Source organism: Cnephaeus nilssonii (genome assembly GCF_951640355.1).
Source record: "Cnephaeus nilssonii genome assembly, chromosome: 5".
Classification (NCBI taxonomy): Eukaryota; Metazoa; Chordata; class Mammalia; order Chiroptera; family Vespertilionidae; genus Cnephaeus; species Cnephaeus nilssonii.
Genome location: NC_137076.1, coordinates 5,505,487 through 5,576,336, shown reverse-complemented (window position 1 = coordinate 5,576,336; position 70,850 = coordinate 5,505,487). Strand labels below are relative to the sequence as shown.

Below are 70,850 nucleotides of genomic sequence, written 5' to 3'. Positions count from 1 at the left end.
CATTCGCTGTGTCCCGCCAGCTGCACCTTGCATTGCACAGGTCACACTTCATCCTGGAAGCTCAGGAGCTGGTGTGCAGGGACTGTGGCTATTTTGTGCGCAGCCATAACCGCAGTGCCTAACACAGTGCCTGGCACACGGAAGTGACCAGTTTGTGTTAAAGGGGTCATGGGTGTTCAAAACGCATGTGATAGGTGATGAATATTGAAAAGTAATCGAACCTACCCTATTGGGAGAAACAAAGCCTTCTGTGATTGGTTAGACAGTTTTGCTTTGTTTTCTGCTACGTGACTGACTGTATAGGCTAATGATGATGTGTCTGAGCAGGTCAATGACGTGGTCACACACATAAGGCAGCAGGGACAGGGGCAGGCCTGGGGGATCGCGCTTCCCACAGACACAGGGTCACGCCTGCACAGACGTCACCTCAGGCTCTCCGGTCCTGCTGTGCAGGCGGCTCTGACCTGCGAGAGGATCAGAATAACCCGCGGGCGGGGAGGGGTCCATCCCAGGAGTTTCCTGTTGGAGAAGTCGTTCACCGTCGCGGCATTGAACCAGGGACACGGCTTCACTTGGCGCCGACAGTCCCCGTCACTCACAAATCGAGGTCAACCCTTCAGCTAAGTGTGTAGATTCCATCACAGGCACCATGTTTAACTGTCCAAATGGCAAATGCATCACCTAAAAACAAGCAGCCCGGTGCCTTAACCCTGGGAAGCGCTTGGGGTTTCGTGGGCAAGAGCTGGGCAGGGCACCTTCCCCCTCCTTCATCCCATGGATGAGGAGCAGCATCCTGAGAAGCCATCTTACGCCCAGGTCCTCCCCCCAGGAAACTCCCCCCTTGTCAGAGGGACCACGGTGGGGCCCGGGCCATGCCTTCCTGCATTTCCTTCCACGCACCTGCCGCCGTGGCCGTGGCCGTGGCCGTGGCCTGTCCACAGCGCAGAGCGGCCTGGCCCCGAGCTCCGGTCCCGGAACACTGAGCGCCTATTGCAGGGATGCGTGCTGTGGAGCGCAGACAGGAAAACATTGTGAAAATGAAGTCTTTCCCGGAACAACAGTATTAAAAACCAGGTAAAGTCAACGATGAGTGTTTGGGCAATTTAACTCTTCACTGTCTGCGGGACCCTGAAGCCTGTCGAAGGCCCAAGATATCTCGGGGTCGAGCTGGAATGTGGGCCTGGGCGGACGGGGCGGGCGTGGAACCCCATCTCCCGGGACAGCGGGCCGCATGCTCAGTGGTGCCCAGTGGGTTTCAGCCACATCCAGCTCTAGGTCGTTAAAGCCCAGAGCTCTGCCGAGATGAGGAGAGAGAACTGCGGGCAGGGGCTCTGTGCTTTCTTTCCTTCTTTGTCGCCTGATATGCTTCATTCAACAATTTGACATTTGTTTATTCTGTGCAGTTTCCCCGAGGGGCCACCCCCAGGCCGACACCCACACTACAGCTGGCCGCCGCACCTTGCCCGCACTCGCGAGGGAGAGACCCGCGGTCCCTGCGGATCTGCAAAGGCCTCGTTCTCGGCACAGGAGCCCGGAGCACGGAGCCCAGGGGCGGCCCAGGAGGCCACATCTCATGCTCAGGACGCGGAATGAACGGTGCCTGTCCTCCACGTCCCAGCCAAAGCCGCAGGCAGGGCCATCGGTGGCTCCACTCGTCCTTTCTCCACGCCCTCGCTCAGCCCCGATGCACACAGCACGACGTGGGTTTCCCTATTTGTTTGAAACACGTGCACCTGGGCACCTGCACCTGTGGGTGACCTGTGGATGTGATGTTTACATCCCGTCATGGTCCCAAGTGCTCTGTGCCGGGTCCCAGGCCCGCCCGGCCTTCCGGGAGACTCTAACTGTGAGTGTGTGGCTTTAACCCTAAGAGTCTCTCATCGTAGACCACAGCGAGCGGGGCTGAGAGCCCTGGAACTTCCTACAGGCGGGGTTCTTTACAGCCTCTGGTAGGTGCACCCCAACCCGGGCCACGCCTACAGGAGCACGGCTGTTATTCACCGTCTCCGCTCCTGTGCTGACAGCACACTGCAGTGAGAACGGGCCGGCCGTATAGTCTGAGCCCCCCCAACAGGACACAGCACCGTGGTCAGGGGCCCACCAGAACACAGGCCACGCCGTCCTTCAACAAGGATGGATGTAGCCAGGCCTCGCGGGACGAACAGGGCGCAGCAGGGTGAGGAGGGAGCAGGAGGCCTCGTCTCAGCACCGAGAAGGCCGGCCCAGCACAGAGGAGAGGAGACAGCACTGAAACCAGGAGCCGGGACTGAGAAGCCCAGGAGCACAGGCGGCTGGACCTCCAAGCGACAGGGGCCGCTGACCCCGGGCCGCCCAGGCTCTGAGGACAGGACGCTGGTGCCCGGGCGCCGAGGCTGCGCTTGCCAGGGTGTCGCTGGGCCCTGTGAGGACGGCACGTTCCCTGTTCACTGTAGGTGACAGTCAAGGGGGCCTGGGTTTGCCCCATGCCTACTGGAAAGTGGTTTTCCTATTCACATGACAGACAGTGCAGGCACCCGTGTCAGCCGGAGGTGTGTGTGTGTGTGCGTGCGTGCGTGTGTGTGCGTGCGTGTGTGTGTGCGTGCGTGTGTGCGTGTGTGCCCGCGCACCTCAGTGTCCCCAAGGCAGCAGTGAGAGGTGGGGGAAACCCCCGCCCCGCTCTCCATCTACCTTGTTCCATGAAGCACAGCCCCAAACACATCTCGTCCCGAAAGCACGTGAGCAGGACACTGGGATTAGCATTACCTGCTCTGAGCCGTGTGGCTGACTCCACGCTGAGCTTTGCAGCCTGTGCTTTTATGCCTTAAGATGCAAAGACATGGGCACAGCCCTAGCCGGTTTGGCACAGTGGATAGAGCTTCGGATGCAGACTGAAGGGTCCCAGGTTCGATTCCGGTCAAGTCCACATGCCCAGTAGGGGGGTGGGTGCAGGAGGCAGCCGATCAATGATTCTCTCTCATCATTGATGTTTCTATCTCTCCCTTACTCTCTGAAATCAATTTTTTTTTTTTAAAAAAGGGCACAAATTCTTCAAGTTCGGCCCCCCCCCCAGGAGGGGTCAGCCCGCACCTCCTGGACCAGGCTGCCTCTGTGAGTGGCTTCAATCCACAGATGAGGCAGGAGTGGAAACGTGCGGCCTCCTGCCTGACCTCGAGGCCCACGTCCTCCTGACCATCCTCCCAGGCCGGGTCGCTGCTGCTGCCCTCCTGCCCCTCCTGCCCCTCCTGCCACTCCTGCCCCTGAGGTCTCTGAGGAACTGCCCTCCGGTGCCAGGCAGGACCCTCCCGCCTCCCTCACCCTCAGGCGTGGGGCGGGGCAGCAGCGGCAGGAGAGACTGCCTTAGGGCCCATAGCAAGTATTGTATTGACTTTAATGCGTATGAGAAAACACACACAAACCAGCACATGAAACAGATATTACTGTTTAGGTTGCTAATTTCCTTTTAAAACAAGCTATTTTAAAACAGAAGGTCTTACAGTTTAAACAAATCAAGTAAGTAATCCTGGAGGCTGTGTTTAAATTTGGAAAACGTTGCGGGAATTCTGCTTTAAGGCGTATTGGCTCCAATCCCACTTGGGGCCAATGCACAACCCAGTTTACTTCCACCCGAGGGCCCCTGACTCAGCGTCCTTCCTGCTCGGCTGTCTGTCCTCCTGCCTTTCCCTCCACGGGCCGTGGAGACCCAGCAACGCTGAGGCCTTCCCACCTGGCCGGACACGGAAATGCCTAACTCAGGCCCCTCTGGGCCGGTAGGTGCCACCGCCCCTGCTCCATTTCATTCCCTCTCTAAGGACATGTCGGCTTTAGGGTGTCGCCTCTGGAGTTGGTGCTAAGCCACCCCTTTTCTCCGGGACTCTGACCCTCTGATGCGCTCGCTTTGCTTTATTTTCCTGCGTCTCCGCTTCTCCAGTGCTCAGCCTCCCGCCCTGGGCTGCCCATCCTTGGCCCTAACCATTTACTGCCCGTCTCACTGCCTTGTCACTCTCCGCTGTTAGTTCTTTAAAAAAAAATTATTGATTTCAGAGCGGAAGGGAGAGGGAGAGACAGAAACCTCAATGATGAGAGAGAATCATGGATCAGCTGCCTCCTGTACTCCCCACACTGGAGACTGAGCCTGCAACCATGGATGTGCCCCAACCGGGAATCGAACCGTGACCTCCTGGTTCATAGGTCAGTGCTCAACCACTGAGCCACGCCGGCTGGGCTCCACTGTAAGCTATTAACCACCCTCTATTCTTCACCTTCTCTCCTCGATGCCCCCACTTCGCATTGTCCTCACCTCCCGGGATGGCGCTTCTCTCCTCACCTGTGCCCACGGGACTGGCCGGACACACGGGGGAAAGGCACCTGGGGGCGTGGGCGTGGAAGTGTGTTGCTCTTGTAAAGGTGGGGGGAGCCCAACATTGCAGCACCTTGGAGGTCCTTCCTGCCCTGGGTCCTGCTCGGTGTGTGTCACTTACTCCCTTAAGAACATTCCCACTCAAAATAAATTACAAAAATTCTGGTCTGGAATCAATTGGGTAGAAGATTGTAGTTCTTGAATGAGACTCTGCGTTTAACATATATATTCCTCATAGGTCAGCACGCAATTTCCCTCCGAGGTAAGTGCCGGAAGACAATTCCAGCATGTCATAATTAGAAGAGTTTCATCAAAAGTTTGATGAAACTTGGGGGCTCAACAAGGGCTGAGTCACATATGTAACCATCTGTTGGAATGGCTGAAAGGCACTTCCCCCAAACCTGAATAGGATGATTGTTTGCTGCCAGACAGCTCAGGGCATCTTAACCTACATGTTATTGCCTCCTGTTGGCCAAACACCTGAACAGCCGTAGGCTATTCCCTAATATGACAATGCTTCTGTACCCTACCCTTTGAAGTGTATTATCTCCACCTTGCCTTAGGACAAATTGTGTTAATAAAAAGCAAGGGTCCTGAGACAAGGAAGAACTTTAGCTCCTTTAGCTGAAGCTCCTCTGACCCCCAATGCCTTTCAAAATTATCTTTTGTCTTTGGACTCTTATTTAATCTACGAAAAGCCTTTCTCCAGAGTGCTGAACCCTTTCCCTTTGTAATGCTGGAACAAGAACCCCGGCAGGTAAGGGCTTTGGAGAGTTCTTTCAAAATCGAAATGATTTTCCTGGGTTTTGACAGATACACAAACGAGTGCTTTGGAGGTTCGTGTTGCCCATGACCCCTGAGCTCCCGCCTACCGGAATTGTCCCGATGCTGTTCTCTTCTCCTGCAGGACGTCCCACCCATGTCCGCAGCCTCTCCTCCACAGGAATCCACGCCGATCTTGCCTGAGCCTTGAAGGTCTGGGCATTGGAAGTGATGGACTGACACTGTGGTTATCATATTAACATAAACTTATGAATTGAGAATAGAGAGAGCTGCTCATAAAATGCCGGGAAGTTGAGAGAAAAATGGAAGGTTCCACATTTGTTATACTTCGTGGAGAGGAAATGTGGCACAGGATCCATCTGAAGGAAGGGAGGGGATCGAGACTAAGTAACCGAAGCTCACATGAGAGGAAACCGCATTCTTCCTTTCTGACACCAAGCGCGTTCCTTCCCAGTCACACCAGACCATTGGAATGGAAGCTGTTTTCCCAAAATAGTCCCAATGATTCAATTACGATCTATTATCCAGGAAAAAAAAAAATGGCTTTACTCCGTTCAAATGACCTGAAATAATGCAATTTTCCCCTCAGCAGCGCATAATGAGATCTGAGGTGTGATGCCCAGAATGAGACAGCCTGTTTCTCATTACCTTCCATGCACAGAGGTTGGGTTTTACAGGGAAGTGATTCGTATTCGATCTGGTTTTATAACAGGGTCTGATGTGGCACAACGAAGTAAATATTAGGACATTTCTTTTGTAGATGTAGTATTTAAGTAGAAATGTGACAAAATTCCCATAAGGAATGTCATAGATCTGCGTCTGATAATGCAAACTGAGAAGCTTAACAGAATTTTAAAACAGTGTTGTTCTTCCATTCAAGAAAAGTTTATTTTCTCAGAGGGAGCATGTTCATATGCCAAACTAGTAGGAAAGAGTTAAAAATAGATGTTGATTCGACCGTACTTGGCTCATTCTTCAATTTTTTAGTTCAGTCTGCACATCTGCGAGGGGCTACTGTGAATCCACGCCAACAGGGGGCAGACAGCATCATAGCAAAACCACTGCCTCGGTTCACACACGTTCTGACAGCCTCAGTAGTCCCATCTCTAAAGTGGGGTGATGACAGTACCTACTGCAGAGGGCCCTTGTGGGGACCAGCGAGTAGGCGCAGTAGCAGACGCTAGAAACCGCTCAATTAGTAACAGGGATTCAACAGTCAAAGGGTCACTAGGGGATGCCCTTTTTAAAGCAATTGAGCTCTAGGGTTAACGAGTTCCTTGTAATGGAAACTGACTGACTCAAAGACACATGCAATCTTATGTCTACTTTTTCTGAGCTGCACACGGTAAGATTTTTAGAATTTTGTTAGCCCTCCCGTTTTTATAGATAAGCTGATTTCTTCAATATCCTTAGGGAGGGACATACTGTGTGAGCAGGCTGCACTTGACTGTCAAGACAGGTTTTGGGTGCTTGTAAGCGCCCTATCTTCTTGGTGGCACTCCTCAGTAAACGCCTTCTGTGATTTAAGCGGCCTTTGTGATTGGGCACAGCAACAGGCAGCCCAAGCCCATGGAGGGGGCGGGGGCGGGGAGGAGATTTCCCGGGACAAAGTCACCGTCTTGGTCATCCTCGTGAGCAGCTTCTGAATGACGCCCTTCATTTTCTACTTCTCACTTACAAATGGTTTTCTGATTGGGAGGGGAAAGTGTTCTATGTTTTGGGCACTTTACATATTCAAAACAGTTTAATTCTGGCGATAAACCTATCAGGGGAATTTTATTCTCCCCATTTTACAGGTGAGAAAACAGAGCCACTTTCCAAGTCCACTCGGGCCCCAAGTCATTAGGTGGCTAAACCCAGGGCTCAGAGGCTGTGTTCTCCCCACTCCATCTGCTGCCGTCAGCTCCACATTAACCATGACCAGGCTCTGTGACTGCAGCCTTAGGCAGCATGATATCACTGCATGCAGCAGCCGCCCGGCGTGCGTGCCAAAGGCCCGCATAAAAGAGTTTTCCTCCCCGCCTTGCCTAAACAAGCCGGGGGATGTGGGAAGTAGAGCGATTCTTATACGCTCCCAAATCATCGGAACATAGTCATCACATCATCATAGACTCCTTGTTATATCTAGGAGTACATTCTGCTCTGGTCCTTCCAGCTCCTTATTTTTACCCTAGACCGGCCCGGGCTGCCCCCGTCTCTTGATTTTTGTGGGCACACAGCGCCACACCCTCACCGCACTGCTGCCATTGCCACAGAGCGGGTGGGTGCAGCGGGCCGGACACAGCAGGCCACGCCGATGTGACAGGGGTGGGTCCCACAGGCCCAGGCTCCCGCTGCAGGAACAGGGGGCTCTCAGAAACTGTTTTCTGGGCGGGTTAAAAAATACGCTCGGGTTTCCATCGCATAACGGGCGCAGTGCAACACACTGGTTAGGAAAAACCTTCACAGGAAATGCAATGATTGTGCAGATATATACTTTGAAGTGAAACAAATAGGGGATTTTATGCAAGAGGAACCATTTATTATAATCTGAAGAATGCTTCCTTCTCAGAGGGAAGGGGGGTTGGGGGCAGGAAGCGATTAAACGAAGATCTTATATGCATATATGCGTTACCTATGGACACAGACAATAGGGGGGTGAAGGCCTGGGCGGTGCGGGAACCAGGCAGGGCAGTGGGGGAAAAAAGAGGGACATCTGTAATACTCTCAACAATAAAGATTTTTTAAAAAGAAAAATAAAAAAAACATGCCTACTGCACAAACCGGGGGTGCCCTCCCTCAGCGTGGCAGACAGCGCTTGCTCCAGTGTTTTATCCACTTAGGTTCTATTCTCGCCAAGAGGAACGTAGGCCAAACCTCCTAACGTGGTCACTCCAACCTGCTCAACCCGCACCCCCAATTCCTTTTCTATGTTATTTACACTGCAGACCCCACCCCAAGGCAAACTGGCCTCGTCTCTGCCCTAACGCACCTGGTGCACCCCCCAACCTCTCCAGTGACACGTCTGTGGGTCGGATGCTCTCATCACCTCAGCCTTCCCCAGCGGTGGGAAGGTGCTCTCCCATCATTTCCCCGCCCCCGGCCACTGTCACGGGGACTGATGCTGGGGGGTCTCTGAAGGCCAACCAGCCCATCACTGCTGTGCGGCATGCTCCCCGAGAACAGGGCCCACCTTGTCTTTTCAATGCTGCGTCCTCCGGCCGGCAGGCGCCAGGCACTCAGCAACTATGTACTGAACGTGCAGAGGAAGGAGAGAGGCCACGTCTGAGCTCATCTCAGACTTTTCCCTGTGAACACTATGGGCTGTTTGCCTGTCTTTAGGCCTTAGCTCAGGGCCTTAAACAAAGGAAGAATAAACATTGTTTCTTCCAGTGTACTAAATTAATCTTTGGGAAGCCATGCAAAATTGTTTGTGATGTTTTTACAAAAATGTTTAATATTTTCTTAAATCCATGAATACTTTTGTAAGGTTATGGTAATTCTGATTTAAATTAAATATATTTAAATGTATTGTAGTGATTTAAAAATACCCTATTCTACTTCTCAAACTAGAACACCAGAAAATTATGTTGGTCTTATCTACACCTTTTACATTAAGGCAAATTCCTTATAGGAGTGTATATTTTGGTTAATATACCCTGAATATTTCATAATCCATGTGGTTCCTCCTTCCTTCAAATGCTCACTGACTCCACACCCCCATCCTTCAATCCAAGATGACTGGCCGCCTTCGGGTCTCTGCTTAGATGTTATTTTCCCCAACAACCCCCACTGGGCACCCCACTCCCACCCTCCTCACAGCCTGGCGCAGCGCCCAGGATCCCCTTATGAAGCTGTGTGGTAATTCCCTAACCTGCCTCTAGAATACAGGTTCCTGAGAGCAAGGGCCCTGCTGGCTCTCTTATTCCCAGCAGCTAGGGCAGTGCCTGGCACAGAGTAGGTGCTCAACCAGTATTTGCGGAGTGAATAAATGCCCTCAGAAGTATGACAGGCGACTATGGCTCACGCTGGTCCAGTCAGTAGTAGTCCTCACATCCGAGGTAATCATTAATTCCCAAGGGGCCTGGGAGGATGACTTCAAGAATGATGGGACAACTTCTGCGGGGGGTGGGGGAGGGGAAGGGCGAACAAACAAAAGCAGGCCCGGGGCTGACTCAGCAGAATACAAGCTTCTGGGTTTGAGTGCAGGGTCCTCCGGTTCCTCTGGTCCCCGGAGCAGAGATGGGCCGACAGCACAGGAGAGGGAAGCACGCGTGGAGAAGTGTCTGTGTGCATTGGCTCACGGTGAGAACCAGGCTGTACAGTGCAACCCGGTGGCGGCCGGTCGGTCTCAGGGGAGCCCCTGCCAGGCCTCGGAGGGTCTTTCCGTCTGTGTCATGATTGGGGCGATTCCACGCGACAATCTTAAAATCCTCAAGGATCCCAAGAAGCTTTGGTTATGTGGGTTACTTCTATCAGCTTTCATTCTACTGGAAATTAATACAGAAATTTAAAAACCATTCATTCAGTTAAAAAACAACTAGCACATTTTACCATAAATAACAATTTTTTTTTCTGAAAATAACAATATTTTCCAAAGGAAACAATTCCGTGAGAAGAGGGGCCTTATTTTACCTTTTGGGAGTCCCTCGGTGTCTGGCTCAGTGGAGGCGGCTGGGCTCTCATTCCACTCCTGTTTGCAATCTGTTGCAAGGTTGTTTTGCTTGAAGTCAACGAGGAATGTCTGCCTTCACACAGATTGGTAGCTGGAAAATGAAGCAGCATCCCAATAACCTTTTCAGGTAATTCGGATAGTCCTCTTATGCTACAGCAAAGCTCAACCAATGCTAGTTTCTTAAACCTTATCGTTGCCCCGTGGAATAAGAAACCACGTCAGGTAACTCTCATGATCTGTTATGTTAAAACCCATCGGTCTCACTTCTGCTTGGAATGGACCTCTAACTCCGGCCTGATGTTACCATATCCTACTTCACCGGTCATTTAGAAAGCACCGGTTCACGGAGTTACACGGAGCCCCCAAATGGCAATACATTTCACTGCCCAGCATCAAAACCCACCTTAATTAAAGAGATGGCCACACCCGAGGAATGACTCCAGTGCTGGGCGGCTGTCAAACTCACGGTGGCGGATACAGGTTCCCGAAACAGTACGTTTTCTACTTGCGAGCTCAAATCTGCAGCTGACAGTGAATACTTCCAATCGCTTATCTCGGAGTGGCGGGCTCATGTCGTTTGTGTTGGAAAACAGTGCCTGCCCGAGAGCCAGCTTGCCGGGCCGCGGTTCCTCCCCGCGAACCGTGTTCCACGAGGCAGGCAGCCAGCTCAGCTCGCGGCTCGGCGCCACGTGCTCGATGGAGTTCAGGACAAACACTGAACTGGGGACCCAGCAGGAAGGGTGAAGGTGCCCCCCCTGGTGCCACACCGACGGTCCCCAGGGCAGAACGGAGGGTTGCAGCTGTACGACGATGAATAGCTTTGGCTGCTTCATCACAGACCATCTTATGCGACCCTGGTGGCATTGGTGGCAGTGGTGGCACTGGTGGCAGTGGCAGTGACATTAACCGCCCTGACAGTCGGGGCCACTGCCTGGACCTGTACAAAGGTGGCAGCATTTCACCCACCGTTGCTTTTGTACCAACAGTGCAAATGCCAATACTTCTAAACAGGCAAGTGGCACCAGCTTTGGCCTCGCAGATATCCCTGATAAAAGGTCTCAGGACGCCCTCACCTCACCCCCCTCGGGACCTAGGACCGGACTTGAAGGACGCAGGCTTCTCGTAAATAGACCGAAATTACACTCTTAATTTTATCATAGGTCTTCACTTTTCTTTCCCCCCAGTGGACTATTTATGCATTTCATGGTTTAAAAGTAAATTCAGATGTAAATAGTCAAACCTCTGCCAAGCACTTGAAGATGACATACTACCTAATCCTCACAAAACATCTGTAAGCCGGCTCCCTTTGCTCCGTTTTTATCCTTGGAAAGAACAAAACACTGAAGCCCAGGGAGGTTAACTTGTCTCACAGCAAGCAATAACCAGTCCCGGATGAAACGCAGGTCTGTCTGACAAGACAATGCGTGTTCTGGCCGATGCGGCACGCTGCCCACGTCTCTCAGACACTGAGGATACTGACTTACATAAATATACGTATACACACGACCACTGGGTTTACCAATGGTCTATTTCTTTTCTGAGAAAACAAGTAAGGAGTATTGATACACACAAATCCTGATGTTCAGGGCTATTTTTAGGAACTTTCTAAAAATACCCTTCCCAGAGTTCTTAGGGAACTTCCCCATTGATTTGGTCTATCACTATTTGGCTCAACTGACAAGTCACTTTAATGTCTTTGGGCTCACCCAGCCGGTGTGGCTCAGTGGTGGAGTGTCGACCTATGAACCAGGAGGTCATGGTTTGATTCCCTGTCAGGGCACCTGCCCAGGTTGTGGGCTCGATCCCCAGTATGGAGTGTGCAGGAGGCAGCTGATCAATGATTCTTATCATTGATGTTTCTCTCTCTCTTCCTCTCTGAAATCAATAAAAATATATTTTAAAAATAAATTTTTGACATTAATTAACATGTTAATTAACATATTAATTTTTTAGTATGTTAAAAATATATTAATTGTTTCTTGCCAACGTTAAAGTACTGTCTCAGCCTTGGTTTATTGAAACTCCCCACCGGCCTCTCCTCCCCGCCAGGGCCAACTGCGAGGTCAGTGAGCCTGTGTTCCGTGTCCCCACAACACCGCCTTCTCTACCTGCCGTTGTCTGGATCCTTCGCGCACACAGGCCATGAGCCACACTGCTTAGGTCGAGATCACGGACCCATTGCGCAGAGCCGCAGTGGCTTTGCCTCGGGCGGATCTCCCTGCCACCTTTGACCCTGGTTGCGGGTCGCTGCCTGCGGTGGGTCGTCACCCTGCTCTCTCCCGAGTCCCCTCGCTCACTGTCCCTACATCGCTTCCACAGGCTGCTCTTCCTCCACCCACCCCAGCACGTTGGTCTATGCCACGTCCCATCCTATGTCTTCTTGGTCCACCCCCCCCCCCCCACACGGGCTTCAAGGATGCTGGTGATCCTGCTGGATGCCTCCGGCTGGGGTCTCATGCACCCCAACTCCACAGGTTTAAAGCAGACCTCACTGCATCCCCCCTGGAAGGCTCCTATGGTGTTTCTCTTGGCAAAGGGCACTGGCACCTGCCTTCTTGCCCCACAGAACCCTGGGAGTCAGTCCAGACTCCTCCTCCCGTCCATCCACCATATCCAGTCAATCACGAGGTGCTGCCCGTTGTATTTCCTCAACCTCGGCACAGCTCAGCCGCCGCATGCAGACCTGACTTTCTCCTCTGGAGATGACCTCCCCACAGCCATCTCCTTCCCTTCTCCACAGCAATCCCAGATATAACTTTCTAAAACTCCTATCTGATGATATTTTAAAAACCTTAAAATCTGTCCTTGTTTAAGACCCTAACCAGTTTCCCAACCACAGACCACCGTCAAGAGCCTGGTGCTGTCTGGCCTTGCGGATGGACGCCCCAGCTCCCAGGACACGCTGTGCACTTGGACATTGTCCTAACCTTTCCCTTGCTTCCCTTGCTTCTCTCTGTGCTTGGAATGCCCTTCCCTCCCGTGTCCGTGTCCGTATTTGCCTGGCCTTCTCTTCCTCCTCCTTCAGAACACGGCACTCCGAACCCCACCCTCACGTCTGCCCACAGAGCCTTCTAGAGGGGCGCACTGCTTCCTGGCCCACGCGCCACGCGCCGCAGAGCAGGTACAGACACCTGTCACAGCCTCAGCAACTTTCATTCAGACCTCGGTCTCCCCGCCAGGCTCTGAGCGCCCTGAAGGCCAGCACATGTCTCCCCTTGAAATCTCAGCACCAAGACGGGCCGGTACCCAGCAGGCACTTGAGGAGCGTTAGTGAAGGCTTGAGTGACCTGCTCTGGGTCCTGTGTCATACGTGCAGGGTCACTTTCCACGTTTTCCCATGCCATCATCTCCTCGCACAGGCATCTCAGAGCCCCGCTTAGCGCTGAGGGTTCTACGGCTCCACAGAACCCCTTTGTGGCGCGCCCACGGCTTCATAAATCCCAAATCCCGAGGAGCCAGAAGTGTCGGGCGCCTCATGGGACCGCCCTCTGCGACCAGGTATCTCAGGAAAAGGCCCCAGTGTTTCATATGATTTTGGGAAGGTTGATTTTCATCTTATTTATTGTCATTTCGCCGTGGTGTCAGAAGAGAACCAGTCGTTTTCATGGCCTCCGTGCTGACTCTGCATCTTAATAAACTAGATGTCCCGAGAACCTAAAATCCGGGAGTCTAAACAGCAGCTCTGCTGGAAACTAGGCTTGCGGTTGTGAAGATGAGATGGATAAGTCACTTGGTACTTTCCCCTTCAGCTTTCCTAGGCCCAGGCCAGGTTGCTAATTGGGTAACTTCTTATCATAATTACCCGGCGGCCTGAATGGCTGCACTCACTCTGCTGGTCTCTCAGGGTCTGCGGGGCCCTTTTCAATGGTTAAAACAGCTGCCGAGTTCCAGCCGCAGGAGGCTGGGTGCATGCGAGGGCCTCGCGGTGGGCAGGGCGGACTGGGGACCGCGGACACGCAGGCACAGCGCGCACCCTGGGCCCTCCTCCTTCACCTCCTCCTGTCGTTGGCCCCCCCCCACCCCGCCCCCAAGTCCACCCCGAGTCCCCTCGTTGTGCTCCAGGGTTTCCCTGTCCCCGTGGCCCTGGGTTTTGTGGCTGGAGGGGGTCCTGAGGGGCCTAGCTCTCCTTCCCCTGGCCCTCTCTGGGGAGGTAGGACCGCACTAGGCTCCCGCGACGCCGCCCGCGAGGGTCCGGGTTTGGGGAGTACGGGGTCGCGGGGCGTGAGTGTGACTGTGTGTGAGTGTGTGTGTGTGTGAGTGTGCGTGCGAGTGTGAGTGCGGGAGTGTGTTCGCGCGCGCGCACGGTGGCGCGCAGCGGGAGGGTGGGAAGGAGGGAGGAACTGGGGAGGCAGCGGGCAGTGGAGGGAGGGGCGGCGGGCGGCGGGCAGCGGCGGGGGGGGGGGGCGGGGAGGGCTCGGGCTTCAGCGGTGACACTCGGGAGCCAACTCACACTCCCCGCTCGGAGCCGCCAGAGAGCAGAGCGAGCCGCGCCAACGCCGCCGCCAGTGCGCCCCGTTCCCCGCGCCCGCCCGCCCGCATCCCCCGCGCCCGCCGGCCCAGCACCTCCCGCCGCGCCCGCTCCACTTCGCAGCAACTTGGGCGGCCGCGCGCCGCAGCCTCGCCGCCTTTGAAGTTCGCAGCGCCGCCCGCGAAGTTGGGACGCCCGGCGAGCGCTCTCCCCGGCTTTCCGCCGCCTCCGCCCCGGCCCCGCGGGTCCCGAGTGCTGGGCGCGCATCTGGCCGCCGCGGGACGTGGACGTTTGGCGCCGACGCAGCGGGGACGGAGTTTGCTCCCCCCCCGGGAAGAGCCAGCGGATTTTCCAGGTGAGTGGGGAGGGGAAGCCACCCGACTGTCCCCGGGAAAGGGCACGCGGGGCCCCTACTCGGTCCCCACTGGCGAGGGCTCCGGCTGCCGGGAGCTCCGGGCCTGGGGGGCGCGGGCGGGTGTCCTCGGAGTCCCGGCTGCCCCGAGAGGGGGCGGCCGAGCTGGTGGACTGGCGGGGCCCCGGGCTCTGAGAAGCCCCGACTCGGCCCGGACACTCACTTGGCTCACCCGCGGCGGCTGCGGCTGCCCGGCTCCTGCCCTCCACGCGCCGTCTGCGGGTTTGCCGGTTCGGCGGGCGCGCGGCTCACAGGGTGCGGGCGGCGGGGCGGGCGTGGGTTCCGGACCGGGCAGCCGGGGCGCGGGGATCCGAGGCTACTTGGCCCCAGGCGGCTCCTCCGTCGTCCCCCGCTCGGCAGGCGAGCGTCCTGGAAGTTCCCGAGCCGAGCCGGCTGGCCTGGGACCGTCCCTCCGCCGGGGAGCAGGGCAGCCAGGGGACAGGGGCACCGGCGTGGCGCCCCAGCCGGGCCGGCGCGAGGCGGGGTTCGCTGTCGTCGGTGAGCCTGCAGGACCGAGCGGGAGCAGCCCGGGCGCTCGGGAGCCCAGACTAGCGGTTTGGGTCCCAGCTGTGCCCCGGGCACGTCGCAGGCTGCTGTGCTCGGGCGTGCCCTCCGTGCAGCCCGCAGCCCAGCTCAGCTGCACGCCCGCGCCCAGGTCCCTGCGCTGGCCGCTCTCCCGAGGCTGGGTCGCGGTCCCCCTCCAAGTCCCCTTCGGGCGCTGTCCGTCTCCTGCTTTGGGTTCAAGGAGCACCTGAAGCCAAGACCTTGAGTGGGAAATGAACCTGAGCAAACGGCTCTGGGTTTGCTTTTTTTTTTTTTTAACTGAGGTTTGGAGCAACTTGGATTGGTAACATTTGTTTACTTATATATTTCGATCCAGCTAAGTCACAAAGAAGAATTTATTTCTTCATGCAGCTGCTGTTCTCTCTAAACACTCTGCCCCACCTCTCCCCCCCTCCCCCCTCCCCCAGCCTCACTTCTGAACTCTTTCTCTTCCCAAGGGGGGGTCTCCCACCCGCTCTCCTCCCACCAGCCCGCTGAGGACCTGGGTGTCCTCAATGGAAATCAATAGACCCGCTTGCTTCTCCGCCCCCTGCGCAGGAGCTGGAGGCTTGGGCTGCAGACTAGAGAGCAGGCCTCCCCCTGAGGGGAGTGAGGGTGTGATGGCATTGAGTGTCATTGTCCCCAGAGGTGGGAGGGACAGATGCCAAGGCAGTTACTCCCGCTGAGCCCAGTGCAGTGGAGGCCATAGGTATGTGCTGTGATTCATTGCTGCTCATTAAGAGTGATAATAAGGCCCTAACCCTGGCTGGTGGTTGTGCTTATATTTGGTTGGATTTTATGTCCGTCTCTTATTACAGTGGTTTCAGAAAGTGGAACCACCGAAAGCGTATGAATTCCTCACACTCATTCTGCATATGGGATGTCTCACATGTCAAAGAGAGACTGTCATCCTGTCCGAGTTCTCGCCCGTGAGCTTTAGAAGGTTGCAGTCTGGAAATGTCCCCATTTGCCTCCATCTGGCTTCTTAAAGTTCAGAAAATTTGGCAACATAATTAATGATGGTCCCAATTCCCATTGTCAATCTAAACCTATATTCAAGATTATATTAAAATATCTCATCATTTATCCTTTAAAAGTGATTCCAGTGAGTTTAAATTCTTGGGGCTGGGTCAGCTGGGAATGGGGGGCTCAGAAGTTAGAGAAATGAGCACTCTTTCAGGTTCCTCTAAAACAAAACAAAACAAAACAAAACAAAAAAAACACAACCGAAACAAAACAAAATAAAACCCGTGCGTCTTCCTCTACAGAAAGAAAGGCCTGCTTTCTGGGCAGTTCTGACTTGAGTGGACGCCCCTGGTCTGCACCACACGCTCGGCACGGGCAGCTGGCCGCCTGGTCTCGTGTTGTTTTCATTTTTGTGTCAGGACGTTTTAGTCATTAAACCTGTATGTTGCTGTCCTTCTCAGGCTCCGCGGGTGGGAACACTCTGTTTTAATTAGCAACTACCATAAAAAAGAAGCTAGAACTCTGTAATGGGCCTAAATTGCTGTGAATTGTGTGTGGTTTAAATTACGCCTTTATTTCAGCAGGAATGGAACCATGACTATAAAACATCTTTTAATCACTTGCAGATCCAGCTTTTTATCTGAGATGTAACCAAATATATATAATTGAAAAGCATCCTTCTAAGCGCGAGGGCAGCCCCGGGGCCAGTTTGTTTGTCCGGGTCTCTGAACCCCGTGTAGCAAAGTGTGGAGTGAAACAGTGAGGCGGGGAGAGGCGCGCCCTTGGCCGTGGCGAGCTGGGGAGGCTCCGGCCCAGGAGCCCCGGGCAGGCCTGCGGAAAACGTACCGGAGCGACTTTTTCAACTGGTTTTGCGAACCCGGCGACCCACATTTTCGTTTTCTCACTTGGATTCACTGACCAGACTCTGTGATGTGGGGGTAGGGGGTGGGTGGGGAGTGGGGAATATATGTTTTAGTAAAACTAACAAATTATTTGAAATGAAAGGGGGAACGTAGAGATAAAATGTCTGCCTGTCAAATTCCTGTGTTCATTTCTATAGTAGTTTTACTCAGTCTTTCTAGAGGTCAGAATTTTTCTTTAAAACGTGACTGCTTTGGTTGTCGTGGCGTGAGGACGGAACTTAGTTTTCCGTTTTGCGTGATGGCTGAGTAGGTATTGGGAATGCAGTGGCTATGCCTGGATGTTGTATCCCAGCTAACAGTCGTCGTAGCTACATCTCGTTCTCCGAGGCACGGTCCCACTACACACAGATGGAGACAGAATGTTTGCGCCGACAGAAATTATTGTAACCTTTCTTCCTTACTTTTCCCAGCGAAAAGGTGGTTGCTTCCGGTGGCTAAGAAGTGCTCTCACACTTTTTTTGCTCCCTGTCTTCTTGTCAGGTCTTGCTTTGGGGGCCCGCGCACCCACTTCTTATCAGGTCTTGCTTTGGGGAGCCCCGTACCCGTAGCAGCACGCGTGTCCTGAGTGACCCTTGCCGGTGTCTGCTGCCATCAGCCCGTCACAGGGAGCCTATCCCGTAGTCGTCTGTGTTGGGTCAACGGCAAGCGTCAGCTACGGAAACCATTCCGATTATTCACTTGACCTTGAAGCGACATCTAGACCCTCTAAATATTTACTTTGGAGCGATGATTCTGAAGGCTGTGACTTACTCTTTCCTGTTGGCTACTACCACTTAGTGGAAGCAACTGCTAAGCAAGTGATCATTGAATAGTAAATCCAGATCTTTGCTTTGAAAACTGATTTGGAAATTAAAGTCCTCCGATATTTACTCCATTTAAAAACACTCTGCCATTGAGAGCCTTGTTAGGCCAAATTCTGCTCTATTTGTCCTCTAACTGTGAATGCGGATCGGCACCCAGGGTGGTGCAGTTCTGCTTCCACGCTGCTCTTATTGTTGTTGTTAAAAAGAAATCACGTCATGTGGGTGGAGACAGAGAACCGATCGTGTTTTATTGCCTCACGGAGTGGTAGGTTGACTGTAAATTCAGTTAGGTTTCTGGAGAAGACACCCCACAGCGTGAGTATGTGTGTGGGGGAGTGGGAAGCGTCACTCGCCACTTCTGAGCTGACGCCTGCCCTTGCTGACCGGCAGCCCGCGGTGCCCAGGCCGGTGCCGCGGCAGGCTGTGCTTGGCTGCCTCCTTCCTGAACACATGTCTTAAGACGCTCGGCCCACACCTTCCCCCTGCTTGCTGGGATTTTACTAGCAACTGCAAGCCAACAACCCATGCTTTCTCGTCTTTTGAAATGCTTTGAAAACATGAACTGTATAATGTTAACTCACCCCGAAAGAAAGAGGCATTGCTCTTACTGCATTGTAGAAAGAAAGAGCGAGGTGCTGGCCCTGTATGGAGTACGGACCGAAAGAGAGCTAGCGATGCGTTTCTGCAGGTTTCCCCGTTGAGATGAACAGACAGACCTCAGAACAGCGGGATACTGGGTCCTGTTACAGCGAGAGTTTTCTTCAAGAACTCACTGAGCTAGACTTGATTTAAACTTCACTCTAAGTCCGCAGACCTCACGTTTATCAGTCTAGAAACTTCCCAGGCTGCACGTCCTCATCCCTCCAGGGACTTCCGGGTCCTTTGGAAATGGATTTATTTTAGCAAGTTGGTGAATAGTTTTTGGTTTTCATTTGTTAATTTCTTCCTGCAGCAAATTTGAACATGACAGATATTCAGTGTTTCAACTGTTTCTCTGAGGTATTTATTTTTGGTTTCACTTGTGAACACTCTGGCGCTATTCTTTAGAGAAGAAAAATGGCATAAGGTATATCGTTAACTTATCAGATGTCTCCTTCAATTATTCTTTTGAAAGAGCTAGTTCCCTTTTATATACTTATGAGAAAAGAAAATCGTTTTCTAGAAATAACGAGGTTATGTAAAGTTTGGAAGGAACCCAATAGAAACATACTTACGCATGATTGGAAATGAAGTTACGTGAGCGGAACTCTTAGCCCCTGCCCTGCGGTGTGATGTGTAATGTAGTCGCCAAATAACAGAAAGCGAGTCAGCATCGTCCGTCTTCTCCTTGGAATGACGTCAGCCCGTATCACAGGCCACTGCACGCGTTTCTGTCTGTGTTTTTTCTTCCTCGCGTGAAATCAAGGTCAACGCCCTTTGCCGCCAGCTGTGTGCTCAGGGACCATCTAGTCCACAACCTGCAGACAGAGCCACCAAATAGGCGCTAAATTAAATTAAACAAAGTGTTTCATCCCAGCCAAAAGTTGTCATAACTACATCACGTTCTCTGCGGCCGTGTCCCAGTATACACAGATCGAGATGGAATACGAGACTGAAATTGATCAAATGAGTAGGGAAAACTAAACTCAGAAAGATTTACTAAGGGGGGGGGGGGCGTACCTTTTTTCTTTTTAATCACCAGGGCTATTTTCTAAGTTATAACATCGAAACTAGAGAACAAATGTCAAGACATAGAATACCACATCTGGATAGTTCATCAACAGAAGGAGGGGCGACATCGTGGTACTTACTTGAAAATATGTCTAAAAAGGGAAGAAAGTGAGTGTAAAAGACCTGGTATCGCTGGGGCTCGTTTTTCCATCTGAGGTGCTGCCAGCAGGCGTGCGAGGCCCGGAGGGCGATGGTTACAATTCGTAGCATGCGCAGTGAGAAGTAAACCAAAGCAGCCCTCGCTGGTTGGGCGCAGTGGATAGAGCAAAGGCCCGTGGACTGAAGGGTCCCGGGTTCGATTCCGGTCAAGGGCACATGCCCAGGTTGTGGGCTCGATCCCCAGTGCGGGGCATGCAGAAGGCAGCCGATCAATGGCTCTCTCTCATCATTGATGTTTCTCTCTCTTTCTTCCTCTCTGAAATCAATAAAAACATATATATTTGTAAAAAGTAAACCAAACCAGCCGTGCCGCTCCCAGGAACGGCCCTCTATCGCTCAGGCCATACGCGCTCTGAGCCATAGGCACTGCCAAGTGCAACACGATGCATTTTATTCCTGTAACACAATGTGTTTCTGATTACATTATCAGTGCTTTTTAAAGGCAAACACAAACATAAATGTACTTAACCCATTTCGGTTCTATTGTTTAAAATACACTTAAAGACAAAAAAATAAATACACTTGACTCATAAGGATACACTAGACTTAAATCTAAACATTATTCATATGTTGATAGCAGTCAATAAAGGTTGTAATTTCATAGGAATTACATCAGTCACTGACGTTCGCTGATGTTATCGACAGCGTCACGGTGTGGGGGAGTCAGAGGTAACGGGTCCTGTCATTGAAGAGGGTTTGTCCTCCTCCATGGTGACAGGCCAGACAGCAGCGCCCGCAGCCACACCTGCGAAGTGAGAAAACGGGGCGTTTCTGTCCTGGCCTCGAGTCCTGGCAGCTGTGTTCCGGGGACCTTCGGAGTTTGAGGCCTGAGAGGGTCTGGGACGCCACCCTGCTCCCCACTCTGTCCCCACCCTGTCCCCAAGGCCTCTCCTGGTATGAAAGCAACATCCGCCAAAAGATGACGTCATTTCTAAAGTTCATTTTTGTTTCACAGTGACCCTAGAGTGTGGATACCCTGGGTGGGAAGCAGGGTAGGTGATGTCAGCTGGCTTCCCCAGAGGTGCTAGCAGCTGGAGGCACCAGCGGGGCCAGCGAGCTTAGCTGAGGCAGAAGCTGCAAGGCCGAGAGGGGCCTGGGCCGTGGCCTCTCCTTGCACAGCCTGCCGCCATGCACACCTGCCTTGTCTCTCCTCGGGTCGCTGGCTCTGTTTCTGTACGCGAGTGTTCATGGCACCCAGGGCGGCACGCAGACCGCCCGCGCCCCACTGTGCTCTGCTGTCCCCTTCGTGATGTCCTCATCTTGAGCAGGAGGTCCTGCTCGCACCCCACAAATTGTGTGCCTCCCCTGCGTTCCCCCGAGGTGTGAATGTAAGACCTAGAGTCTGGACACCACAGTGAGGCGCAGTGGACATTTGTCTTTAAAACTTGTCTCTTGCCCTGGCCGGTTTGAGTCAGTGGATAGAGCGTTGGCCTGCTGAAGGGTCTCGGGTTGGGTTCGGGTCAAGAGCACATGCCTCGGTTGCAGGCTCGATCCCTGGCACCTGTCAGGGCTCCCGCGGGAAGCAACCAATGATGTCTCTCTCCCATTGATGTCTCTCTCTCTGTGTCTCTCCCCTTTCCTTCCACTCTCTCAAAAAATCAATTGAAAAATGCTGTCAGCTGAGGATTAACAAAAAACAAAACAAAACTTGTCTTTTAAGGAAAGCGAAAGATGCAGGGTGGTCCTTTTAAGTAGTTGAGGGGGAGGTTTCCCCTAAAACCACACTGAGCAGGCAGGTCCCAGCTTCTGAGAGTCCGCCTGCTGGAGCAGAGAGTGAAAGGGACGGTCCTCGGACTCCGATGGAGGCAGCAGGATTGGGAGGTCGTCTTACAGTGACCCGTTTGTATCGAGGAGGAAATACTTAATATGTCTATTGACAAAGGCATCTTACCCCACACAGCAGAGGTCACTGAACAATAAAAATGGCAGAGGTGGCAGATCATATAGAGTAAAACTAATCCAAGGGGAGAAGCATGACACGCTAATCATCTCTGCCCCAAATTAACCATAAAAGCATTGAAATATACAGTTTCACCCCCTGTAATAAACTGATGTAAGTTATTTTATGTATACGACACACACACACACACACACACACACACACACACACGCACATATAATATCTATATCTGAAAATTCTGAGGGATTTGGAGACAACATGTAAGAGTCAGGGGTCCTGAAAGGAGGTGGACAGGAAGTTGGGAGGGTCCCAGGATAAATTAGTCATCGTTGTCTTCTAGAGCATTCTTCGTTATTTGTATAAGGACTTCATAATTACCCAGTTACAATACGTAGAAAATACAGTCCATTATGTCCTGAAAATTTCAGCTCTCAGAGGTTACAGCTTAACGCCCTCATAAACATGCATACTTATTACATTTGAATTTGTTATTTGAAGTGTCGCTGATTTTCAGTGAAGCTCCCAGTTATTACCTTCAGCTGCGGATGTGTCTGTGCTTTGGGCTGCACACTGCGGGTGAAAACGATTCCCTTCATTCCTGTTGTAACTGTGAGCCCGCCCTTGTCACAGGCCTTGCCACATGGGCCATCGTCCTGAATGCTCCCGGGACCCGGGAGGAGGATGTGAGACCCTCCCACGCCTGAGAAAGGCCAGGCCCCGTTTAACAGACTTACCTAAACTCGCAAACGTGTCAAATAAAGTGGTAAGTCTTTGGTTTCAAAAGTAAAATGGATGGGAACATCTACACATTTTAAATTGAGATTAATTGCCAATGAATTTGCAAAGACGCCGCCATTCGCTTAGATTTTTAAAAATAATTTAATGACTCAAAAACATTAATTTAGCCCTAGCCGGTTTGGCGCAATGCATAGAGCATTGGCCTGCAGACTGAAGGGTGCCAGGTTCGATTCTGGTTAAGGGCACATTTCCAGTAGGGGGCGTGCCGGAGGCAGCCCAACAATGATTCTTTCTCATCATTGATGTTTCTATCTCTCTCTCCCTCTCCCTTCCTCTCTGAAATCAGTAAAAACTATTTTACAAATATTAATTTAGTCTAATTCCCCAAGACCTTAATCATTGACTGCTCATATGTTAAGTGTTGTTTGTTAGTTTGGCTAGTAGTTAACTTAGTAGGGAATTTAATATTGGAGGTCATCCCTAAGCAACGCCTTTTTGAGAGTGAAAATATTCTGATGAAAACACAGAGGGTCGCATCATGCCCACACCTGCCCTGCTCCCAAGTTAAAGACGCTTTACATAGGGGACATTGTCCATTTCTGAGGATCTGTAAGTTCCAGTGTAAACCTCCCCACCCCCCCAACCACCATTCACACAAATCCAACCCCAGTCACAGAAGGTAAACTAGTTTATCACTTCGCTTTATTGAGTCGCCCGCAGCCAGGGGACCACTCTTGGAGGCAAACCTCCTTTCCTTTCCCGAGCCCTCCTCTTCCTCAGTCCCACTGACCCGCCATTCAAATCTGGGGCTCACATGCCCTGAGACACACCTTTTGTTGAGTCTGATTTTGAGCGTGTGTGTGTGTGTGTGTGTGTGTGTGTGTGATAGATAAAGCCATTAACGCACTTTGGAGACAAGTCACTGGAAAAAGAAGTAAAAAAACATTTTCTTGGAAAAATGAGTCGTAAGAGACATATAACCCATTATTTTTAAAATTATTTTTATATTGATTTTAGAAAGGAAGGGAGAGGGAGAGAGATAGAAACATCAATGATGAGAGAGATGCCTCCTGCACGCCCCCTACCAGGGATCGAGCCCACAACCCGGGCATGTGCCCTGACCAGGAATCGAACTGAGACCTCCTGGTTCATAGGTGGACGCTCAACTGAGGAGCCACACCGGCCAGGCCATATAACCCGTTATGATTTTGAAACATGTTCCAATTATGTATGGTAGGTACAAACCCCAAAAGTCAGCAAGCTGCTAAGTCCCTTTTTAAATTAGTAGTAATTGATAGTAATTTAGCTCTACCATCATTCCATTAGTAATGTGGCATTTTGGAGAGGTGAGACTTGAAGGTAGGTCAGTTCTAAGGTTTTTAAAATAAATGATATTATATTTACCCTTATATTGATGGCATTGGACATTTCAGTGGATGAGAGAGATTATAGACACATGGGGTGTGATATTCCGAATATTCTGAAAGCTTAAAGCCCTTTAAACGTACTGAGGAATAAGTACGTTCAGTTAGTAAAAGTGCCTATGGACACCCACTGGTGTGTACACTTCGGCCGCCCCGCTCAGCCTGTCACTGAAGAGATCTCGGCATTCCCGGTTTATTCACACGAGGCGGCAGCACAGAAGCCGTCTCCAGCCCCGCTTCTCTTGGCAGCCTCGGCCCCACGCAGTGGCCGCCGCGCAGCTCGGCCTCCACTCCCAGCTGCAGCCGCTCCCTGAGGCTTCCCCGCGTTAAAGGGAAAGCAAGGCCACAGCTCACTGCATGTCGTGTTTTGGGGGGAAAGGGAGGAAATAACGGGGTCTGAATCCCCACGTGGGGCAGTGCCTCGTGGTGTGTCGCCTCTCTGTCATAGGTCTGTATGCTCATTTTATTTCATCACCATCTTCTATGGACTTTTCACTGAAAGTGACTGCGGGGTCTGTCTGTGTCGTCTGCATTCTGAGTGTCCTGTTCTTTAATCATCTTTTAATCCAGAAATAATCATGCAGAGCATCCCAGGAACGGAGCCTAATCCTCGGCTCTCTAATCTCCACACGTGCCTCTCAAATCCTCTGCTGGATGGGCCAGCAGACCTGAGCTCACTCACCTTTGAACCGTGTTAATCCGCTGTGTTTAGTCAGTAATGGTGAGGTCTTTAGATATGGCTATCAAGGCGAACAGAGAGGATAGTAAGAGTTTTCTACTGTTTGGGAGATTATTTCTAAAAGCCCATCAGCCTGGCCTTCGTGTCCCTCTCTAATTGAACAGGGGCTTTACCTGATAGATTGGGAAATAAAGGTAGAATAATCTGTGTTGAAAGTCCTTCTCTTCTGTTTTAATAGCAAGTCAAAACGTGTGTCTTTTGCTGCTGAACCGAATTTTGCAACTACTTTGAGCTGATTTATACTATTTGTAAATAAATAGAATCTTTATTTTTAAAATATGTTTTTATTATTGAGAGAGAGAGAGAGAGAGAGAGAGAGAGAGAGAGACACACATCGATTGGTTGCCTCTCACATGAGCTCCGCCTGGGGATTGAACCTGCATTGGGCACGTGCCCTGACCAGGAATCAAACCAGTGACCTTTTGGTGCACAGATAACGCTCAACCAACTGAGCCACACCAGCCAGAGCAAACCTTTTCTTGCTTCAAAGGAGCACTCACATCCACTATTTTTAATCTCACAACAATCTGGGGATAATTGTCTCCATTTCTGAGATGAGGAAACGTGGACTCAAAGAGATTGAGAGACTTGTTCTCAGTATAAAAGCCAACGACGGTCTCCTGAGAACTTCAGCTCAAATCTCCTTCCTCCAGCCCCGGGTCACTTCCTCTGTCACGTTGGCAGCCCATTAACTGTCCCCAAGCTCGAATGAATGAACACACACACACACACACACACACACACACACACACAGGTTACATGACAGTGGAGGATAGAAAAGAGTAAAGAACAGGCTAAAAATTAAATTCAAAGGTTTGTAAGAAAATCCAGTTCTGAATTGAGGAGCCCATCACGTGGGAAGAGCTCACCTGGGACGAGATAGGAGGGCGGTCGGGTCAAGAAGGAAAAGGGAGGTGACGTACGCACAGCTCTCCCCTGAGTGCCCTCCACTCGCCAGCTGTCAGCGCGGTGTCCGTGGGGAACACTCCCTCATCTCCCCAAAGGCTCGGCTCCTCAGTGGGAAGTTGGGTTTGGCCTTGGGTTTTAGAAGAGGGATGGTGGAAGAAATGCGTATTAAAAAACTGTCCCTTTAACTTGTTTTTACAACCAGACAGCTTCATACGCGGGTGCCCCTCCCCCTTTTCTTCTTTCTGGAAGTGAGAACAATTTAGGGTTTAAGCATTTTAACTACTTAAGGTCCCTGATATGTCTGTCTCACAATCCGTGTTAGACTGTATTACCTTGATGAGGGTTATTTTTAATTACGGTTTTGATTTTGCCCTGTGTTTGGCATGGAGGCCCCCTCAGGTGCCTGAGAGCAGGCAGGCTGCAGGGCTGCCATATAAAGTGTGGGGGAGGTTGGGGGGGGGAGGGGAGACCTTCAGGGCCAGCAGGTATTTGGGACAATATGGGGTCGTGTCCATCCACGGAATCAAACTCCTTCAGCCTATTGCGGTTATTCCTTTGTAATAATAATAACCAATTTCTTCTGGATAGCACCTGACTTGTTAGCACCGTATTTGCAAACGCCGTGAAGTTTATGAGCAAACTGGAAACCTTGGCGCCACTTTGCATCTCGTCAGAGTCTCCTGGAGGCCCACTACTCTGTGACCGGCAGTAAGACAGTCAGAGACGTGCGCCCAGGAGTGAGCCTGCAGGCTACTGTTTTGTGTGTAAAGAAGGTGGAGAAAGGAGAAAGCTGGGAAATCCCGTGGATATAATTATAGTCTCAACTGTTAGAAATAGGTGAGCCCCCAAGTCAGGGGTCCTGGTAGAACACAAAACATACTCACATACTCAGGAGCCAGGCAGCCAGGCAAACATCTTTACTTCTGGGTAGAAGGGTGCACACACGTGTTCTGGAAGCATGCGCACACAGAGCAGGTGGGCTGCTCGGCTTTATAACCCCTGACGCCGAGACCTGTCCCTCGCTCTTGATTGGAGCTCAGAAGCATAGTCTTTCACAATTGGCTAATTCAAAGGGAGGGGTTGGCCTTTGCTGTTTCAAGATGGTGGCCCCCAGGAGAGCTGCAAGCCATGTGGCCCACATGATGGCTACCAAGTCACGCAGGCCAAAATGGCGGCTGTCTAAACTGCTCTTTGACAGAAAAGATGAGTTGTTTCTTCTCACACAACGGCAAAGGAAGAAAGGATGTGGACAGTCCCTAGTCCATTCATGCTCCTCCCTACAGAAACATTTAATGAATGAAAATGAGAAATCCAAGGTCGCACAATGGAAGCCCCAGAGATGGAAGTCTTAGTGCTGCTGTTACCCATGATGGTCGTAGGAGGGAAGACACAGCTTCTCCAAGCACAGCTCAAACCAGCAGCACCCGCTCCGGGAGTCGCCGCTGGGGTCCCGGGAACTGACAGCGGGCACTTCACACACCAGTTCACTGTGAGCTGAGCAGGCAGCCCGCGGACAGCAAGCCATCCCAGCGAATATGTGGTACAATCCTGCTAAGCACAGCCCAGGCAGCTCCCAGCCCCCTGGCCCAGCCCCATGGCCCAGCCCCCTGTCCCAGCCCCATGGCCCAGCCCCTGTCCCAGCCCCATGGCCCAGCCCCCTGTCCCAGCCCCATGGCCCAGCCCCTGTCCCAGCCCCATGTCCCAGCCCCCTGTCCCAGCCCCATGGCCCAGCCCCCTGTCCCAGCCCCATGGCCCAGCCCCTGTCCCAGCCCCATGTCCCAGCCCCCTGTCCCAGCCCCATGGCCCAGCCCCCTGTCCCAGCCCCATGGCCCAGCCCTCTGTCCCAGCCCCATGGCCCAGCCCCCTGTCCCAGCCCCATGGCCCAGCCCCCTGTCCCAGCCCCCTGTCCCAGCCCCTGTCCCAGCCCCATGGCCCAGCCCCTGTCCCAGCCCCCTGTCCCAGCCCCTGTCCCAGCCCCATGGCCCAGCCCCATGGCCCAGCCCCTGTCCCAGCCCCATGTCCCAGCACGGCCCAGGCAGGTCACAGCACTCCTGGGAGTGGTACCTCGCTCCAGAGTCAGGCAGCGTCCTTCCTCCATGAGCACTTCCTGCTCTTCAACCTGCTGCTGTCAGGGGAAGGGCCTGGTCAGGTGAGCCCCCCGCCCCCCGGAGCCCCTCCCCCCTGGGGCCCCTCGCTTTTGTCGCAAGGGCCTCAGATCCCTCTTCCTCTGCTCAGGCCTGAAGGCACCTTTTTGCAGGAAGTTCCCTGTGGAACACTGGCCACCTGGTCCTCACCGGCAGGACCTCCGTGCCGTGGGGTGCAGTGCCTGCTGGCGTGCCCCTTGGAGGCTGCGGGTTGCAGTGCGCACAGGCAGGCAGAGTCTGGTGTGAGGCTGGTAAACCTTTGTCCTTCCCTTGACCTTGCTCCCTCCCTCCCTGTGAAGGTCCCAGCACAAGGCTGCCAGGGCTCCGCCTCTCCATCCCAGCGCTGCTGAGATACACGTCTCCTCAGAGGAGCCTTCCTGACCGCTCAGCCCAGGGGGGACCCTTCCCCCTCCCTCAGGGCTCCCCTCCAGCCTCCCCACTTTCATCCTCTCCCTGCGCTGCTGCCCCCTGGATTCCTCAGGGGCAGAGTCCCGAGGGCTCCCTCTCTCCCACCCGTTAGTGCTGCCCACACACAGGACCCTCATTCCCGGGGAGACCCGAGGGGCAGCGCCCGCGGGGTGACTGCCAGGACGTGGCTGCTGACCAGCCGAGGAGCCCGAGACCCCCTGCCCGCTCCCTGTGCGCGCTCTCTCGGAGGGCTCTTGCCTCCGCCTGCGGGTGAGGAGCCGCTCGCTGACCCACCCGAGGCTCCAGGCCCAGGATTCCTCTCGCGGGGACATGGGCGATGCCGCCCCGGTGAGCCGCAGACGTAGCTGCCGAATGATGGAGCCTTAAAGCGCTGAGGTCACAGGCCAGGTCAGAACGGCCTGTCGCGTTTGCATAGTTTCGGCACCTGACTGGGCTACTACGGCGAGGACTCTAAAGCCTTTAGAATGTCGAAGTTCCTTTGCAAAGGTCGTAGGCGCCCCCTGAGGTAGGTGGGGGGTCGGTGACAAGTGAGGCAGTGACTGATGGACAAGCGGATGGGCCCATAGAAATCTCTGTGCTCTTCGCGTGTCTGTGGCGTGTTGCACACGCAGGGACTTGGGACTTGTTGACCTTGACAACCGGCAGAAGTGCGCTGGACGCTGCTGGCCGTGCGTTCCTTCTGAGCTGAATTTCTGGGGGAGGGGTGCGCAGCGCCTTAACGCTTTGGGGACATTGCACAGGAAGTCATTGTCTTTTGCTGCCGATCGACAGGAAATAAGGCTTAGTCGCCAAACCAGAGTGAGAAAAGCAGCACTGCCCGCTACCCCCTCAGGGCGCCCGTCACGGCAGGGCTCCCTGGCTGCTCCCAGGACGTAGCCACGCAGCTCTTGGCGAGCAGGGGACCCCGGGAGGAGGGAGACGCCGCTGTTCTGGTCCAGTTCCACGTTGCATTATCTTCTGAACTGCTTTTGAATTTAGTATGTTTTCTAATCACACGTCAGGGGACCTGCCCCTTCCCGCAGTGGCCTGGGCCGGCTTCCTGGGCCAGAGGCTGTTCCTGTACTTAGTGATTCCATTTGGCCACGTCCATTGGTCCTTCTTCTTACTGGCATTAATGATGGCGGGAATATCACGGTGACTTACTGGATCATCGTTTTAGCTGCTCTTATTCCACAGGCTGGGCCACTTTTCCCTTCGGGGGGCCCTGGCCCTGGCCTGGCTTGGCCGGCTCAGAGCTGCAGGGCCGTGAGGGCCGGGCGGGGAGGACTCCCTGGAAACCCATGCAGGTCCCGGAGGTTTGGGTCCCGCATTGCGTTCTCACACCACAGTGACCTTCCAGAGGGAGAGCTGGCATCGCCCAGGGCGGGACCCACTGCGGGTGAAGTGCATGGGAAGGTCCTGGGTGCAGAGATGATGGACGTAGTGAACTCTAACCCTAATCATCACCCCAGGAAGTCCTGGCCCTTGGAGGGCTCTGCGTCCTTGGGCTGTAGGGGTTGACATGTGGCAGCCACACCCCGCAGCAAGGTTGTGCACCCTGCAGTGAGGCAGGACACCCCGCAGTGAGGCAGGACACCCCGCAGTGAGGCAGGGCACCCCACACTGAGGCAAGGCACCCCACAGTGAGGCATCCGCGCCCCACAGTGAGGCATCCGCGCCCCACAGTGAGGCATCCGCGCCCCCCAGTGAGGCAGGGCACCCCACAGTGAGGCATCCACCCCCCACAGTGAGGCATCCGCCCCCCTCAGGGAGGCAGGGCACCCCTCAGTGAGGCAGGGCACCCCGCAGTGAGGCATCAGCACCCCGCAGTGAGGCAGGGCACCCCACAGTGAGGCAGGGCACCCCGCAGTGAGGCAGGGCACCCCACAGTGAGGCAGGGCACCCCGCAGTGAAGCAGGGCACCCCACAGTGAGGCATCTGCACCCCACAGTGAGGCAGGACACCCCGCAGTGAGGCAGGACACCCCACAATGAAGCATCGGCACCCCACAGTGAGGCATCCGCCCCCCTTAGGGAGGCAGCGCACCCCACAGTGAATGCGGACCTGGAGCTCACCGGGCACAGGTAGAGGACCCCTCCTCTGGGCACACCTGTCAGAAGCCTTCCCTGCCCCCTGCTTAGTCACCCCTTCAAATGTGGAGACGGACCGAACCCCATGGTGCTGTTTCCCTCCCATGCAGCCCGCAGAGGCTCTGTGTGTGTGAGAATGACCATGAATCGGGTGACGTCGTCCTGTTTGCAAAGACAGCACAGCGCCTCCAGGAGCCCGGCTTCCTCACGGCCGTCTGCCTGCAGGGACTGTGTGCCCGCGGCACCTGCGCGTGACAGGGCCCGAGCTCCCTGAGCAGGTCGCGGCCCCGTGGGGGCTGGGGGGGCAGGGCCTTTCCTTACAGCGAGGCCTCATGTTCAGACTCATCATCAGGGGTAGTGTGGATGAGTCAAACGAAAACAAAGGCCCCCGAGTTAAAAATAGCCCGGAAAGACTAAATATTTGCGCTTAAAAAGGAGAAGAAAATAACAGAAACCTCCGTGGCCGATCCCCGCAGGAACCCTCCCTCGGTTAGGCTCGGCTCTCTCCACACTAACCGGACAGCGGGCTCCCGTGTCCCGGAGGCCTGGCCTCCAGCGCAGAATCCTTCCCTGCGGTCAGTTTACTTCGTGTTTGTAGCCTGCACGTGACTGGGGGCATTGGACAGTTTTTGGGGGAATCTCAGCGACACTGACGTTTTTTAATGTATACATGGTGCGGCATGTGTATACCGACGACGCTGATCTCATGGCGATATGTAACCTGAGTGTCCACAAGCGCTCGATGGCACTTAAAAATCTGTCACATGGATCTGCCAGGCTCGGGGACCGTGGTGGCTGCTGGGGGGAGGGGGGGTAGCTTTGATCCCATGACGCCCAGGCAGGCATGGCTGTGGCTGCTGTTCTGAGGGCGGGAGGGTGCTGACAGCGGTCGCCAGGCCCTGAATCCAGGAGACCCTTCTGTTCAGAGAGCCCGGGACAGTTACGGGAAAACCCGGTTTGCAAGTTCCTTACATTATGAGACCACATAACTAAACAGCAGTCTCTCTATATATTAAAGGCAAGCTTTTAGTGGTTGAAAACTTTCCCTACTCTGAAGTGTCTCAACTAGGATTGTAGTTACATCATTTAATATATGTTTAAAGAGGTGAATTAGCCCAGCTGGTGTGGCTCAGTGGATTGACCATTGTCCCATAGACCAAGAGGTCTGGGGTTCAATTCCTGGTCAGGGCGCACACTTGATCCCCAGTGGGCGGAGGGGGTGCAGGAGACAGCTGATCGATGACCACATCATGATTCTGTCTCTCCGTCTCCCTTCCTCTCTTGTCTAAAAATCAATAAAAACATGAAGAAAAGGGGTAAATTAACTGGATTCACTTCCCTGTTATCATTGTTTGCATAATTTCAAATAATAATTTTGTATTTTCACTAAGTGAACCAGAAGGTTAGCCAAGATGGTAAACTGACCTGCCAACCTTATGTCATTAAAGGTAACTGCAAAGCGACCGCGGTGCGGCCGCCGCAGACACCCCGGGCGGGTTTATGTGCTTTCAGGCACCTGTGTTTTCTGAGTCGCTAGAGGTTCCCCCGGTGGGGGGCAGTGGTGGGGGGTGACACCTGGTAAATTGTCCCAGCTCCCTTTAACTTTTCCTCGCCATTTCCCGTTCTCAGCATTTCCTCGGGTGTGGGGGCGGGACCGCCCGGCCGACCCACTACTGCTTTTGCTGCACGGAAGGCGGCACCGGATAAGCAGGCCAGTGAGTGCTGAGAGCTATGTGTCTGCTTTCGGTGGTGCATCAGCTCCCGGGGGGACAGTGAAGATGCTCCCGGAGTCTTCACTGCCTCCTCTCTGCCGCGGATCTTCCCTCCGTCCCGCAGGCCACACGGGTCACTGCCCCCTGGGCATGGGGGTGAGAGCACAGCAGAGACGGCGACAGGTAACATGTCAAGTGGGAGCCGCAACCCAGTCCTCACGGTCCCAAAACATTCCCAACAAAGCCCTCTCCACGCCTCTGAGCTGGGTGCTTGCCTGCTCGCCAGAGAGGCGGCAACACACATACAAATCAGCTCATTGGACGCATATAATGTTTCTCAGTAGTTTGACCTTAAATGTGTGTGTATCATAAACGAATTTCATTTATTTCACTGTTTCTCAGCAGTTTGACCTTAAATGTGTGTGTATCATAAACAAATTTCATTGACTGACCTATCAGCACCCAGTCCTCTCTCACCGTCTGTAAGTGCAGGACACGTGGTCCGTCCAGGGACAATGATATTTCCCAACACCTGCTCTTTCATCTGGGACACGTTGCAAGTCCAACGATAAAACCAACTCGCATCACCACAGTCCAGATTATGAACCACGTCGATGAAAGACTGAGGTGTGTCAGACCCGTAGTCTCGGCAGGACCGAAGGTGTGTCCGACGTGCCGGCCTCTGACCACAGAGCAAGGTCAGTGTCAGACCTGTGGGCTCGGCCCCTCAGAGCTTCCCCATGGACTGTCCCAGGCCGTCTTCTCAGTAACTCAAGAACACCACCCAGACTTCTCTCTCTGGGCTGGGAGGAACTGGGCGCCAAGTCGATTGACCCACCCAGCAAATTAAAACCTTCGGCGTCACCCCAGCAACGTCCCATCTTGTGGGAGCGGGACCCCTGACTGGAGAAAGACGGCCAGGTCTCCCTAGACGCCCCCCAGGTGCAGGACAAAGGAAAAGCTGTCGACATAGAAGTGCTGAGAAACGTTTTTCCATTTAAACTTTAACCGAGATGAGCTCTGGACACTTGTAAGTCACAAAAGGAAATGAGAGGACAAGTTAAGCCATTAGAGGGCACTTTTGCAATCTTAGAATAAACATCTATTCTCATGGACTGGCTTACCCAAGGCTTACTCCTAAGCATGTGTTTTCCGTTATTTATTTACAGTGACTTATTCGTAAGCTGAATTAAAGTATTTTATTGGTTGGGGGGAAGAATCTATAAAATCTTAGAACCATCCTGACCAAATAACATATGCACATATGCATAACCCATGGACCCACAATAGTGCAGTGAAGGCCTGGGGTGGGGGCGGGAGCAGGTGGAGGGGGTCAGCGGGGGGGGGGCGGCGGGGGGACATCTTTATCACTTTCAACAATAAAGAGAAATTATAAAAAAGAATAAGTAAAGCTTTACATTTGAATCTTTGAATGTAAATTGTAAGAATATGTACAATATGTCTGTATAATAGCTTTGTGATTAGCTATATTCAATGCTTTTATTTTTTTATTTTTAAAAATATGTTTTTTCTTTTTTTTTTCTTTTCTTTTTTTGTTAATCTTCACCCGAGGATATTTTTCTATTGATTTTTAGAGAGAGTGGAAGGGAGGAGGAGAGGCAGAGAAACATCCATGTGAGAGAGACATATCGTTTGGTTGCCTCCCACATGCGCCCCAACCGAGGTATGTGCCCTTGTTCAGCATCAAACCCAGGACCCTTCAGTCCACAAGCCAGTGCTCTATCCACTGAGCCACACTGGCTAGGGCTATTCAGTGCTTCTTTTAAATATATTTTGTTAAAAATAATTTTCCCATAAACTGATCAAATTGAATAAGTGATTAACTTCATCTAATACCTGACTACATTTCCCCCCAACAATAAATGAATGTTATTCCATAACATTTTGGAAACTATACTTCTATTGGGTAGAAAGTCTTGTGTATTGGGATTGTGCTTTTTTTTTTTTTTTTAGTTTTATTGAGAAGTAATGGACATATATCACTGTATAAGTTTAAGGAGTAGACATGATGGCTTGACTTCCATATATTGTGAAGTGGTTACCACGGGAGGGTCAGCTGACACCCCTCTTCTCATACACACACAATAAAAGGAAAATAGAGACCGGAGAAAAAAGGAGGTGTGCTCTTCTCTGGAAGGCATCCCTCTTGCCCATGATTGATTTGACAATTAAAATGGTTAAACTTGTTTCAGAAATAAAAAGTGCGAACTGATAAAATTTTAGCCGGGGAGAGCGGGTGTTTTACAGAGAGAAAGCCAAAGATAAAGTTGAGTCTATCCCCCACCGGTGGTGACCTAAATAGAAATGTCCACAGAGCCAGTAACGTTGATAAGCTAGTAACGAAATTACTGCGTGAATGCTCAGAGTCGAGAACTGTGGAGACCTGAGATTCCACCCGACTTGCAAGCTGCCGGGTCCGCCTGCCAGCGTTTTCTAGATGCTGGTGGCCCAGACTCGTGGGTCAGACATAGGGACCTCGTTCTCAGTGCGGTGGCGGGATCCACAGTGTGAGCGTTTTCTCCCACCGGCTCCCCGGCCCCCACTTCTCAGGGGATGGCGCAGAAGGGCCAGATGGCACCAGCCCATGTGGTGGGTTTATTACAAGAGAGGCACGCCCTGAGCCCGGGGAACCCACACCTTTTTCATTTTTATTTATTATTTTTAAAAATTCTTTATTTAGATTATGACATATGTCTCTCCCCCCCCCCATTGACCTCTCCCTGGCCAGTCCCACCCCCGCAACACATGCCCTCACCCCTCTACTTTCTGTGTCCATTGGTCATGCTCATATGCATGCATACAAGTCCTTTGGTTGATTTCTTACCCCCCTCTCCCCCCTGGCCCCCTGCCTTCGATCTGAGGTTGGTCGGTCTATTCGATGATTCTATGTCTCTGGGTCTATTTTTGTGTATCAGTTTATGTTGTTGATTATATTCCGCAAATGAGTGAGATCATGTGATATTTATCTTTCTCTGACTGGCTTATTTTGCTTAGCATAATGCTCTCCAGCTCCATCCATGCTGTTGCAAATGGTAGGAGTTCCTTTTTACAGCAGCATAGTATTCCATTGTGTAGATGTACCATAGTTTTCTGATCCAGTCATCTGCTGATGGGCACTTGGGCTGTTTCCAGATCTTAGCTATTGTAAATTGTGCTGCTGTGAACATAGGGGTGCATATGTCCTTTCTGATTGGTATTTCTGGGTTCTTGGGATATATTCCTAGAAGTGGGATTACTGGGTCAAATGGGAGCTCCATTTTCAATTTTTTGAGGAGACTCCATACTGTTTCCCACAGTGGCTGCACCAGTCTGCATTCCCATCAGCAGTGCAGGAGGGGGGAGCCCACACCTTCTATAGTGGGTAGCGACCATGCCTGCTCTTTGCTCCGGAGGCTCTGTCTTCCGAGGCTCTTCACTACACACATGTCCTGGAGAAGGTGATCTCGCATCACGGCAGCCTGTTCTGCTCCCAGGAGACCCAAACACCAGCCCACTGGCCCTTGGGGAACTGTCTCAACACGTACCTGCATAATCTTCCCATCGCAGTGGCCCACCTTACTAAATATTAAGTTACTAAGTAGCTGGTGAGGGGAGTACATAATAACAATATTTACCACAGTTCTAAAGTCACTCATAAGTAGTTCATAGTCTCGCTCTGGGGTCTTAGCTGTCCATGCCTTAGTTTGACCATTCTGGGAAGGAGGAAAATTACAGTGCCCACACGGCAGGGTGGTTGCTGGCATTGCAGGAGATCATGTAGGTAAAGCACTTAGAAGAGTGCGTGGCATGCAGCGTGGACACAACAAGACTTATTAATGTTGTTGTTGTTAACTCAAAATCCGTCTCTTACAATGAGCTGATTGGATAAAGAGAAAGTGTTTCCCAGGGCAGCGAGGATGCAGGGGAATTCCCCACCATCCGCACTAGCTGGCTCCCTAACTCGGGGGCTACCTGCATTTCCCAGGCGCCCAGGGCCCGGGCAGCTGGCCCTGCTCCGCTGTCCTGGGGTGCTGGGGCTGGGCGCTTCGTGGGCCCTCATGGGGCTGCTGCTTTGCCTTGAGTGGTTCTAGGGCAAATATGCCATGGCTGGCACTCTCAAGCGGTGCCAAGGGGCGTGTTGGCTCCAAGTCCCCAGTCAGTGTGGACAGGAAGTTCCCGCCCCTTTAGAGAGGCCGGTTTCGCGCTCAGGAGGCAGAGTGTCGGGGGTGCCACTGCAGAGCGCGCTGAATATGCTTCCTCATGCTGAAATAAGTATTTCTTAACAGAGGCAGCGCGTCCAATTCTGCTCAGATTGAGGAGCAGCAGAGGCGAGGGGTTAAGGCAGTGAGTGGGGGGGCCCACCAGTTCAGTTCCTGTTCGGTTCAGGTAGGTTCCCTGAGTTTTAATTTTGATGCATCCAGCCGTCTTTTGTCCATACGACCCTTGTCTGCAGGTGCAACTCACGTGAGCGCCCTTTCTCAGCTCGCCTTCCCGGGCTGCGCCTTGGCGGCGTCTGGTGGCTGAGGGACAGGATGTTTAGGCTGTTTAAGGCCTGGTCTTATTCCTAAACATCAGGGAGGAGATGAGTACCAGTCGAATCATCATTTGTTTTCAGAGTTCAGAGGTCATCGGCCCAAATCTTTCTGAAAATCGAGGTCCACAGAGGTTATGTGGCTGCCTAGGATGATACAGAGGTTAGTGGCTGCCTAGGATGATACAGAGGTTAGTGGCTGCCTAGGATGATACAGAGGTTAGTGGCTGCCTAGGATGATACAGAGGTTAGTGGCTGCCTAGGATGATACAGAGGTTAGTGGCTGCCTAGGATGATACAGAGGTTAGTGGCTGCCTAGGATGATACAGAGGTTAGTGGCTGCCTAGGATGATACAGAGGTTAGTGGCTGCCTAGGATGATACAGAGGTTAGTGGCTGCCTAGGACAACACGTCCGGTAGGAGCTGGAACGGGAGGGCGAGCATGTTAGGTGTCGCTCCGTTTTCACCCCGTCGCAGTGCCGTCGAGAGCGAAGGGGGACAGAGGGGCCTTCGGTAAGAAGTTCTCTGGGCTTCCGGAGAGATTGCAGCGGCTGGACGCCAGGGCTCTGCGGTCAGGTCCTCCTGGGCCTCCCCCGTTCTCCGCTGATGGGGACGGAGGTTTGTTTTGTGTGAGACCAGCACCCGCTCCACTGGTGATCGTGAAGCCTGGGTGCAGTGGCGAGCGCGGCCCTGCTGCTGCGGGGACTCAGTGCTGCGGGGACTCCGTACTGCGGGTACTCCGTGCTGCGGGGACTCAGTGCTGCGGGGACTCCGTGCTGCGGGGACTCAGTGCTGCGGGGACTCCGTGCTGCGGGGACTCAGTGCTGCGGGTACTCCGTGCTGCGGGGACTCAGTGCTGCGGGGACTCCGTGCTGCGGGGACTCAGTGCTGCGGGGACTCCGTGCTGCGGGGACTCAGTGCTGCGGGGACTCCGTGCTGCGGGGACTCAGTGCTGCGGGGACTCCGTGCTGCGGGGACTCCGTGCTGCGGGTACTCCGTGCTGCGGGGACTCAGTGCTGCGGGGACTCCGTGCTGCGGGTACTCAGTGCTGTGGGGACTCCGGGAAACGCAGAGCAGGAACCACTGTCCGGGGAAAAAGAAGTTAAAGCGCGTGGTGAGCGAGCGCGGTGCAGAGCTCCTTCTCACGCCTCATTGGGAGGAGAGCGCGTTCCCTTCGCGAGTTATCACTCCCTGGGCCTCTCTCCCACACCCTGCGGAAGATAGACGGAAGGAGGGGCTGGTCCAGGCGCCTGGGCTGCGGAGTGACTGGAACCAGCGCTGGCCGTCACTTCCCTGTAGGCGACCGCAGGTGCCTGCCTTGGCCTCTCTCGCTATTTACAGCGCTTAACGCGTGAACACGCTGTGTCCCTAGCTGAGGCCCTGGTGCCGGCTGCAGAGGGATGAGGAGACCCTCCCAGGCGTTCTGTGTGAGAGAGCGCGGCCTCCCCACCCCCACAGGGAGAGGCCTCGCCTGCGCATTGCGGACACGGCGCCGTGGCATCCTTGGCAGCATCCCCGCGGCAGTGGCCGTGGCTGTGGCCGTGGATCCATAATGACTCGCAGGGTCTCTGCGGAAAGCCGTGCCACGTGCCACAGCGTAACTCGCTGACAGGAAATGGCCCAGCCACGGCTACCGTGCAGCGGCTCCCTCCACCCAAGGGGCACCCAAGCCCGCTTTCTGGTGCAGGAAAGCTGCCATGTGAACGCCCCGTCACAGAGTCTGGTCATCGACAACAACTAGGCGGCAAAGAACTCGCCTTGTGATGTTGGACAAGCTGCTTTACCTGTGAGAAAGTTCAACCTGATCATCTGCAGAAAGCTTGGGTTTGTGAGAATCTGAGTGTGGGAGTAAGAATACTACTGTCCATGTACAACGCTGAGTCAGGTGATGAGGAAGAATGCAAACTATTGTGCAGGGCGCTGCCCACGTGGCTCATTGGTTGGAGCGTTGTCCTGTGCACTGAAAGGGAGGCAGGTTCGATTCCCAGTCATGGCACATGCCTAGGTTTCAGGTTCAATCCCTGGTCAGGATGCATTCGGGAGGCAACTGATCAGTATTTCTCTCTCTCTCTCTCTCTTTCTCTCCCTCTCTCCCCCTCCCTCCCTCTCACCCTCCCGCTCTCTCCTTCCCTCCCTTCCACTCTCTCTAAAATCAACAATGAACAAATAATTGTGTGCTGGTCCTTTCCTGGCCCTCAGCCACGCACAGTAGGTGTCAGACTCTGAGGCATGGTCTACAGGTGCCTACAGGGACCACATGGGCTCCTGCCGTTGTGAAGTGGGGTTTCCTCTCTGAACACCCAGGGAGGTCACCGCACCAAAGGTCCTTTCCTTTCACAGTCCTTTCACTACCTGAAGTTCTAGTGAGTTCATCACCAACTCCAGGATATACAGGGTGTCCCAAAAATGTATACGCACACTTTGAATAATTGTTAAGGCCGGGTTTATTAAAATACATCTCGTTTTCACATTGAGCTACCCACTGTTAAAGCAGGTGCACAATGTTTTGGGACACCCTGTACTTTTGGGGGAAACCCAGCAAAGTCATTGTCAGGATCAGGTGTGTGATCCAAAGTGCGTAAGGCGGCCCTAACCTTCAGAGCTGCAGTGTGGGAACCTGCCGACCCTTGTCTGCCCGCAGCACTGACGCGCCACTTCCTGTCCCCCAGGATGGCGCCCCTGCCCCTGTGGCTGCTGTGGCTGCTGCTCCCACTCGGCCCGCGGGCCCAGAAGCTGCCCACGCGTGATGAGGAGCTCTTCCAGATGCAGGTCCGCGACAAGGCCTTCTTCCACGACTCCTCGGTGCTCCCGGACGGAGCTGAGATCAGCAGCTACCTCTTCCGGGACACACCTAAGAGGTACCCCTGACACCTCCCTCTCTGCAGGCTCATCGGGGTGTCAGCCAACATGCTGAGCCTGGACGCTTTGTGGTTAACCTCGGGTGGCCTGGCCGTGTCCTCTCAGTGGGAAAAATGCAGAGCCGCTGCCAGTCCTCGTTGGGGGCTCCGGTTCCGGCCCACGGTGACCTTTTGGGTGGGGGGAGATTTTTGCATTTCTTACCGTTGGAATGATTGCTTTCTTTTCTTCAGGACAGAGGGAAATTTCTAAGGCGGGCTATCTAGGATTAAAATGAGATTCATGAACACACACGATTCTTCAAAGGTGTGCAGTTAGTCTTAGAAGGATAACATGACTTTGACCAATATCATCAGATTCTGAAAGAATAATCAACCCCAACAGTGATAAAAATGGACCCTGTTCATTTTCCTTCATGCCAGCCTCATCAAACTGGGCTCACATAATTCTTCTAAATATTCTGACCTTTAAAAATGACATATCTATGTATATAAAAGCCTAATGACCAGTCGCCCAGTCGCTATGATGCTCACTGACCACCAGGGGGCAGACGCTCATTGCAGGTGGTGGTCAATGTGCTCCCACAGCCAACCTCCTGCAGCCCCTCCCCCTAGCCAGCCAGCCTCCTGATAGGCCTCGATCGCCCACCAGGCCGAGGGACCCCACCGATGCACGAATTCGTGCACTGGGCCTCTAGTATGTTACATAATTAAGTATGTATGTGTATATCCTTCATTAACCTTTTGCACTCAGATGTCGAGTGTAACTCGACACGGTTAGCAGGAATCAAGAAAAAAGCAAGCGAGTGCAAAGGGTTAAGCTAGTTATATGTAAAGTTAGTTAGTTTGCAGTACCCCAAACCCCTCTCAACCATATTTCAGAAATAGTTTCTCCGTTTAGCTGGGGCACTCGGGCATTCTGAAGGGAAAGACTGTGTCACACCACCAGTGACCCTTTGTCCAGAGATTGAGGTGCATCAGACCTTTGGGTCATCTTTCTCTTGTCACTTCACTTTTGATTGACAGTGACAATGGGAGGTGACTCCCTCCCACAGTGGCCCATGTAGCTTGTCACCCTCTGGTCCGCGAATGGTAGCAGAGGGTCAGCATTCCTATGTTGACGGATGTGGCCTATGATTTGGGCATCATTTCAGCGCTGCCTGAATGACATCATTTGTTTGAGTGAATGCAATAGATTAGGAGCTGACTCATCAGTAAAATAAAAATAACCACGATCCCTTTAATGACATCAGAGTGAAGGCCCCAATGCAAGGACGATGACATTGCAGAGACGCGAAGTCCTTCCACTCACCGCTCAGGCTGTGAAACGGGAAAGGGCGTGGGAAACAGCTAGTCACTCAGCTGAATTATTCTCAGCTGAATTCTGGCCGGACACATTTGCTTTTCGAATTATTTTGTCTCTTAAAATCTTGGAGTGAGTCAGAATTTTTCTTTAAAAATGATTTTGATTTCCCAAGTGCACCAATGCCCTGCTCTGTGGTGCTTTTTATTGTTTTTCATATATTTTTATTGATTTCACAGAGGAAGGGAGAGCGAGAGAGGTAGAAACATCAATGATGAGAGAGAATCATGGATCGGCTGCCTCCTGCACACCCCTATTGGGGATCAAGCCTGTATCCCAGGCATGTGCCCTGGCCAGGAATTGACCTCCTGGTTCATAGGTCGACCCTCAACCACTGAGCCACACCGGTCAGGCTGTGACTTTTACTCTAAATGAAAGGAGACACTGTTGGGGGGTTAGAGCAGGGGGAGTGGCGTGTGCTGACGGGTGTTCAAAGATCACTGCCCCTGGAAGGGGGTAAATGAGTAGGGGGTTCCGGGAGCAACAAGGACCAGTCGAAGGCTATCACAGTGCTCAGGCGAGGAGCAGCGTGGGTGGGAGGGTGGCACGGAAGGTGCGGCAGAGTGACGGCTCGGGGATGTTGTGAAGGCAGAGCCAGCGGTGTTCCGGGTCAGTTACCTGGAGGGGAGAGGCAGAAGGGGCAAGGAGGATCCTGCACTGCCCTGAGTGACTGGGAGGTCGGGGGTCACTCATGAGCAGGAACAGACCTCAGGAGGAGCTGACTGGGGTGAGAATCAGAAGTTTGGGTTCCATACCTTAAGTTTAAACTCCCAGTGAAATCTAAGTGAAGATGGCAGGAGATAGTTGTACCCAAATTGAGGTCAGAGTTCAGGCTGACATTTGGGAATGGTTCACATAGAAGAGGAGAAACCACAAGCCCAGTGCGTCACACAGGAGTGTGCACGGGGGAGGGCAGCGCGCACAGGCGGGGGGGGGGCACGCACAGGCGGAGGGGGGCGCGCACAGGCGGAGGGGGGGGCGCACAGGCTGAGGGGCGCACACAGGTGGAGGAGGGTGCACACAGGTGGCAGGGGGGGCACACACGGGGGGGTGTACACAGGTAGATGGGGGTGCACACAGGTGGAGGGCAGGGGTGCAGGCACAGGCCCTGTCTGTCCCTGGGTGACCAAGGGCTTGGAAGGTGAGAGGGAACCACAGAGGAGACAGACGGAGTAGAAGCCCATGGTGGTCCCTTTGGAGAGGGTGTGGGTGGCGATGGGGAGAACACAGGGAGGAGGCCCAGGAGGTGCAGGGCGGGAGGTCACACCGAGGTAGGCTTGGCCAGGGGAGCGAGCAGCTCTGGGCCTGCTGAGCTGGAGGACCGGCTCCTCAGGCCAGGCTCCCGGCTCTGAAACGATGGATGAACCCATCTGCGCTGCTCAGAGGACCGTACGGCACTGTCACAGCTCAGAGGAGGACCGTACGGCACTGTCACAGCCGGGCCATGTGTTCAAAATTCAGGGGAAGCAGAGAGCAGGATGTTCTGATTTTTTAAAATTGTTTTAAAATCACTAGGTTATTTAATTCCAACAGAAAGTCTTAGTGGCAGAGAATGAGTCTTTCCACTGATTGAAACGTTGATCTTTACTTTTTAAATGTTCTCACGTGGGATGGGGTCCCTCTATCCAAAGGCTGTGGGCGGGGGCGCTGTGGGCACAGGTCGCTGGTGTGGAAGCCGAGCAGCGATCCCGCAGAGACAGACCAGCAGGCTTTCCGAGGGCGCTGCCGGGCGAGGAGCGTTTGAACAGTGGGTGACTGTCAGGTGCCCCCGGTCCCTTACAAACAAACCTATTGCCGAAGTTCTGGAAAATACCGTACCTGCCGGTCAGCGTGCCTGCGGGCTTCTCTTGGCTGTGCCTTATTGGAATGGTAGGGCCCAGGCTAAATAGCACCCCAAAGAGCTAAGTGTTGGTTCTTCACTCAAGCAGCACCCACGTTACACGTTTCAGCTCAGCGTCTCTTTATTCCTTCACACCGTGCTGCTGGTAAACCTGCTGGCGGATTTGGCTGGTGGAGTCCCGTGGTTCATGCTGAGAATCGCAGTCCTGTCAGATGGCCGGTCCCAGTCCCTGTGAAATGAATGGAATTAGCCTGGGGATTTCCCTGAGTCCGGAGGGCGTCAGAGTGGATCCTGTCTGATTGATGGCCCCTCTCCCGCAGGTACTTCTTTGTGGTGGAAGAGGACAACACCCCGCTGTCCGTGACCGTGACCCCCTGTGACACCCCCCTGGAGTGGCGGCTGAGTCTGCAGGAGCTGCCGGAGGAGGCCAGCGGGCAGGGCTCAGGTGAGCAGTGGGCAGGACTCAGGGGAGCAGCGGAGGGGGGGCCTCAGGGGAGGGGGGGCCTCAGGGGAGCGGGGGGGGCCTCAGGGGAGCAGGAGGGGGAGGGCTCAGGGGAGCAGCGGGGGGGGGAGGGCTCATGGGGAGGGCCTCAGGGGAGCAGGGGGAGGGCTCAGGGGAGCAGGGGGGGGAGGGATCAGGGGAGCAGGAGCAGGCTCAGGCCCTGCATGGTGGCTGCAGCAAGAAACAGCCTCTCCTCCTGGTGGTGCAAAACGTCAGCGGGGGCGCAGGGTACGCTAGAGATTCTCCACGGAGATGAGGGAAGCGAGGGTGGCACCAGAGGACGGGGTGGCACCAGAGGACGGGGTGGCACCAGAGGGCAGGGTGGCACCAGAGGACGGGGGTGGCACCAGAGGATGGGGTGGCACCAGAGGGCAGGGTGGCACCAGAGGATGGGGTGGCACCAGAGGGCGGGGTGGCACCAGAGGGCGGGGTGGCACCAGAGGACGGGGTGGCACCAGAGGACGGGGTGGCACCAGAGGATGGGGTGGCACCAGAGGGCGGGGTGGCACCAGAGGGCGGGGTGGCACCAGAGGACGGGGTGGCACCAGAGGACGGGGTGGCACCAGAGGACGGGGTGGCACCAGAGGGCGGGGTGGCACCAGAGGGCGGGGTGGCACCAGAGGACGGGGTGGCACCAGAGGGCGGGGTGGCACCAGAGGGCGGGGTGGCACCAGAGGGCGGGGTGGCACCAGAGGACGGGGTGGCACCAGAGGACGGGGTGGCACCAGAGGACGGGGTGGCACCAGAGGGCGGGGTGGCACCAGAGGACGGGGTGGCACCAGAGGACGGGGTGGCACCAGAGGATGGGGTGGCACCAGAGGGCGGGGTGGCACCAGAGGGCGGGGTGGCACCAGAGGGCGGGGTGGCACCAGAGGATGGGGTGGCACCAGAGGGCGGGGTGGCACCAGAGGGCGGGGTGGCACCAGAGGGCGGGGTGGCACCAGAGGGCGGGGTGGCACCAGAGGGCGGGGTGGCACCAGAGGGCGGGGTGGCACCAGAGGACGGGGGTGGTGTCAGAGGACAAGGTGGCGCCGGAGGACAGGGTGGCACTGGAGGTCGATGGCCTTGGGGGATGAAAGGTCAGGGAGGCAGGTGGGGGCGGGTGGAGGAGGAGGGGATGTCTGCACCCGCCTCTGGCTGGGGGTTCAGTCCTGCCTGAGCGTGGAGTCCCCCTGAGGTGAAGAGAACGCCCTGGGCTCTGAGCGGGTCTGAGATCGCCCTGGGGCCTGGGCTCTGGGCCTCAGTGCCACAGTGACCGACGGCAGCCGAGGTCACAAACCTCTGTCTCTGGGGCGTAAAGGGCGGCGGCGCGGAGACAAGCAAAGGGCGTCCAGCACCTGAGTCCAGGGCGAGAAGAATGGGGTCGGCAGCGGAAGGAGGTGCCGAGGACGGTGACAGGAAGCAGCTAAGACACAGACAGGGCAGGGGAAGAGCCTGCAGGGCCGGGAGGGTGCTGCCGGGCAGGGGCGAGGCATCGGGCGCGAGGGCCACCCTCAGCTGACAGCTCATGAGTGGGGATGAGGCTGAGAGAGAAAACGAATGGTCCTGTGACGGCTGCTGATCCCGGGGTTTAAGTACAGGATCCTACCCCTCCCTGCCCCCTGCAGGGTGAGCTGGGAAAGGGCTTCCCGCGGGGCCTGCTCGAATCCCCACACGGATCTCTGTGGCAGCTGATTTGCTTTCAGCGCCTTCCCCGCATCACTCTCCGACACGTGTTCCCGACATGGGACACGGGGTGCTCTTACTGTGCTTCCCACTCTGTACTTTAGGGGGAAATGGTGCCACCCCCATCATCTGGTGCCACCCCGCCCCCACCTGCCTCCCTGACCTTTCATTCCCCCGGCACCAACAAAGGGAGATTAGCGAGGGGCAGGCCTTCGGATGCGGCTGAAGGGATGATCCCCTCCCTAGGCAGATGGCGGGCGGGGCTCTCGCTCAGAGGGCTGCAGGCTGTGACCTACAAAATCCACTCATCGGAGTCTCTCCTGAGAAAGACTTTAAAACCACCACAGCCTCACACTTCTCACAGCACCGCCTATGACAGTCGGAAGTGACCCACAGTCATATCCTCAGGCTGTAGTCTTACGTGAGGAAAACAGGATTCAAAAATGGAGGTTTGTCTAGAGCAGTGATGGCGAACCTATGACACGCGTGTCAGCACTGACACGCGTAGCCATTTCTGATGACACGCGGCCGCTGAGGCGGACACATGCCTAGGATGAAACATTTGCTGCTCCTGAGGATGAAACATTTGCGAAATAATGTTTTTTCCTCAAAGTGACACACTACCCGAGTTATGCTCAGTTTTTTGGCGAAGTTTGACACACTAAGCTCAAAAGGTTGCCCATCACTGGTCTAGAGGCATGCACACATGAAGAAGAATGTGATTTGGTGACAAAGAAAAATGAGGCTGAGAAATACGTTAAAAAACGAAGACTGGATGGGAATAGCCCAAAATCTTCATAAAGGGCTGCTCAGGGGCCCTGACTACAATGACTTTTTATTTTTAAAAAATATATTTTTATTGATTTCAGAGAGGAAGGGAGAGAGAGAGAGAGAGAAACATCAATGATGAGAGAGATTCATTGATCGGCTGCCTCCTGCACGCCCCCCACTGGAGATCGAGTCCACAACCCAGGCATGTGGCCTGGCCAGGAATCGGACTGTGACCTCCTGGCTCATAGGTCGTCGCTCTATCCACGGAACCAAACCATCCTGGGCGACTGGGAGGGTTTTTTCAATCTTGTTCTGTGTTTCCCAGTTCTCTGCTGGCAGCAGGCATTGCTGTGCTGGTGGAGAACACGGGGGTCTTGAGCCCGCGGTTTGCAGGCGGCCGCGAGCCGGGCCCTGACGGTCGCTTCTGCTCTGTCTTCCAGGCGAGCAGGAGCCGGAGCCGCTGGAGCAGCAGAGGCCGCAGGCCACACACGAGGCGGGCGCTGAGCTGCTCTCCTACCAAGGCAACGACGTGGAGTCCTTCGTGTCGGCCGGCGCCCCCGCCGGGCTGTACCGGCTGGAGCTGCTGTCCACGGAGAAGGACGCGCACTTCCGAGTCTACGCCACCACCACGCCCGCGTCCGACCAGCCCTACCCGGAGCTGCCCTACGACCCCCGGGTGGACGTCACAGCCCTGGGCCGCACCACGGCCACGCTGGCCTGGAAGCCGAGCCCCACGGCCTCGCGGCTGCAGCAGCCCGTGCAGTACTGTGTGGTCGTCAGCCGGCAGCACAACTTCAAGAGCCTGTGTGCCGTGGAGGCGAAGCTGAGCGCGGACGACGCCTTCATGACGGCCCCGAAGCCCGGCCTGGACTTCAGCCCCTTCGACTTCGCCCACTTCGGGTTCCCTCCGGGGAACCCCGGCAAGGAGCGCGGTCCCCAGGCCAGGCCGCCCCCCAGGCTGGGCCTGGCGACGCACTCGCGGCCCCAGGCCGACATCCAGAAGGTCTGCATCGGAAATAAGAACATCTTCACCGTCTCGGACCTGAAGCCCGACACGCAGTACTACTTCGACGTGTTCGTGGCCAACAGCCGCAACAACATGAGCACGGCCTACGTGGGCACCTTCGCCAGGACCAGGGAGGAGGCCGCGCAGAAGACGGTGGAGCTGAAGGACGGGAAGGTGACCGACGTGTTTGTGAAAAGGCGGGGGGCCAAGCTGCTGCGGTTCGCCCCCGTCTCCTCCCACCAGAAGGTCGCCTTCTTCGTCCACTCCTGCCTGGACGCCGTGCAGGTCCAGGTGCGCCGAGACGGGAAGCTGGTTCTGTCCCAGAGCGTGGAGGGTGTGCGGCAGTTCCTGCTCCGGGGCAGGCCCAAGGCCAAGTACCTCCTGCGGCTGAAGGGCAGCAGGAAGGGGGCGTCTTTGCTGAAGGTCCTGGCGAGCACGCGGCCCGGCAAGCACGCCTTCCCGTCCCTCCCCGAGGACACGCGGATCAAAGCCTTCGACAGGCTGCGCACCTGCTCGTCGGCCACCGTGGCCTGGCTGGGCACCCAGGAGAGGAGCAAGTTCTGCCTCTACAAGAAGGAGGTGGGCGACACGTACAGCGACGGCCAGAGGAGGCGAGAGCAGAACCAGTGCCTGGGGCCGGACACGAGGGAGAAGTCGGAGAAGGTGCTGTGCAAGTACTTCCACAGCCGGAACCCACAGAGGGCGGTGACCACGGAGACCGTCCGCGGCCTCCAGCCGGGCAAAGCCTACCTGCTGGACGTGTACCTCGTGGGGCACGGCGGGCACTCCGTCAAGTACCAGAGCAAAGTCGTCAAAACCCGCAGGGTCTGCTAGTGACCTGGGTGCAGGTGCATCACGTGGACCTGTCCCGGGGCCTCCGGGAGAGATGCGAGTGCCCGCCGCTGAGCGCGAGGGAGGGGGTCCGCGGGCGTCTGTGGATGCTGGTGTCCCCTCGAGAGGGGAGACTGGTCCTCGCGTGCCCAGGGTGCCTGGTGTGTGACGTCACAGACGGACCCCCTGAAGGAGCCGCCATCCCCGCTCTGACCACTGCATGAACTGCTTCTAAATTATTTTATTACCTGAAAGTTTAAAAGATGCTACTCATTGCACACATCCCCAAAATGCAAGCCAGTCCTCTCGATAGATGCTAGGATATATCGATATAAATTATTTTATAAAGTCTTGTTTTAAATGTCGGTGTGTCTATGATTGTAAACTATTCAAGTCTCCTGTTAAAGTGCAGATCGGATCTAAGTCTACGATGTGGATGGCGCTCTGGTCAGCTGTATTGTACATGCTTCTCTGTTGAGTGGGTTGTTGAAGTGCTGTATGTATCTCCTGTGCAGAGTTGACACATTATATCCATGTACATAAAATTAAAGATATTAGAGTATATTCTGCTCATTTTCCCAAGCAGCTACGTTGGTGTATTCAGTTAATGTCTGTCCCCCGAACTGCACCCTTATGCACTTTGGCATCGGGCCTGACCCTTTTTGGATAAAGACATGGCGCGTCTCCCAGAAGTCGCCATGGCATTGGAGAGAGTATCATGGTTCGCGCTTGGACATTGAACAGCGCGCAGTGTGAGCACTGAGAGAGTCCGAAGGACTGGTTTTCACGGAACAGGACGAGCCAAGCACTGCGGCTGCAAGTGCCCAGCAGCTCGTCCTGAACAGCCCGGCACATCTCTGTTGAAAATAAGCTCCTCCTCTAAGTACAAACGTGGGGTACGTCCACGTGTTTTCTGTGTGCGTGTAATTAGTAACGAGGGGATGCCGGAAGCGGCTGTTCTGTAACATCAACAGTCTGATACTTCTCCCTTTGGTTTTTCATGAATCTTTAAAAAGTAATTTAGATGTCAGACAAAGCTGAGGCACGAGCGACAGCGTCCGCGTGTCAGAGGCCCTGGAAGGCCAGTCCGAGGTGGTCTCGTTCTCCGCACGTGCTGTACGCGAGGCCATGAGAACCAGGACTCGGACGGGTCGGGACCTGCAGGCGCCTGAGTTTTGTGGCTTTAGGAACACCTGTTCCTGCCCCATTAGGTGGGGCGGACTCGGGTCAGATGACATTACAAGCTCCCTTCCATCAGAAGACATTGTCCTGGGGGGACTGCGATTCTCAGTTACAGAGTGTTTCTGGAGCTCCAGGTGGAGACAGGCATGACCCTTCGCGGCTCCCTTGTCCCCCACGTGCCGGCTCCACCTTCCCCAGGGTGGAGCGTGTGGGGCAGGTGGCTCTGGCCCAGGGGGTGTGAGTGCTGGTCCTCACGACAGATGCCCTGCCCGCTTAGGAGCAAACGCCCCCTCTCCCCGCGCCCCCCACCCCCCGCCTGGTCCCCTATCAGCGTGGACCATCCAACTCATCCATGTTGAGACCAAATCAAAATGTGTCCCATGTGTCTGTGCAAAACAGCAGTGACACCTGAAATCACCTTTTATAAGGACATGTGTAACCAGCCTAGAAAAACTTGGTTGGCTGAAAGTAAACATTCAAAATTAATAGTGTCCCAGCGATATTCTCTCCTAAATTATGAGCGTGGTGCCTTTGGAGGGGGATCCACGGTCTCCCATGACTCACAAATACGTTCTTACCCAGCAGAGCGCTAAATCCACTCCAGTGAACCCGCCTTACGGCAGCTTCCGAAGGTGGCAGGCTCCACGCTCAGCCGGCCCGGGAACCAGGCCAAGTCAATTTCACCGAGTTGGCGTCTCCAGCCGCTGCGATGGTGTTTGCTACATTCTCTGGATAAATCCAGGCATTCTTTCATGCCCCAGTGAAGTTTACTTTTTAAAAATGGTAGGAAAATTAGAGACACGTTGTGAAACTGCTGTCACTCATAAAGAAAGAGAGAAAACCTATTAATAAAGCAATAAAGCTCCATTGCTCACTAATGTGCTGAGGTTTTAGGAGCTCACAGGTGAACTGAGGACAAGAGAGAAAAATTGGTTCCTAATTAACGAAAGAACTAGAAAGTAGCTACTGCGAGAACATACCCCCTCGTGTCCACGGAGCTGAGGTGTGTGTGTGGAGAACAGGGTACGAGAGCCCTGTTGGGACGGGTGGAGCCGCGTTGAGGGCAGCACAGTCTGAGCACACACTCAAGTGCACCCCTTCATTTTTTTAAAATATATTTTATTGATTTTTACAGAGAGGAAGGGAGAGGGATAGAGAGTTAGAAACATCGATGAGAGAGAAACACCGATCAGCTGCCTCCTGCACACCCCCTACTGGGGATGTGCCCGCAATCACGGTACATGCCCTTGACCGGAATCGAACCTGGGACCTTTCAGTCCACAGGCCGATGCTCTATCCACTGAGCCAAACCAGTTAGGGCTCCTTCATTTTTCAGGTGTAAAAAGAGACGACCAGAGAAGTACAAATAGAAATACTCATAGTCAAAACAGACAAGTGGTGGAATTGCCCAGGCTCCAAGATCCTTGCTGGAATATAAGTCAGTTCTTAGGGGGGAAAGTCACTTGATCGTTTTCCAAAAGGAAACAAACGTTTTGCCTTCTTGTTGATATCAAAGCAACCAATCCTTAAAGCCCATTTCGGATTTCCTTAAGGGTGTGTGTACAGCCTATAACTGATAACTGCAAACTGGTAAGAAAAAAATCTAATGGTTTTTATTTTTATTTTTTATTATTGGTTTCAGAGAGGGAGAGAGAGAGAGAGAGAGACATCAATGATAAGAGAATCATTGATCGGCTGCCTCCTGCACGCGCCCCCCCACTGGGGATCAAGCCCACAAACCGGGCATGTGCCCTGACTGAGAATCGAACCATGACCTCCTGGTTCAGAGGCTGATGCTCAACCACTGAGCCAGGCGGCCGAGCTCAAATGGTTGTTTTCAGAGACAGAGTCTTCTAATCTAGGTCTGCATGCACACAGACTTGAGGCTAGACAGTCATTAGTTGCTTAAATGATAGCCCTTTATCTTTTAAATCTAAACTATTCAGAATCAATAAAAATGATAGCAGATGACTTTCTTGGTTAAATTACTTTACCATCAATGTCTAGATGATTTTTTAAACATGCATTGAAGGGTTCGTGCTGGGAAGGACACAGGCGTCCCTTATTTCTGTTATTCAGAACACATTTGAAAAATTATGATTTTTGGAACGCTGAGAAGCCAAATGAAGTGACTGCAATAAAATCGTCGCTTAGATGAACTCCAGGGCTTGAAATCAGCTTAATGGCTCTTAATAATTTGGGAGGTTCAAACACCGTCAATGAAAACAGTTTCTTTCATGCACAACTTGTGGGATTTGATGGACCTGTAACCAATCAGAATCTCTTTCGTACCAACCAGCCCCTCGCAGGGACCACCGCGTCCACAGCCTCATTTTTTTTTAAATGTGATTTTATTGATTTTAGAGCAGGCGTCCTCAAACTACGGCCCGCGGGCCATATGCGGGTGTTTTGGCCGTTTTGTTTTTTTACTTCAAAATAAGATATGTGCAGTGTGCATAGGAATTTGTTCATAGTTTTTTTTAAACTATAGTCCGGCCCTCCAATGGTCTGAGGGACAGTGAACTGGCCCCCCCTGTTTAAAAAGTTTGAGGACCCCTGTTTTAGAGAGAAAGGAAGGGAGAGGGAGAGAGCTAGAAACATCAATGAGAAACAGCCTCTGTTGACTGCCTCTCGCATGCCCCCTGCTGGGGATCAAGCTCAGCCACCTGGGCATGTGCCCTGACAGGGATGGACCGACCGGTCGGTGACTGATGCCTGGGATGACACTCAGTTCACGGAGCCACACTGGCAGGCACGGCCTTGTTTTCTACGTGAGGAAACAGGCCCAGTGCGAGCAGAACCCCGATTCCTGTGCCCCCAGGTTAACATTCCCTCCAGAAAGCCACAGCGGCTCACCTGGCTGCACCTCTGTCTCTGCTCACGGGCTGGCGTCAAAGCAGAACCAAACCCTAACCGGCATCGACCTTGAAGAACGAGATCCGTGGCACTTACAAAGCCACTCCCTCCCCCCTTGACATGGTGGGATGCTGAGAAATCCGGCTGGGAGCTGGCCCTGGGGTGTCCCCCAACGAGGACCCGAGGAAAAGGGCCTGAGTGTGCTGGTCCGTGGGACCTGGGCTCTGCACACTCACGCCGTGTTCTCCCCAGAGCTCCGGCCAGAAAAGCAGACTGGTCCATCCGGGCCTTTCCTATTATGTTGAAGGGGGACAGTGGGAGGGGGCAGAGAGGAGATGAGAAGGGTATAGTCCTCACGCATTTCTTTCCCAGAGGGTCCTGTGAGGTCGAACGTAGCTCAACTGCATAAGGTTTGGGATTCTGCCCGACACCCAGCCTTCCCCGGGAAATTTGACCTTAATCACCATCTGCTCATCGCCGGCGGGGGGGGGGGGGGGGGGGGGGAGGGGGGGCTCTGTTGGTTGGAGCAGCGTCCCCTACGCCCGAAAGGTTTTGGGTTCGGTCCCGGGTCAGTCTGGGCACGTAGGGGAGGCAACCGATCGATGCCTCTCTCTCTCCCCCTTCTCTCTCCCTTCCTCTCTCTCTCAAGTAAATAAACATGTCCTCGGGTGAGGAGTTTTAAAAAATGAGTAATTAACATTGTCTCCCACTGATAGACACTCTCTGGGAACAGTGGGCCGTGTATCTGGGGAAGATTTCCTTCATTTCTGTTTGTTTACTTTGCTCCTCAATTTTGAGAAACAAACTTCATAATCAGTGTTCAGAGAGGAAGTTAATTAGAAGGGCTTTTCATACCCACCCCCAGAGCTCTTTCAAAGATATTTTTAAATATTCAAAGTGGAAAAGAGACAGAAGGCCTCCGGAGATAGACAGCGGGCTCCGAGACCGAAGCGTCGGGCGCAGGCACCGCGGCGCGGGCATTGGTCGGACACTAATGGGGATGGGGTGGCCTCGGCCGTCCCACGGTGACAGAGGGAGGAACTTCGAGCAGAGGGGCCGTTGGGTCCTAGAAAAGACCCATTAGAAACAGAAATAAGAGTAAATGTTCTCAGCGTCCCCTCATGCCGCAGGGACGCACTTCGGGAGAGCTGAGGATGTGCTGAAACTCCTTAGGAATGTGGTGTCCAGAGCTCTGACCAGGGGCACGTCGAGCCTCCGCGGACACAGAGGGGCCCCAAGCCTGCAGCCTGCGGAGCCAGTGTCTGAGGGGAGACTCGGCTGTAAGACAGAGACAGGGCAGGCGGGTGTTGCTATGGGCGATGAGATCCTGTCAGAACCGCCTACAAAAGATAACCTTCTTACAACTAAGAGGTGGGATGAATGTGTTGCTTCGAGTCCAGAATTATTGTCAGAAGCTGGTGAATTTTAAGCAGAAATTTAAAAACATCTGCCGTCTCTCTCTTCTTGGTAAGCAACCTGCCAAGATGAATATCCAAATAAGCAAATATCCATTTCTTGTCCGTAGTCAATTCTTCACGTCGTCCTTTCAACTTCTATAAGTAGGGAGGCACAGGGTGATAGACATAAGATATATGTACTTGACAAGACCCCGCAGTGTCCATAGTCAGTTATAACTCGGACAGGGTTTTGCTCGGAGAGAAATTGTTTGTAATCAACAGAACCAAGTATATTAATGCCCAGTTGGGGGGAGGCCTGTTCAGTCCCATCCCTCCCTGTGGGATAACTCGGACCCGTGAGCGGAGGTGGTCTGTGCGTGCCTCTCCCACAGGCTGGAGAGCTGTGCACGCCCGTCAAGGAGCGGCTTGCAGAGGCCGAGGGGACCCTGGACAGCCACGGACACCGTGGCCTCTGCCGGGGCCGAGCTGCGCTCTCCGCGGAGTGGCTGTGGCTCAGCCCCTAGGACTTACAAGCAGCCCTGGTGACATTGAACACTTCTGGCTTTTTCCAGACGGAGCGAGAACTTTATTGAGGCAGGTGAGGAGGCAAGTGAGACAAACAAGCATACGTCTGTTTCGTAACTGACCAAATGCAACTCCACCGGTTTTGTTACAGTAAAACTTCAGTTTAAAAACATGTTTTTAAAGAAATCCCGGGCTCCTTTAGCCGGCTTTTTAAGTGGTAGGATTGAATACCCCCTCCCTGTTAAATAAAGCTTAACGTTTTTCCTCAACTGAAGAGGCCAACATCCAAATCAGAGGTTGTCGAATTTTGCCTTTTTCCATCACGCACACGGCCCCGGATTCCTGTGGGTGATCCACGCGTGATCTTTGGGTCTGAAAAAGGTGGCAAAGGTAGGAAGCCAGGGTGAGGCCGCAGCATTAACATTTAAATTACCCCTGTTTTGTCACGTTCCCTTGACTCATGGGGGAGCTGTGTGCTGAGCAAACTTGACCGCCCCAAACCCTGTGCGCCAGGGCCCGGGCACGCGTCGCAGGAGCGGGGCTGAAGCTGCAGTAGATGCTCCGGTCCGAGTTCCCGGCGCCAAAGCACACGGGATGCTTATCCTCTGCTGTGGGAACACTGGCAGGACCATGCTTCCGGTTCAATATCGCTGAGGACGCCAGCCAGTCATTACCTGTCATGGTGGCTGACGGAGGGCAGAAAGAGAAAGAGAACGCTTCCTGACGCCACTGCGCTTTCTCCTCTCTGCTGCAGCAATGGGAGCCGGGACAGCGAGGTGAGTGGAGGAGCGGACTTGGGCGCGAGTGCTTTTAACTTCCATGCCTTGAGCGATCTTATCGGAAATGAGGAGGGGATGACGGCGGAGGTGCCTTTTGGAAAAGTGGGGAAACCGAGGACTTGAAGCCGACAGCCAGCCAGGCCTGCGGAGTACCGCTCCGGAGCCCTAATGACTCTGAGAGGAATTCATGGGTGTTATTCTCGGTGAACAGCCGCGAAACCAAAGCACCGAGGAGTCCGTCCTGGGCGCCAGGTCGCCGAGTGAGTGCCCGTGGGCGCCTCTGGCTCCGGGTGTGTCTCCGCCTCCACCTGCCTGGCCCTGGGCTCTCGTGCGTGTTAGTGAAGCGGAATTTCCTCGCAAGGGAACCCAGGAGGGGCAGATAGAAAGGGGGAGGGGGTTAAATGTTTTCAAAGCTTGGTCTAGACCAGTGGTCGGCAAACTGCGGCTCGCGAGCCACATGCGGCTCTTTGGCCCCTTGAGTATGGCTCTTCCACAAAATACCACGGCCTGGGCGAGTCTATTTTGAAGAAGTGGCATTAGAAGAAGTTTAAGTTTAAAAAATTTGGCTCTCAAAAGAAATTTCAATTGTTGTACTGTTGATATTTGGCTCTGTTGACTAATGAGTTTGCCGACCACTGTGTCTAGACTCTAGACACACCAATAGTGATCATTGGCGTTGGTAAGCGTGGAGGGCCAGAGACAGAAGAGAAATCATTCCGGAAGCTGGCTAAGTTCCTGTGACCACACCGAGTTTCCATTGTCCTGGTGTCTGTGCTCTACCACGACCTTGCTTGGTATTTGCTCATGATACAGAATTTGCTGTAATGCTTACATATAATATAATGTGTCTGTAATAGGATGCCAATAAACCTTTATTTAATGCTTTTGTGTTTTCTGGTTTGGGTTCTGTTTTGCCATTGTTTTGCCTTCTTTTGTCATGTGTTTTTTTCTTTTAATCTTTATGTGGAAAGTATTCCATAGGTCTCCCCGTCCCCCCTCCCCCCACCCCGCTATTAAACTCTTTGTCATGGTTTTTTAAAGGCAGGTAGTTACTGAGCCTCATGACGTCTGGCCCTGAGCTGCAGTTACATCCTAAACGGAGGCGTTGTGTTGCTAACCCCCTGACAACTTTAAGAGGTAGATGCTGTTATTGCCCACACGTCACCGACGAGGAAACCAAATGTCACCGAGGTTAAGTCACGTCCCCAAGGTCACACAGCGAATGAGGGTGCAGCCCAGGGCCCAGCCCAGGGTCCAGGGAGAGCCAGGGGTGCGATGAGTCTCAGTCCCTGCCTGGGGGGCGGGGCTCGGGCTGTGCTCCCGGAACCTGTGGGTGCAAGTTCACCTTTAAAGTCCGTGGACTTGTGCTCACTGTTTTAAGCCCTTGCTTCTGGCACGGGAAGTACTTGCTAACGATAGTTTCCCGGTTCCCTTCAGGACACCTTTGTTCCCTGCAAATGCTTCCTATCCCTTGGCCTGAGGAAGCTCGCCCAGCCCTGCCCAGTTCCCGGCTGCAGGCTGGTGAACCCGCCTTGCCCGGGGCAGGCGCACAGGTGGCAGGGTCCAGGCCTCCCCTCAGAGGCCAGGCGTCAGCGGCCATGACCGTGTGGCTGACCCTCTCCTGCTCGTCCTGGGACAGGGCGAAGGGGAGTAGGGCCCCGGTGCCATCTTTCCACTTTAAAAATAGATTTTCCTAATTCCTACAGCAAGCACGTCAAACCCAAAGGCTACCACGGGCCAAATACACAAGGTGTGCATATATGTGGCCGCAAAAAAACAAACGTTTCAATGTTCATAGAAACGGAGGTTTATTTCGATAGAGACATGCTGAATACAAAGGGCTGGAATAAATGAGTCAGTGTTAAAATAATAGAACATTTTAATAAAATTTTATATTTTTTCTTGAACATTCACTTACCAGACACTGAATAACTGCACAAATTAATAAGCGTAACGCAAATAAACCTATTTTTCTTGTTCTCCAAAAGCGAAGTATTTCCTGTTGCACACACCAAACAAATCAGTCCAAGACTAATGACGTGGCAATCAGCTGCTAAAATATTCACTGCTGGTATTAGTGGAGAGAAATGGTGCGCCTGCGTGTAAGGCGCGTAAGGGAAATGAATGCAACACGGTTATAGTAATCAGTCATTAGCGAACACTGTAGTTCGTTATTAATAATTATGTATAACAGGACATTGTAAAAATTAAGTTACAAAATTTTTATTAAAACATTTCTTACATCCGTTACATTGGCTGGGCCGCAAAAATATTCATTTTGGGCTGCATGTGCCCGCGAGTATGACATGCAGTAATGTTGTCCTACAGTGATGTTGTTTAAAAATGGTATCAGCAAACACAACACGAAATGTGAGCCTTCCTCTAATTCCATTCTCCAAAGAAAATGACAGCGACCCTGCACACAAACCAACACTTACCATCATTCGTTGGGATCAAATGGGGAATGACACCAAACACAGTTTGCCTCTGGCTTTTCTCCTTGAACTTGCTGTTTGGCCCACGTTCCATGACGCCAGGCCTCATTTTTTTTTTTTTAAACATCTGCTCTTCCTGGACATTTTTTCCAATGTGCAACGTGCATGTCAGTGTGAGCACATGGTGAGAGCACATGTCGGTTACACGTGAAGCCGTCCTCAATCCCAGCAGACCGTCCACTGCGTCCCCTGTGGTCACTGTTGCGCCTGAGCTTCCTCTCCGTGACCTGACACTCGCCAGGCCCTGGGGAACCATCGCAGGCCAATCGCCAGCGCCCTCCTGGCCGGGCCACAGCCCAGCTTAGGCAGGAATTCTGGGAGTCAGTGTAGCAGCACCCCGCCTTGGTAGCTGGTAACCCTCCATATCTGACTGAACCTCGCACCCCTCCCCCGGCCAGGCACTTTCTGCTCCCCCTGCCTGCCTCCAGCAAGGAGCCTGCGAGGTCAGGTGCGCAGGGAGGGCTAGACTCCCGGTCAGCTTCTGTCTGCGGACCCATCCCCACCCTGCTCGTGCCCAGAGAACCCCACGTGTTTTGTCCAGCCGACCTGTCTCCCCTCCCGCAGAGCCCACGGCAGCGCCCCAGCCTCCGGCGCCCCTGCCTCCTGCGCCGTGGCCTCCCCGTGGAACAGGTGGCAGCACAGCCTCTCTGTCACGTAATCAAACGCGTCCAGGCTTTGCTGCCTCCCCAGGACCCCTGGGAGGGATCCCCGAAAGAGGGACTGTTGCTAAGAAACAATGCACATGGGTTCTAAGAACCAGATAGCTAGATCCAAGGTGAATTCCGAGAATGTGACCAGGGCCGGTGTGAGGGATTCTCTGTTAACTTCTGTCATCAGCGCTGCGTGGGGTGGTGTGTGCTGCTAATCAGGTCCACCTTCGGCAAGTACAGCTGGCGCTCCAGGTAGAAACTGACCCCAAGTCCATGTGACACAGACTGGGGTTCCACGCAGGTCATCCGGCTTCTCTTTTCCTCTCCCCTCAAAACCCGTCCCCACCCCCTGAATCCAAGAGAGCCGGGACCAAGGCTTTCAGTGAGTGCTTCGTCCTTCCTGCGTGGGGGCCGTGAGGAAGCAAAGGCCCATCCCCACCCAGGGCCCTCCAGGGATCCCGTCACGTCACGGGGAAGGTGACAGGTCACCACCTGCAGGGATCCCGTCCCGTCATGGGGAAGGTAATAGGTCACCACCTGCAGGGATCCCGTCACGTCACGGGGAAGGTGACAGGTCACCACCTGCAGGCCGAGCTCTGCCAGCTGCCTTAGGAGAGCTCAGGGGGCTGAGATGGCGGCCACAGAGGGCGGGCCCTCCGGGGCTGGACTGTCTTAAGTGTCCCACACTCCTTCCTGAGGGCACTTGAGCACACACCTTTAAAACTACCATTTCGTGCTTGTTCCAAGTTCTGGTTAAACGAAATTAAAGGTAAAAAAAAAAAAAAAAAGACTCAAGGGGTCTGTAGAGGACAAAAGAGTATGTGATAAAAATGGTTAGTGCATCTGCACTTTGGGTGAGATAAAAATGTACGGTAATACCAACATCTGGTTTGTTGTACAAGTCCTGATTTTATATGTATTTTCCAAAAATATATGTATTTTATATAAATACACAGAGAATATAAAGTTATTTACAAAAACCACCTATATATATAAAACCCTAAAAAGACTGAACTGCGGAACAACCGAACAACTGATCGCTATAACATGCCCTGACCACCAAGGGGTGTGCGTACTATGGCAGGCATTGGCTGCAGTGGCAGGATGGTGGAGCAGGTAAGCGAGGGAGCCAGACCAAGGCAGGGTGCCGGTCGCTGTCAACGGGGCGAGCCTCTGGTGGTTATTAAAAATTCTTGGCTCCCACGCGCTGTGGTCCTGCCTGGCACTCACACCTGCTGCTGGCACCAGCCCTGCTCACACTCACTGCCAGTGCCCAGCTCCAGGCCTGATTGCTTGGCACCGTCAGTGGGTGCAAGTGGTGGCTGCTGGTCCTGATTGCCCCTTAGGGCTTCTCCACCGCCCCCTGCTCCTGAGGGGCGATTGGGGCTGGCAGCTGCCTCTCTCACCCGCTGACGGTGCTGGAGCCGCCGCTCACACCCACTGCCGGCACCTGCCCCGCTTGCACCCGCAGCTGGTGCCAGAGCCGCTACTTGCACCTGCTGCGGGCACCCAGCACCAGCCTCAATCACTCCACACCATCGCGTGGGAGCAGCAACAGCAGGAGTGGGTCTGCCGGCAGATAGGGGACTGGGGGCTGCGGCAGGAGGGACCTGGTGGGGGCACAGAGGATGGGCCAAGACCAGCCCCTGTGCCCACCGCTGCCTCGCAGCCCACAGTTCCTTTCAAGGTGCACAAATTCGTGCACTGAGCCCCTAGTATATAGAATAAAACCATAAAATATTTGTCTTGGATTTATGCTCTCGTAGCCCAGAATAAGAACACGTTCTAATTTCTCTTTTCTTTCTTTTTTTTATTTATTAAAGATTTTTTATTTATTTTTAGAGACAGAGGAAGAGAGAGGGAGAGAAATATATATAGAGAGAAACATCAATGTGAGAGTAAAACATCACTCGGCTGCCTCCTGCACCTTCTCACCAGGGATTGAGCCTGAAACCCGGGCCTGTGCCCTGACTGGGAATCAAAACCTGAAACCTTTAGGTGCAGGAATGACACCCAACCAGCAGTCCCTCCCCAGCCAGGGCCTAATGTTTCTCTCTCGTGCTGCCTTTGTCTGTTTCCTTATCATGGTTGTCTTTGCCTCACATACTGGGTCCTTCCTTCTCTCCCTCAGGCCTAACGTGTGTAATATTGTCCGTTTCCTGGATATTTGGTAAGAAGCGCCTGAGGACCACCTGGTTTATCATCCGCTGGAGCATGACGGTGACAGTCTATTTAGTTACTGACTGTGTGCTACTCGGGCTCTCTATTTTTTCTTGAGTCAAAATATTAATTCACCTTTTCCTTTAAAATTTATCATTTCACGTAAATTTTCAAATGCACTGCTCCAAAGTTGTTCATAGTGTTAGCTTATGGTCTGTAAATATCCTACATGTTTATAGTTTAATTTGCCTTATTATTTAAAAAAATATTTGTGTCTTCACTTTCTTAAAATCTTCCCAGGAACTTGGCTAATATTATACAGAGATTCTGGAAAAGAAAAAGTACATTAGGTAAAAGCTAAGGAAAAATCAGTTAAATGTGGGCTTTGATTAATGATAATGTATGAATTTTGGTTTATTTATTCTATCACATGATGCTAATAATAAGGAAAATTGGGTGTGAGGTGTATGGGAACCCTATATACTATCTTCACAATTTTTCTGTAAGTCTAAAGCTGTTCTGAAAAATAAAGTACATAAAAAGAAGTAGATGTTGCCCCGGCCGGGTAGCTTAGCTGGTTAGAGCGTCATCCCAATATGCCAAGGTTGCAGGTTTGATCTCCAGTCAGCACACATACAAGAGTCAATGGATGAATGCATAAATCAGTGGGACAACAAATCGATGCCTCTCTCTCTCTCTCTCTCACCAATAATTAAAAGAAAAATTTTTTTTAAAAAACAGATGTTGCCTCAAGGCCTTAAGAAATCTCAAAAACAATGCTAATACATAGCCTAGTGTTAAAAAATATAGTTTTATAGACAGCAGGTCGTTCTAGGTGTCTAAATGAATATGTCCACCATTGGAGGTCACTGGGTATTTGCTGAATGAATGAAATGTGTCTATGAACCATTCTGAAACTCAAGTCACTGGTTCATTCATTCATGCAGCAAACCTGGACGGGATGTGGTCACTGCCTCCCCGAAGTCTAACTGTTCTTTCTGAGAAGCGAGTTGAGGCAAAGGCCTGCTGAGGTCCCCGACGCCAGCCGCAGCCAGGACAGCGGCCGGGAGAGGCCCACACATTTGCTGAGTCTCGGGTACTCCAGCGGAGGAGGAAAGGAAGGGAAGGCTCCAATCCTTCAGCAGCCGTTGCGGCCATTAAGGCATAAGTTAAGGTAATAAGAGGAAGTAAAAAGAACTGACAGAGCACAGCCCTGTGTTCCGGGACCAGAGGCCGTGACCCCACAGCGACACTGGCACAGCTGGCACAGAGGCTCCCGCTCTGCTCCTCGAGGGGACGGGCAGGCAGGAGCCCGGGTCCTGGGAGCGGGTGGCAGCTGCAGTCAGCCCAGCCCCGGGACCCAGTCACCGCCCAGGCCGCCCTTCTACAAAGCGAGTGCTGCCCAGTTCCACAAAGCCATCAGGAGGGAAGTGGAGCCTTCCAACGAACCCAGGTCCGTCTAAACCGTTGCTATCGAGTGCGAGCGAGACGTGCTTCTTCACCAAGAAAAGGAAACCTGGGTGAGCACCCCTGGTCAGACAGGCTCAGGTCCCAGTGCGCTCCTCCCTAACGAGGTCACCGTGGGCAGTGCGCGGTGAAGCAAACCAAGGCCCAGAAAGGCATGCAAGCCGCCTGCACCGAGCCGCCGAGCCTGGAGCTCGAGTCTGGCTGCAACGCACAGGCCTGTCCACTTCCCAGCGCTGCCGCCCCGAGGACTGGGCGGTCTCCCCCTGTGGACGTGGCCTGCCCCCGACGGGAAGGCCCAGAGCGAGTGGCCAGGCCCCTCCTGGCCACAATCCTCACGGGTGAACTAGAGTTCTACTTCCTCCCTCCAAGGAGCGGCTGCTCTCATTTTCTTTTTTTCTTCTTTTTTAAATATTTTTATTGATTTCAGGAGGAAGAGAGGAGAGACAGAAACATCAATGACAAGAATCATTGATCTGCTGCCTCCTGCACACCCCCTACGGGGGATTGAGCCGGCAACCCAGGCATGTGCCCTTGACCAGCATCAAACCAGGGACCCTTCAGCCTTAGGCCAATGCTCTATCCACTGAGCCAAACTGGCTAAGGCTGTCTCTCATTTTCCATGTGTAACAGAACATTCACGCGGTGGTCAAGCCTATCACATCTTTCACGGGAACAATAGAAGTCACAGCAAAAGCTGGGGTCCTGCTAGTCCCAAAGCCGGGGCACAGCTTCTCTCCCTCTGGATTTTGCGTTGTGTTAGCGTGTCGAACCCACTGAGAAAACCTGTGACATTCTCGGTTGACACAACAGTGTTTCCGGGACTCGGCAGCGGATCTGGACTTCCTGGGAGTGGGTTGATTAATCGGGGCGCATGGTATGTGATTTCTCTAATGCTCTACCCTTCCTCTAGGAAGGAGGAGGAGAAAATGATGTAAGCCCCCTTACACGGAGAGAAAAATTGCATTTAAAATATTCTGCAGAAATGGAGCCGCAGAAAAAGGCAACTGCAGTAAAGAATACATTCCCACGGCGAGTCTCGGCGTTGAGACATGCACCATCCTACGTGGGGAACGCAGACGAGAGCTTGCGAGACCCTCGCTGGCCGTCACCTGCTTTCCGATGTGCGACAGGCGGTTTGTGTGAGCGATGATTTTCCATCGGATCAGGGGTCGCAGGGATGGGCACACTCCCCGGAATCGGAAGCTACGAGTCTGGGGTCAGCGGTCAGCGCACTTGGAGTTACAGGCCGCGTTTCCCCCCGGGTGGGTTGTTGATTGCGTGGAAAGCCGGTATTTCCAGGTCGTTGGCTCTACCTCCACGCCTCTCCGAGGTGTGAGTGTGCTGTCCGTCATTAAAATCCGCCTCCCGCACCGCTTCTCCCAGTTCGCTCTCACTCCTGTGGGGTCACTGTTTGGTTTGTCGCAGGAGAGTTTCCTTGGGGTCCTTTCACAAGGCGAATGGAATTCAGAGCCCAACCCAACAGCTCTTCATCAGTGCTGACCGACAATGAGGCCGCGGCACAGGGTGCCCTTTCCAAGGGTGTTACTTCAGCGAGAGTTAATGTTCGATCTTCGCGTTCTCGTCAAGGTGATTTAACAACGTTTCATTAATGTTAAGTCAACATTTCAGGGGAATCAGCTGAGTTTTCTGCTCGATTTAGAAAGGAAGTGCCAGAAACCGCAGAGCCTGGGATGCCTGGAGCTGCCAATTGTCCTCCCGTGGTTGTGGTGCCAGCCTTGATTGCCAACCCAGAGGTCCACCTGGAAATTGCTGTTTGGGGCCAATGCAATCCTGTTTTATTTTTAATTTTTATTGATTACAGAGAGGAAGTGAGAGAGAGAGCGAGAGAGCGAGAGAGCGAGAGAGAGAGAGAGAGAGAGAGGGAGGGAGAGAAACATCAATGATGAGAGGGGATCATTGATTGGCTGCCTCCTGCACACCCCCAAATGGGGATCGAGACTGCAACCCGGTCCTGTGCCCTGACCAGGAATAGAACCCGGGACCCTTCAGTTCGCAGGCCAGCGCTCTATCCACTGAGCCGAGCCAGCTAGGGCTGCAATCCTTTTGATTTATACTGTTTGACCTTAGTCACCTCTTCCCAGCTGCGGCTCACCAGGCTGTATCGGGACGCCTTCCGAGGTCTCCTTGTTTAGAGCTATGAAATGCAGGTCCTTACAGCCACCGTCACCTCTTCCGGTGGGGAAGCCCACTCGGGTCTCGGGCTGTGTGTGTCGTTGCCAGGTGTGGCTGGGTCACAGAGCAGGGGAGAGATCGCCGCTTCCCTGGACGGCTGCTCTGGACCGACCTCTATCACCGCGGCGGCGAGGAAGCCTGGTGCCCTTCACAGGCCTAGATGGTACCAGGAGCCGTAGCAAGCCCAAGGTCGCCGACACCAGGGCAAACACCGGATCCAAAGAGGAAATTGCATGGAGACAGACCTGACTTCAGAGGAGAAAACCTTCGCCATCAAAGCGTCTCCTTTTTGTCGACGTGCGTTCACGGCCATTTCCTCTTCGCCCACGTGTGCACCAGAACGGAGCTCCCTGGAACGCGGCTGACAGGGGCTTGGAAGGCGCGTGCTTTTAGAAACTGTAAAGACTCGGTGGCTTCCCCTGGCCGGTATCGGAAAGTGACCGTGGAGGATTTATCACCCGATGAAGGAGAAAAGCGTGTGCGTGATAACCTGCGCACGCGGAGCTGGCACACCCGCCGTGCAATGTTGCATCCAAACATCACACTCTGCCGATGAGCGGTGACTTTGCAATAGAGGGTCAGTGCCCGGCCTGGGGCCTGCTTCACGTCAGGCCTTGAGCTTCTGCGATCAGTTTCTGTAGCACACGCCCGTTCTGAGAAGCGTATGTAATGGTCCTGCCGGTTCGGCCCCGACCTCCTCGTGTGCACTGTGGGCAGTGTGGGTGCCGGCTGCGGTGGCCATCGGCGGTATGAGGAAGCAGGTGGGCTCAGCCATGGGAAAGGGACACTGTGCGTGTCAGCAGTTCAGGAACAGTCTCCCCCTCCACACTGAGCAGTTCCTAGCAGGTCATGGAGCCTGCTCGGAGATGATAGAGGCCGTGTGGATAATTAACCCTGCAGGCGTCCCAGCTAACTCAGCCACACACTCCGCCTAAAGGATACAGACCGTCCCCAGTGATGCCACAGGCTGCCCCGGGTGGGACCATCTCAGAGCAATGCCCCGGGGTGCCCAGGCTGAGCCTGATTGGGAGCAATGCCCCAGGGTGCCCTGAGTGACCCAGCAAGTTGCACAGGCTGTTCCTTGATTTCTGCTCAAAAGCTCTTTTTCTACAGTATTTTCCTTAGTTAACAGAATTTGACCTGATAGTCACCAGCACTTTTCTGAAGTGTTTTCAAGGATCAAAACCCCATTCCAATACAAACTTCAGATTTACGTGGCAGAAGTGACACCAGCGGCATATACGTCGGTCCCCCCACATTTCCACCTCCCAGTAACCCTGGTCATGAAACCTCCCATGGAGCTTTGCTTCAGAAACACCTTTGCCAATCGGCAATAAAAACATTCACATGAGGCACGGGCCTGGAAGCCGGCTCTGGGCCGAGCGGCACTGTAAGGCGCCCCGGGCCACGCGGAGACCATTTCCTTTCGGTGAACAAGGCCGAGCACTCGCTTCCCCCCGGGAGCCTCATTAAGGACACCCGCCTGAGGCTGGCGAGGGGCCTGCCCTTTTCGAGGGAGGCTCCAGGGCAGGAACCACTGCCTGTGGAGCTGGAGGCAGGGAGGGCAGGAAACCGAGCTGGTGCCACCGAAACTCCGCGGCCGCACGCTGTACAGAAAGAACAGCAAGCGGGGCTGGCCCCGGGGACAGGGAGGGGTGCTGGGCCCTCCCGGGAGCCAGCCTCAGGGAGCCGGAGCAGGTGATGCCAGCCACCCCTTTGATGGTCAGAGGGGGCTGGGGGCTGGGTGACATGGAGTCGGGAACACAGGCAGCACTGCTGGGGTACACTTCCTCGTTTCGGGTGCTTACTGGAATCCGTGCGGGGTCACAGGGCATTAAAGAGCATCGTTTACACTGTGTCGAATCCGTTTGAGGAAACCTGTGATGTTCTTGGCCGACGCAGTCTCTCTGGGCTTCGTACGCGTTGGGTGGTTCCTCAGAGCGCCTTTTCAGCGATTTATCTACATTTACCTAAAAGGATGGCTGCTCCCGTACCACTCAACGAGGGGAAACCGCGGAGGGGCTCCAAGACAGTTACCAAAGCGAAGCCCTGGATTCCGAGAAGGCACGGGCGGGAGGGCCACGCTGCCGGCAGACAGACAGCCCTGCGGCTTCAGGAACAGTGCTTCGTTACTCGGCCACGACAGCACGCCCACGGGCCCTCAGCCTGGACCGCCCTTGGCCGGCGTTGTAAGAGGGTGTTCCCAGGGCCTGTCTCCCTCGCCAGCAGCACAGTCCTGGCGAGACTGTCCCCACAGGACGGGGGCGGGGATCAAAGCCTCAGGCTCCTTTGAATGCCTCCCCCAGTCGCCCCACGTGGGCAGTGCGGTCTCCTGGGCACGGCTTGCTTATTCTCAGGATGCGCTAAGGCGTCTTGGTGCTGGGGAGAAAGACTCTGGCGGAACTGAAAATGTGCCCGGCATTTCCGTGTCTGCTGCGGGGAAGTTGAACCCGCCTCTCTAGTGACCGGCACACACTCACCAGGACCCCGGCTAGCGAACTCTGCGAAGCCTTGGCGTTTACTAACAAAACCATCCTCCCCGTCCTCAGGAAATTAGAGCAAACAAAGGGGGTCTGGAACTGTGACCAGCAGGGCTTTCAGGACGCTCACCTTGGCTTGGCTGCGGCACTTGGTTAGCGGTAATGACAATGAACTCAGCCGCTTGGGGACTCCTCAGCTCTCACCTTATACATTGAGAAGAGGCCACCCAGGGATTTAGGGTTTCCCCTTCAGTCCCTGCTGCAAACGCATGTGGTCAGGGAGCGCCGTGCGCTCCTGCTCACACCCAGCCTTACCGTCAGCAAGCAGCCCCCCACCCCAGGCGTCCTGCCAAGAGACTCTGACCATGTAAAAGGGAGGCTTGGTCTTCTGGAGCAGATTGCCCTCAAACTTTGATTTTAAAAGATCCTGTCAGCCCGGCCGGTGAGGCTCAAAGAACTGAGCCTCATTCTATGCACCAAGAGGTCATTGGTTCGATTCCCAGGCAGGCCACATGCCCGGGTTGCCGGCTTGATCCCCAGTAGGGGGCAGGCGAGAGGCAGCCGATAAATGTTTCTCTCTCTCTCTCCCTCTCCCTTCCTCTCTCTCTCAAATCAATAAAAAATATTAATCAAAAGGCCATATGAGATAGTAGTAACAAGGGCACCATAGCAAGCACCTAGGCACTCATCCTTGAATTCATGTTTCCTAATTTAAAAAACACAGGTCACCTTCCCTGGACCATCGGACATCCGTTCCAGCAGGAGACATTAAGCCAAGGACTGAGGGATCCTCCAGAGCCAGAGGTGTTCAGAGCAAGGTTGTTCCCCAAGATCTCCAGGTCAAGCTGATGATGATGCAAAGTGGACAGCTCCGTCTTTAGGAGGCAACCAGGAGTCCTGTTTTGTTTTCTATCATTGCTATTCGACTTGTCCTTTCTTTATTAGTAATCTTAGCTGTTATTGTACTTTGGTAACCCCTAGGTTTGCCCCCCAAAAAAGGTGATCAATATGTGGTTACATATGTACATCATTTCTAGAAGTGTGACCAGTCCTGGCTCTTCTCCATCGCCTGAGAAGAGAGGATCTAATGGGTCACAGGATTTGTTCTCCTCTCCCCCACCTGACCCTGCGAACAAGGATTTAGTAGCTACTCAGATAGACATCAGAAGGCAGATGCCTTTCACTGTTCCCTTCCGGTATTGGAATTCACTTCACAGCATGAAGCCAGTCTTCAGCATCAGGAAATACTTCTGAAATCCATGCAGCCATGCTGTGGCATTGACCTCCTCAGAGGTGAGAAAGATGTTGGGTCTTTCAATCTGGCTGTAGTAGTTTGTTACTTGGGACCCAGGTTCGATTCTGGTCAAGGGCATATGCTCGGGTTGCGGGCTCGATCCCCTGATTCTCTCTCATCGTTGATATTTCTATCTCTCCCTTCCTCTCTGAAAGCAATAAAAATATATAAAAATAAATAAATAAAATAATTTTTAAAAATTGACTCACTCCTACTAAGATATACTACTCCTGTGGCCACCAGACTTGTAATTCCTTAACATATACACAAAACGCTCTGTGTTTACAGCATGATAGCTAGAGGCTTTCAGAGTTACCTCTGAAATGGGTAATACAAGGACTCCTCAGGCCTGCAGGAGGGTGGTGAGGGAGTTAGTGCAGGCACTGTTACTGCAGCAGTGGGCATAACTGAATTGGGGGAAAATGAATGAAATGTGTCTCTAACCCAGGAAGAAGTTATTAGTAGCAGTGCAAGTTCTCTTGAAGTCCCCCCAAAACTCATTTGAATTCATTAGCAAGGATGACCGTGGGCAATCATACGGCCTTGGTTTTTCTTGGCGAGGCCGGGGTGGAGTGCGTCATAACTAACACTCCTGTTGCACCTGCATAAATACCCCTGGTCAGGCCGGAGAGTCTGTGGCCAGAATCCAAGCACATTCCACCTGCTTTTCCAGAACAGACCCAGCTGTGTTCGGAGTCCTGTGTCCATGGCCTGCCTGGGTAGGGCAGTCTAGCTTCCTGGCTTCTCAGGCGTTTACAACGAATAGGGGTCACTTTGGTTCTGGGAATCGTCTGTATTTCAGTTGGTGGATGCACCCTGTCCTGAGTTGCATCTGGGGCACCATCTGGGCAACCTGCAGCATCAGATGACGCAAGAGCTCACCAAAGGAATGTACGACGGAAGGCCTTAGTCTGTCAAGGAACACATACAAACGACTCTTCCTCACCCTTTTCTGATGAGTAGTTATCTCCCGTTCCTTTAAGAGGAGTAACTCAAGTTGTATTTTGGAATCAACTGTCTATCCTTCAATATAAGGATGCTCACACATTGAAAGCTCTGGCCACCATAACCAATACATTTGGATTGCAGCCCAGGATGCATATGCATGTGTGCAACACTGAAAAGGAATTCTGTCAAATAATACCCACCCTTACCATGCATGACGCAGAGAGCTGTTTTCTATTTTATTTTATTTTTAAATTATATTTTATTTTGAAAAGGCTCGATGCAACATGCTAAATCCATGGCTCATTCGTGGGTTGCAACCCAACGTTTGAACTAGTATGTTATCCCATGTGACAGTTTGGTCATATATATTCAGTTGTACACAAATTTGCTTTTTAAACATTTTTCTACAAATTCTCTACCTCCTCCTACCATTCATCCCGATGGTAGAGTGTAGGGTCACGGAACCCCACTTCTCGGGCATTCGGGGTTCAGACTAAGTGGCTTCTCTCTTCCTGGAAAAAGCCCTGAGTTACAGGTAATTTTGCAAAACATCTTGGCATCGGAAGAGTCGCTTGTCTCCCAAAATGAGCTCACCTCCGAGGGACCATGTCCTGTCTGTAGCGCAGGGGGCGTGGTCTCTCTTCATGGAATGGGGACCTGAAATATTGGTGACTCCGATCCCCTGTTTTTGTTTCATTTTTAGTCACAAAATGATCTTATGTCATGAGATAGTCTTTCAAAAAATAAAATACGTCTTTTCTATGATATTGGGATATTGCTGGCCTTTAAAATACAACTTCAGATTAGGAGTAGGAGTGAAAGATGATTACAGCAAGAGAGAGAGGAGCAAGTATATAAAGTTTGTGATGTTAAAGAATTGTGCAGAAACAGGGAGTGGGATGAGGGAGTCTAAGGATTAGCAAGAAAAAGCTTTTTCTTGTTTGCTTGTTTTTGTAGTACATGGTAGAGAGAAACATGTTGTTGTTGGAAGAAATAGAACCCGTAGAGAGGATATCATTGAAGAGACAAGCCAGATAGGAGGTCATTGATGGATGAACGGCTTAGAGAACTCAGAGGGGACAGGGTAATGAAGGTACGAGGTAGGATTAGCTATTTCCACAAAGTGGGCTATTTTCCCAGTGACTAGGGTAAAGAAATGTGTGCGTATAAAGAACAGAGGTGGAAGGAGAAGTAAATTGTATAGTTTTCTCTATGTAGAGTATTTTCACAGTTATCATCACCAGTAAATCTTGATTTGCAGCATAATGCTTGATGTTTAACGATGTTAGGCGCGGCTGAAGTTCACACATGAGCAGTGACCTGCGCTGCATGGATTTCCACTCACCACGGCGATGTGAGGGTCTGCAGGCCGTGAGCCTCCTCGGTATCAGGAAATGTAGAAATGTTAGTCATCTTTACGACAGAGAGGAGGAAGGAGAAGGCGTATTCGGAAATATGAAACTTTCAGTGCATTTGTCTAGAACACTAAAACTTTCCTTAGACATGACCCACTGATAATAATTTCAACAAATGTAAAGAACATGAACAGTCAACATAGAGTGGAATGGAGAGGAGTGTGCAGGCCGCATTGTTGTTGTTTTTTAAATCCTCTTTACGGTTTTCTTTATGTTTTGTTTCCTCTTTTTGCTTTGTGGTCTTGAGAAATCCCCTTGTACCCTGAGATCAAGGTACTGATCTTACTATGAAATTTTTAACCCTTTGCACTCGCTTGCTTTTTTCTCAATTCCTTTATTCTAATGTTAACCGTGTCGAGTCACACTTGACATCCGAGTGCAAAAGGTTAAAGTTTTGCCTTTTATATTGTCATCTATAATAATAAAAGCATAATATGCTAATTAGACTGGACATCCTTCTGGACAAAGCCGGGGCTGTGAGGGCCCAGGCAAGCCACTGCGGCTGTGAGGGCTGAGCCCCTTGCACGAATTTCGTGCATTGGGCCTCTAGCAGTAATATAAAACTGAATAAATTAATATAAAGCTGGACAAAACCAGCAACCAAATATCATTTTGTTTTTATTAACTTCATTAAGGGATAATTAACATGTAATAAAATGCAGCCATTTATCAAGGGCATGTACCTGGGTTGCAGGTTCGATCCCCAAGCCCCATTGGGACACGTGCAGGAGGCAACCAATCCATGTGTCTCTCTCACATCCACGTTGCTTGTTCTGTCTCCCCTTCCCTACCTCCCTTCCTCTCTCTCTAAAAAAATCAATGGAAAATATATCCTCAGGTGAAGATTAACAACAACAACAAAAAATGCACCCGTTTAAAGCACTCACTTCTATGAGTTTAGGCAAAACTATACACCCATGTGACCAGCACCACAATGAAGATATAGAACATCCCACCAGCCCAGACGTTCCTTCTCCCCTCCCCCAGGCCCGGCAGCCGTGGCTGCTTTCTTCCCCTCCAGACTAGATTTCCCATTTCTCGGATTTTATGCAAATGCAGCCAGAGGGGATGCGCGCTCAGGGCCTGCTTCCTTTGCTCAGGATCGCAGGTTGGAGACGCACCCACATTACCATCCGTCTCAGCACTGCTCCTCCTGCTCCTGCGTGGTAACCGTGGGTGACCGCACCGCACGGCTCTTCACCCGCTGGTGGAAATGGGGGCAGTCTCCAGTTCACGGCTCCTGTGGATGACGCTGCTACTCATTTCTATTTCAGATGTTTTGTGGACACCAGTGTTTATTCCTCTTGGCAAAGACCTAACAGGGGTCTGCAAGGTCGTGGATGAGTGTATGTTTAACTTTAGAAGGAACTTCCGAGAAGTTTTCCGAAATCGTTATTTTACACAAACACCAGCAACGGATGAGAGGGCCAGTTGCTATGCTCATTCTCATGCAAACTCACTAACCTTGGCACTGAGATCACTGAGATGTGGCAGTGTGTGTACAGACATGCGTGTGTGTGTGTGTGTGTCTGTGTATACAAACTGTATGTTTCTCTCTACCAGACAAGCCATAAAGCTGCCGGCTCTGACAGGCCACGGCACTCGGGAGGTCTTCGCAGCTGGTTTAATGTAAGTGTTTCACCCATCAGGGGTCAGGGGTCAGGGTGCAGACCTCACTCTGGGAGCAATGCGTAAACAGAGAGCGTGTGGAGCGGCCATTACTAGTTGAACCCCCGCCTTATTAGTACAGAAACCCCTTTTTCATCTCCCAAGACCAAAGGCCGGGTTGCAAGGGCACAGAATGGAAGCCCCACGTCTACGCAT

At 53.2% G+C, this 70,850-nt stretch overlaps 1 protein-coding gene across 1 annotated transcript; it reads left to right on the top strand.

Annotated features, from left to right (window-relative positions):
* The first annotated feature begins 14,244 nt into the window (after positions 1-14,244).
* NDNF (neuron derived neurotrophic factor) lies at positions 14,245-47,675 on the top strand. Its single transcript, XM_079773040.1, has 4 exons — positions 14,245-14,596; positions 39,022-39,210; positions 42,731-42,855; positions 45,789-47,675. The coding sequence occupies exons 2-4, from the start codon at positions 39,023-39,025 to the stop codon at positions 47,186-47,188; spliced, it is 1,713 nt and encodes a 570-aa protein (XP_079629166.1). The 5' UTR covers positions 14,245-14,596; position 39,022; the 3' UTR covers positions 47,189-47,675.
* Positions 47,676-70,850: the final 23,175 nt, after the last annotated feature.

Bases quoted from the DNA above. Each gene is read 5' to 3' on its own strand.
- NDNF (XM_079773040.1), top strand. From the start codon at position 39,023: ATGGCGCCCCTGCCCCTGTGGCTGCTGTGGCTGCTGCTCCCACTCGGC. The intron at 39,211-42,730 runs GTACCCCTGACA...CCTCTCCCGCAG, and splicing joins TTCCGGGACACACCTAAGAG to GTACTTCTTTGTGGTGGAAG. The intron at 42,856-45,788 runs GTGAGCAGTGGG...TCTGTCTTCCAG, and splicing joins GGCCAGCGGGCAGGGCTCAG to GCGAGCAGGAGCCGGAGCCG.